Source organism: Perna viridis, chromosome 1 (genome assembly GCF_037379345.1).
Source record: "Perna viridis isolate PV_CMFRI_1.1 ecotype Kerala chromosome 1, ASM3737934v1, whole genome shotgun sequence".
Lineage (NCBI taxonomy): Eukaryota > Metazoa > Mollusca > Bivalvia > Mytilida > Mytilidae > Perna > Perna viridis.
Window position 1 is genome coordinate 13,736,191 of NC_142445.1, and position 51,539 is coordinate 13,787,729.

The window sequence follows — 51,539 nt, forward strand, 5'->3', positions numbered from 1 at the left end:
AGAAGGGATATTACGCAGAAATTTGTTTTCGATGATGGTTAAATCTCTCGTAACAAAGTGACCGGAGGGACCATATTTGAAAGAAGGGTTTTTGCAAGAACAGTCAGGTGATTTAGCCTTGAAGTCCCCAATCTCGAGTTTTTGCAGTAGCCTTTTACAATTGAACATGTTAAATGCAATGAATGAAGTATAGGAATATGAAACAATCGATATTGTCTTTGAAATAAGGGGGAATTTTGTTGATCACGTTTTTGTGATGGAGGATGTTAGCCAAATTAATTGCATCTATACATTTGTTTACAAACGGTAGTGGAAGAAATGATCGTTTTTCTCCGTCTTGGCTTTTCACACAAACTGGTTTATGATGATAGAGACAAAGTGTTTCCAACAGTGTTGGTCCAAAGTTATTCATTTTGACAAGCATTCCCATCCAGATCTGATGATAGAGCCAAAGTATTTCCAACAGTGTTGGTCCAAAATCATTCACTTTGACAAGCATTCCCATCCAGATCTGATGACAAAGTGTTTTGCATTGTATGCAAGTGATGTTAATAAAATATTAGCGGTACATTAATATATCAATACATGGCGTAATGCATATTAAAACCTTAAATTGACGGATTTGTCGAATATATTATTAATAAGATAATAGCATACACTTCAGAAATAAAAAGAACAATTTTAAACAATGAAATTGATTTTTTTTTCACAACAGCCACTATGATGTTCGAAATGTGCAAAATATACAAAGACATATATATTTTGATCAAATCATATTTCTTCTCGTGCCAGAAAAAATCATTTATACTCGAACCGTACATATACACACAAAAAATTTCTCTTCAACTAAAATAAATATTTCATTTTCGGTCTTTGTTTTATTTTTAAAGAACGATGTTTTCTTGTTATTTTTTTCATAGTAGTGTTTTTTGTTTGATAAAAAAGGACCCGTGTTGTCCGGTACCTGTTTTTTTTTAAATCAACGCAAGAAAAAAAAAGTTTCATGAGTGTTTCACGCGAGCCAAAAGTTAACAATATATTAAAATTACAGTACTGATCCAAAATTGTATATAATTACGTAAATATAAAGTTTTAACTTAACACATATCATTTAAAGGAAAAAAAACAACGAATGAATTAAAAAAGAACATACAAATGTAAAACAATTGCTTTTGTATGTACATTCTTAATGTAGGTTTGTAAACGTTTGTTCTCCCCTTATGTTTAGATAGACATGCACAAGTCACATGACCTACGCATGATGTCTTTGATTTTTTAAGGCTGAGGCAACTGGACCCCAAACAAATTTCACTGAATTTTACTTGATGGAATGTAGCTTTCCAAACTTCATAGTTATTGGACTTCAATAGCCGTTGTTTTACTTTCATTTTGTGTATCTATTCATAGCATGTGCTACGGAAATCACGTAGTATTTTTATTATAATACACGAAGGATGCCTCCGAAGGCAAGCAACAGGGGTCGCAATGCGCATCGTAATTTACCGTATAATTTATCATGACCAGAAATTGGACTGCTGATCAGCTTAAAATTGAACTTACAAAACTTGGAATCAGTTTTCCTGGGAACGCGCGCCGATACAACTTGATTTCATTGTATAAACAATATGGCTATACACGGGAGGTAACTGTAACCGATGAGGAGCCAAATATTGGAACGGCTGAAACTATACATGTGAGGCCGTGAGATGGAACAGCTGATGTAATCATGGCCGAAACGGAACTTCCGGTAGTGTATGAAAAGTATCATAATATAAACAATGAACTTCTCAGTGTAATAGTGTAATTCGAGAATTGTCCGCCAACGTCAACGCTTTAAAGAAGGACATGAACTCTGTTACGAATGACATTCAAACGTTAAAAGGCACCAGACACGTGTCAACGGCTGCAGGAAGCCCAGACTTGGCGATGACCACAAAACTAAGCCTAAGGAACTCCAAGAAGACACAACATTTAGCAGAGCATATTTAAATCCTAACTATACAGACAATTCAAATCTTACCAACACACAGTACACAAATCTTAATCAATTCGTCAAAATATGATTCGGGTTATCTCTAAACAAGTTAATTTATTTATTGGAATAAAAATTGGAATTACCCTATTATAAAACTTGTCTCTTACAACTCAAACAAGAGATGCAACTTAAAAATGTGTTTCGGAACTTATATTATTCCAAAACTGTGAGTTAAAACAACTTTGAAATAGTTACTTGGAACATCAAAAATCGTATACATACACAATCGTTAAAACTGCTCATTTAGTTTTAAGGTGTCGCTTTGACGTGAACGTCTCTGACCCGTTATTACAAAGTTGGACTTTGTACCCAAACAGCCTGGGGACCCGTTATACAGTTATACTTCACTACGCAATAACACACTTCAGTCGTTGATTAATGAATTAATCTTTTCTACAAAGGAAGATGATGATTCAATACGTCAATCTACTTTTGAACACTGCCTTGATACTACCACCATATCAGGTGATTGGAAAAGAACGCCCACACACAAGCTATTATAATATCACACAGAGCTTTCCAACTACATGTAGCAATGACTTTATGAATGATGTACATTCTTACAACATAACTTTATCACCGAATTTTGAGATAAACCGATTCGTCACCTTTTTCTATCACATCAAACACAGCAGACCAAAGTCCTTATCAATACCAATCAACATAAGGAAAGATAACTTCAAGCTGGTCATTCTTATTATAAGTGGCGACGTGTCCGTTAATCCCGGGCCTATAAAGAACTCATGAGGAGGCAGTCATAAGGCAGTTGCCAAATCTCATAGATCTGCTCGATGCAATGCCTGCTTTTCGAATGGCACATAAAGTGTGCAAGTATAACACCATCAGAATATACCTTGATAACCAGTTCAAAAGACCCATGGATTTGTAAACAGTATGACAATTTTCATTTTACCGATTCATTTTTCAAAGAGGAAGTAAATCAATACTTTTTCTGAAATTCAAGTTTTACATCCAGTACAAATGAACATTCAGTTTTCGATGAATTGGTCAATGTACGGAAAGATCACCCCAGCAAATTTATCGTGTCACATCTAAATATCAACAGTTTAAAAACAAAATTTATTGAAATTAAAGAGTTGCTTGTTGACAAAATTGCCGATTTTCTAATTATAGCAGAAACCAAATTTGATCTATCTTAGAAAAATAGCTTATGTGAAGTTCCATGATACAAAATTGCGACAGATATCCCTGCAAGGAGAAGACCAGACCTAGAGTGCAAGACCCTTGAAAACATCATATATAAGGTAATCCAGAATAAAACTAAATGGGGTATAATCTGTGTCTATAGGCCACCAAATATGAATGATACGATCTTTAGTGAGAATATTACAAAAACTCTCGACAAATGTATTACGCATTATGATAATTATATGATAATTGGTGACATAAATTATGATCTTTTGTGTTGCAAAGAAGGAAAAGTACTTTTCGATCTAATTGAGCTTTTTGACTTATCAAACTTAGTCAGGGAACCAACATGTTTTATGAAAAACTGTACACGTTCAATGATTGACATCATATTAACAAACAACTATGCATTAGAACACTAAATTTTTCAACAGAAATTAGTGACTGCCATAATATGATCTGTACATTTATCAATAACTCTATTCCTGTCCAAGAAAAACAGAAAATAAAATACAGAAGTTTCCGAACACTAGATATCAATGCGTTAAATGAAGATATTGCAAATATCGATAAACCAACCTATCAAGAGCAAAGTACAAACATAAATGAGTATAATGAATCTTTTGAAAATAAACTGTCAATCATTTTTGATAAACATGCTCATATAAAAACAATGTACAGAAAACAGAATCAGGTTCTTTATATGAACAGGGAATTGCCAAAGGCAATCTGACAAGAAGATGTATTATACCAAATATTAAATAATAAGAATTTTAAAACATGGGAACAGTATGGAATTAGACGAAATCTTGTTAACAAACTAAAACGTAAATCAGAGAATAAGTATTTTTTAGAACGAAGCACTGGAGGATGTAAACAAAATGATTTCTGGCAAACTATAAAGCCTTATTTTTCAAAGAAATGTAAAAGCTCAGCTTCAAAACTTATTCGGCAAGAAAATGAAAATGTTATTTCAAAAAATGAAGAAGTGGCAGAAGTTTTTTTTATACTTTTTTTGTAAACGTAACGAAAGATATTGGAAAAGATTACAATTTTGACAAAGATAATTATCCTAGTTTGGAGAAAATTGAAAATAAAATGTTTGAGAAAAATTGTTTTACTTTTCATACCACCAGTGAGGAAAAAGTAACCAAAATTATAAGCAAATTTGATACAAAAAAAAGGCTACATGAGTTGATAAAATTTCTGTAAAATTGATAAAGTGTTGCAGCTCATAAATTGTAAAACCAATTACTGATATGATCAAATTTTTTATAGAAACTAGTTCTTTTCCAGACAGGCTAAAGAAAGCACAAGTTACAGCTATCTGCAAAACGAGCGATCCTTTCCTGAAACAACTATAGACAATGTCAGTATTATCACTATTCATTCTACAATTTTCGAAAAAGTGATGGCAGAGCAACTCTCAAATTTCTTTGAAAATATATTTGATAATTATTTGTGTGCATTCAGGAAAGGACATGGCTGTCAAACAACTCTGCTAAATCTTTTGGAAGATTGGAAACTGGCTTTGGAACAAAATCATTTTTTGGCTGCTATTCTTATGGATTTATCTAAAGCGTTTGACTGCCTTCCCCACAATATTTTGATATGTAAACTGTCTTCTTATGGCCTGTCTGAAAAAGCTTGTAATCTGCTTTTATCTTACTTATCAAGTAGAAAACAACACGTAAAGATAGGTGGTATTGTAAGCCAATGGGCAGATATTGAAAAAGGTGTACCCCAGGGATCAATACCGGGGCCTTTACTATTTAATGTTTTTATCAATGACATTTTGTATTTCATTGAAAAGGGTAATCTTTATAATATTGCAGATGAAAATACTTTGTTATACTATTCTTCTAGTTATGATGATCTTGTAAATGTTTTAGAAACAGAAAGTAAAATTTTAATTGATTGGTTTCATGTTAACTGCATGCAGGCTAACCCTGAAAAATTTCAGGCGATTGCTGTAGGTAAAAAGTCTGCTGAAAGGTCTCCTTTTTTAAGAATTGGTAATATTAATGTGACATGTGAAGAGACAGTCAAACTTCTAGGTGTTGATATAAATTTTATGTTAAATTTTGATTGTCATATTAAAACTTTTTGTACAAAAGCTGTACAACAGCTGAATTTTATAAAAAGAGTTGGTAGAACTAAGTAGACCTACTATTTTTCATACATTTATATTGTCAAAGTTTAATTTTTGTCCTCTTTCTTGGCACTTTTGTTCAATGGCCAATACAAAGAAAATAGAAAAAAAATACAAGAAAGAGCATTACGGTATGTGTATTATGATTATAACTCTTCTTACGAGGATCTTTTAATAAAGTCAAAAATGCCTTCACTACATATAAGACGTTTTAGAGCCATGGCACTAGAAACTTTTAAAATTTTACATGATCAAGCACCATCTGTATTATCCGATTTAATATGTAAACAAAATCATACTTATAATTTCAGATACAGTAACTTATTACAGATCCCTCATGTAAAAACAACAAGATATGGGAAACAATCATTTAGGTACGCTGCTCCAGTCCTCTGGAACTCTCTTCCTGATGATTTCAGACAGTGCTCAAATTTTAATCGATTTAAATCTATGATTTTGAGCTGCTAGTTTTATTAAACAGCTTATTGCTTGCTTTTCATTTAATTTAAGTGCTTATAAGTGCTTGTAAATGTCTTAACTTGTCTTCGTCACATTTTATGTATGTATCGTTTTATGTATTGTATTACATGCATGCATGCACTCGCTGTTTTTATCATTCACTTTTTGTCGGTTTTAAAAGCTCTTTAAGAGCTTATGTTGTTTTGTTACATAACTTGCCGACTTTAAATAAAGCTTATTTGAATTGATTGATTGAACAAAGTTCAGCTTTGTAAAGGAATCCTTGCCTTGTGTGGAAACAGTATCACCTCTGTTATGCAAAGTGTAATAGAAGGTAAGGAAGTTTATTTGGCAACATTGACTCTTCATTCAGAATTGTCAACTTTCCCTTCATCTGTTGCAACATCCCTTCAGCACCTGCTTATGGAGTGTTCATATCACAACTCATACGTTATGCCAGAGCTTGCCGAAACTACGCAGACTTTTTGTATCGCGTCAGAACTCTAACAAATAGGCTTCTGGAACAGGGTTATGTTGCTACAAGATTGAAGTCATCAATACAGAAATTTTATGGTCGTCATCATGAACTCGTGGATTGTTATGGTGTATCCATCTGCACCATGAAAACTGATTTATTTAACGGGTCATAGTTTTCCTATGTCTACCCTGGACTTGACTTTTTATGAGCAACTCGGCGGGTGTTTCTAGAAAATAGGGGACGCTTACCCTACCGGTGCACCTGGTCCATGATCCCAGTTTTTAGTAGAGTCCGAGTTGCTCATTTGCTTTTGTTACTTTGTATGTGTGATTTTAGTTACTTTATGTTCTTTGTTGTGTATGTCTGTTTTCCATGTCTGGTCTTTGTCCCTGGATTCTTTTGAATACCGCTATAACCTTGGTTCCCTTGATTACTCTTTCTATTGCTTATACCACATTTTAGTTACTCTGCAGAATGACAATGAACGTCCATACCCTAGGCTAAATAAACAATTGTCAATAGCAGAATTTGTTGATGCTTTCAGGATATACAAGAGCATTAATGTGTGTGGTTTTCCTACATAGACGTGCTGAACTTGATCTTTACGAAAGAGACATTATAGAAATGGCAAGATGGTATGTTGGTAATGGCGTTTATGAGTACCATAAGCTTTTTAGTGCTAGTGCTACAGCCCAGCTCAAATATCAAAGATTGCCGGTATATTGGTCTGTCAGGAATAACACTTTATTCTGCAATATATTTGCCAATATGAAACCATACTTGTTTAAATTGTCAGAGTATAAACCATTCAGTGGCCTTTTGCCCTAACAATGTCAGGAATTCTGATGTTTCCATGATTGCACAGCCAATTTATAGAGATTCCAACAAAGTTCTGAATGACAATAGGCATACCGTTGCTTATGGGAGACTTAGGATTACTTATGGTGGTGTAGAAATTTGCAATAACTTAAATGCAGAGAAAGGATGTACCCGACCAAGATGTAACAATTTACATGTTTGTGCTATATGTAAGAAAGCAGAACACGGGAAATCACAATATCTTCATTAAAAAAACTTGATAGCCCCCAAAGTGCCATTCAAACCTTAGACACAAAAGGCCCAGTGTCTACTGCTTTAAATATTTTCAAATGCCACTATCCAGATAGGGAGTTTGTGCAAAACTAAGTGACAGGTCTGAAATATGGCTTTGATAATGGTATTTCTCCATTACCATCTTCCTCAGTTATATATAAAAAAAAATGTTATCAGCTAGACGTCAACCGGATATCACTTCAAAATATATTCTGTCTGAATTAGACAAAAGGTTTCATCTATGGTCCATTTATTAATATACCTTACGACTTATACCGCATTAATCCAATAGGCATCGTCGAAAGGAAATATTCTATAAAGGAAAAAAATGATAATGGATTTATCGGCACCCAATGATGATTTAGATAACCCTAGTTTAAATGACCTAATTAATAAAAAAAGATTTTCTCTACAGTATGTTACCATTGACCAAGCCATCCATATCATTAAAAAATGTGGGAAAGGTAGTTGGCTATCCAAAACCAATATTTCTGATGCATTCAAATTAGTGCCAATAGCAGAACATTTATGGCCATTGGGAGGATAAATATTCCTTTTATTCTAGATTAGTCTTTGGTAGTCGGTCAAGTCCGAAAATATTTGACCAAATATCTCTTGCATTATGCTGGATAGCTGAGAATGTATTCAAAGTAAATAACATTTTACATTTGTTAGATGACTTCCTTACAATTCACCCACCAAACTACGAAGCTGATAGAACTATGGCAATATTAGCTTTGTAATTCAGGAAGTTGAACATTCCAATTGCACCCCATAAGACTGTTGAACCGAATCACTGTTTGAAATATTTAGCTGTAATATTAGATACGGAATATATGAAAGCTCGGTTACCCAAGGAAAAATCGAAAGGATTTGTGAAATCATAGAAAAATTTCTGACTATAAAGTCATGAACAAAGAGATAATTACTCAGTTTATTGGGTCATCTCAATTTTGCAGAGTAATTTATCCTTAACGTTCATTTATTTCGTATCTAATTAAGCTTTTTACAACTGTTTAAAACTGCATTACCACGTTTATCTTACCAAAGAATGTAGATTGGAAATACTAGTTTGGCTGGAATTCCTGTATGGATGGAATGGCGTTTCTTTCTAAATTTATAATCTTACTCCAGCATCTGATTTGCATTTATTCACTGATGTTGCATACTGCGATTTGAGGGGTATTTATGGTATCATGTGGTTTTCATTGGAGGTTTCCCTCACAGATGTTGCACAACAAAGAAGCTTCTATGGCTAATTTCAGTTATATCCCATAGCTATGGCTATAGCCTTGTGGGGTAGTATAATTTACTTGGGCTAGGCATAGAACTGTGCTTCATTGCGACAACATGTCTACAGAAGCGATTATAAACAAAGACTGTAAAGTATCGACAGCTAGCACCATGGGCAGATCAATTTCAAACATCTTGTATTCAGTGGACAGATTTGATGATGCATGTATGAAGGAACGGTTATGGAACGCTTCTATTAGTGCAAATACCGCAGCCGCTTCTAAGACTGGTTTTGAACTTTTCTGCCAATTTGTCACCTTGTATGGTATGGCTAACCAACCAGGAGACCTGCCTACTATAGACGAAGAGTTATTAATTAAGTTTGTTACATACTGTTAACGAGCCTTAAATCTCAAATTAACCACTTTAAGATTTATCTATCTGGGTTAGGCTTTTTTACTTGAGCAAAGTTAGAAAAGATCCCCTTATGTATAATGATAGGTTAGAATGTATATTGAGAGGTTTCAAAAGCATTCAATGTTCTGATTTAGCTTTAAAGAAAAGACTTCCCGTGACTCTATTTATTTTGACAGTGATTTGTAAATTATTTAAAAAAAAGGGTTTGTCCCCTTTTCTAGACTCTATGATGCTAGCACTTTGTCAATTAGACTTTACTGTTACCAGTAAATGGATCATGATATTTATCTTAATGCAAGATATTACTTTAATAGGTCTTACTTTGTTTTGAATTTGAAAATGTCGAAGACTGATCCTTTCAGACAGGGTGTAAATATTCATATTTTGAATCTGAAAGTATCAAACCTGTACAATGTATGAAACACTTCATCAGCTCTTTTTATAGACTGAAAAGGAGCACCATTGAATAGAAACACGTTTATTGACTTTTTCGACATGCATTATCTTCATTAGGTATTGATAATTCCAAATACAGTGGTCATTTCCTTTCGTATAGGGGCAGCTCCTACTGCAGCTGCTGCAGGAATCGAAGATCATTTGATTTAAACTTTAGGTCGATGGTCATCAATCTGTTATACTAGGTACCTTAGGACTTCAGTAGATACAATTATGCATGCACGAATCAAATGAATATTTCCATGTTTATTGTTGACTATAGTGGGTTACAGCACCTACATTTAAATGTACAATACATACAGTGGAGCAATCTCTTTCGGGGCACTCGTTATATTCATGTTGGCGTTTTCAGTTCCATTTTTCTGGAATTATAATCCCCAATTCAGATTGCACAAATGCTTATGTTATTAACCTGCTGAGCTCCCCCAGGTTATCTTTTACTTCCTTGAAGTTTTTTCAATGGTTAGAAATCAGTTGTGGCATCTGCCGTACTTCCCCCAGATATCTAGTCCACAGCTTCCAAACATCAGTAGGTGTGCCTGCCGGGCTCTTCCAGGTACTAAGATAAGGTTCTAGGCGTGTTTGCCGGGCTCCCAGACACTAAGTTTCAGGAGGTAAGCGTGCCTGCTGATCTCCCCCAGGTACTAAGATAAGGATGTAGGTGTGCCTGCTGGGCTCCCCCAGGTATTGATTTCTAAAATAAGTTTGTTTTCTACAAGTAGCCCCAGATTGCCAAATTATGTTTTGTATTTTTTATTATTGAATATTGTGTTTATGTAGATATTTTATACTGATGTTTTACTTGGTTTAAATGTAGTTATTTTAATAGATTTATTAACTTATTACCGCTATAACCTTGGTTCCCTTGATTACTCTTTCATGTGTTTGCATTAACAAAAATGTTTTGACTATATACACTCACCAACTTGTTAACTTGTAAGATACGGATGTACATTAAGACAACATGTACGTATACATGTATTTACTACATGTAGTTTTTTTTTAAATTCCATGAAACTTACACAGAGGTGTTGTCAGCAAAATGACGGAAAAGATGTGACAGACGTTTGATATGTGTTGAACTTGCATAAATGGGCACCTTAGGAAATGTTCCTCTTCTAAGTATGAATTTGGTTTCTCAGTATGATAAAATGCATACAGATGTACAGAATAATTGAATGTGTTTTTATGGTTAAGAGTGCATTTTGGAAGGTTTGTATCATGTTCTTGAGAGTATATAAAAATATAGTTTGTTGTGATTAGGGTTAAATAGAGTTAGTGATGTTTTGAACATCAAAATTCTTTGAATTATGATACTGAAATAGTATGCAACAACGTTGAGTAAAAACACTAATTTGCGAGTTATTGTTCGTATAATATATTTATATAATAGCAAAGTAAGCCATACTTATTTTCTTAAAAAAAAACCCGAATTCTTCGTTGATTAAAGTAAAATGCTGAAAAATATATTGCAATGTTACTTGGACATTGATTTTTATATAAACTATATAGATGGCACTGATTTTGCAAGTGTTTCATTTCCCATGTTTAAAGAAATCGATAATTCACATTCTAAACTAAACCCGGTAATTTCATGGTAAAACTATACATGGAAGCTAAGCTATTGGTCATTCTTACTCTTCTGTACCGTGCCACTTTATTTTGTGACAGAAACTTATGAAAATGTCCTATCTCTAGTGAGTGTTACTAAAGTGATCATCATATCGTTTTAATCTTGAGAGGATTGTTTCTTTGAATATGCTTTTGGGTCTTCGTTGTCTGTCTCATTGCCCATATAAAGTAACTCCATAATTTCTGACTTGTAACTTCTTCGTATATTTTTGGTTTTTAGAAGTATAAGACACAAGTTGTAGATGATGGGTTCGAGAAAAGATGGCAATGGTTTGTTGCATTCACAAGTAAATAACTGAAAGGTTTCATATCAGACCTACACATGTCCCTTTCTTGAAAGGTTCTATCGCTTTCGAATAAGATCAGACAAAAATTGCTAATTTATTTCTGTTAATCTCCATCCATACAGGAAGGACATATGCACCAGTAAGCTTCCTTTTGTATATTGTTTCAATCAATTCATCCGTGTTGGAGTAGTTACGCAAATATAGGTTGACGACAGAATAATAAGAAATAATAATGATACTAATGATAATAACAACAAAAATGAAGCTTATTCAGGGGAACATAAATAACTTCTTTGGCGTGCTATTGAATTAAAAAAAAAGTGCTATCTGTTCAATTTATTTATGTATTGAGGCTATTGGAATGTAAGGAATTGCACTATACATATTTATAGCATTGATCAAATAGTTCATGCTAATGCCCGTAGATTTTTAGAAAGACAAAACATCTGTAATCTTATACACCCGAGGAGCTTGTTTTATCCTAACCAATCAGTGTTCCAGCTTCGATTAAAAAAATCAGGGTGCATTTCCCGAAAAGGGGCACTTTGGCGCACTATAGAATTTTCAAAAGAAGTCAAATGCAAAAGTGTACACGTTAGGTTCACAGTCATACATGTATGTAGACAGTTTAAATGTCCCAATAGCTTTGTCAACCCTTTGTATTGTTCAGCAGATTGGTAACAAAAGAGTGTCATGGTAGTAGGAAAGTCACTGTAACATGTAAAATATCGTTTAATGTGAAGTATTGTATCTTGTTTCTATGACAACATTTCACAAAGTACCTTTCTACCTCTATGTAAATTAAAGGCAACACAGCAGCTGTACTCTTTAAATGTATAATGGTATATTTTCTTGACTTTCATTATGCCATTCCTTTTTAAATACTCAATAGCAAAATACGGTCAGTTGGTCGGAAGAAAAATAAAAAAAAAAAAAAACAATTGTAGAAGTGAATTTCTCTATTCAAAGCCTTATTCAATTAAAATATCATTGACGAAGGGACCTAACTATCATTCTCAAAGTTGATTCCCTGATACTGTGTTCAACATGTGTATCTTCGTCTTTACATATATTGTATATCACGAGATAAAATGTATCAGGAAATGCAACAAATATTCAAGATTGCTGCTACCAAATTTCCAAAATCATTGAAAAATTAATAGATAGTATTTATTATAACTATTTAAAAGTAAGTTTTTGACAACTGTACTGTTGAAAATATGGAAAATGTAAAAAAAGATTAAACATAAGGTAACAAATGTAACTTTCATTTTGAATTAACAAATATGTGCAATTTTGTAATTCGTAAACACACTTGGCTCTAAAAAACGCTTGATCTGTTCAATTGACATGATTTGTCAGCTGAGTTGTGCAGTCGAAAATGATCAAAAACAAATGATTGGCTGTCAATAAAATGGTGGTAGATCGAAATGGGACCTATTTTTTACTTGTCCGTCAACCTTGATCAGTATTGGCAACATGGAATAACTGACATTGAGAAAATTAAAATATTGTGAAATGAAGACAACTGTAAGCAGCAAAACTCTGAATTACTGTAAAGGCGTTTATTTCAAGCTCTCTTTGATAAATAAGAGATATGTGGACAATAAATTGATTTTTATGGATGGATTATAATGATATAATTGTCTCATATAAGTCTCAATTATGTCGGGAATATGATAAACACGTACTGGTGCACAATTCGTATCTGAGTTGTGTTTACTGTTTGTTGTAACACAAGTCTACCAACCAAAAACTTTTTCTTAAATAGCATTTGGAATAATCTGTTCCAAAAGCCTAATTTCAAAATAGTTAAGTGCGGTACAAATTTCTATGTAGTTTCGGCAAACTACAGCATAACGTATGAGTTGCATACTGTGATGGAAAACTCCACACGCAGTTACTGAAATGACGTGGAGATGAAGAAGTTACAGTGTTTGTCGTATTGCTGAAGGGGCAAAAGATAATCGTTAAAAATATTGAATCGCAATGTACTGACCAAATTTTCTAGGATAAACATCACCACCAACAATTTCAGTCCGTAACCTTCAATTTTGACAATTATTTCGTTCCTTTTCTACAAAGCCTCGTTTCATAACTAAGTTGCCTAAATATCTCACATTGAGGTAGCCTAAAAAAATGCATCGGCGCAACAGTTATATAGTTATATTGATTAGGCTTTTTTTTTAAAGATGAAAGTAACATATGTCTAGGAAACAGGAATAAATGACGTTCGAAATAATTGCATTTTACTGATATATTATTCTAACCAGCAAACAATGGTGAACTACTGACATAATGAGAACAACTAGTTCGATCTAGATCAGTGCAACCAGTACTTGACTGCTGATATTTAAATGTGCACAGACATATGAGATAAAAACAAAACTTATGAAAACATAAGATTCTTTAATGATGTGTTGTGCCTATTGGTATTTATAGATATGATTCACAATTCAAATAATGCTATATATATTAAATAAGAAAAAAAAACAGTCTGTTAGTGTACTTGCAACTAACTGAAATGAGCATGGAATTGCTGATTCAATTAAACATGTAAGAAAGTAGCTTTACAGAAATATTCCATGCTATTATCTTTACTTTATCTTTATTATCATGATTCATGATTTTATGTTGTATAGTTAGGGATCTTAATTAATTAAAAACCATTAAACGAATATGTCAAAGACATATAAAGAGTAATTTTACGTTCGTGTATTTTGATTCTAAATGATATCATTAAGCTAGTTAAATCTTATTTTAAATGTGTCTGGTTTTCAGTTTGATATTTGCAATTTGATAAATCACTAACACATGTTTTATTGCAGTATGACCTGATAATAGTTGCAATAGTTACAGAAGGAAGCAATGTACTCTCAATCTATATCTATGTATTACATTTTTTTGCTATTCATATTATAAAAAGGGTTGTAAAATAATGCAGACAAAACATGACCTTCTGTTTTTTAAGTTCAATCAAACTCAAATGTTTTGAGTATTAAAGCGAATACCGTCTTATTTTTAAAGAAGTTTTCTTTTAGTTCAGCAATTTTTTTTTGTTACGTGCAAGTTTCCTTTCAATTTTGACAAATTTATTGTTTTCAGTGCACACTTAACTTACCCGGCCTCGTTTCTGCTTTTAGAAAACGATGACAGAATAAAATATTCCAGCTGTCTGTAGTATAACATTTCGTGCACATATAAAATGTTTTACCGATTAAAACATATTCTTGATCATTGATCAGTTGCGTAAGATGAAAACTAATTCCGCAAACGCGGATACAGAGTTCCCATAGATAATGAAACATTGTCCATATGGAATATAAACGCACTCTTATGCCATCGAGTTTCGTAATTAGTCGAAATGGACGACTGTCTTGAAGACATCCCCGGAATCGAAAATGTCTTCGAGACACACGAAAAAAAAATGTTTTGTGCCTTGAAGACATAATGTAAAAAAATGATCAGGAGCCTCCAAAATGGATTTTAAACTTATTTCAGTGAATTGGACTATGTCATGTCTTTAAGACATGTCTTGTAGACACACGTCTTGAAGACACGGCAAGATGCATTAGAAGAAAAAAAATAATCCGTTACTATTTAAAGCCGTCTTATAGATTTAGGCTAGATTTTCGCACAGTTCGGAAGTAAAGATAGGAAAAAGATTTCACGTGTTCTTAAGATACTTTACAATAAGCTCCGAGAAGTCATACCAGGGACGAAAAGCCAAAGAAAATGGAAAGCAATCTTCATAGCAAAACTTTTCATGATTAGTTGTTTTTTTCCCATTTAATTGATGTATGGACTGTATGTTTATGAATATGAACCGCTAGTAGGTTATTCAAACTTGAACCATTTATAAATGAACTGGCCACTTGGTGAAACTAATGTAAAATAAATTTAAATAGTGAAACTTCAAACATCCTTTTTTAGGAAACACTGGCCACTAAAATTCAAAAGTATACATCTTATATTTAAAAAAGACTTAAATAAAATTTGGCTTTATTCTTTCATCGTCCACTCAGAAAGATACATTTTCAGGTCAGTTTATATCATGATTCATTTACTCCATCTAAATTATTGTGGAGATAAAATTATTAAAAAAATCGATTTTAATAGACATTTATTAAGGATAGAGTATTTATATAAAATACGTTTTCGAATTTGAAATGGGTACGAACTTAAAAAAAGGGTCGAAACATTTTTGAGATGAACTAGCAGTTGGTACTAGACTGGTTTCCGATTTACGGCACCAGCTAATGTGCACGGACAAATTGTGTTGTTAACGAGTTGTGAAGTGCAGACCTTCTGGCGAAGAAAATGACCAACAATTAGTCAAATAAGTATTTTACTTGTTTTATTTGTTAACCGATGAATTTGAGACTGCACTTTTTAACGGCAGATCGCATAAAACCCAGAAAACGCCACGCTTTTTGTACTCACGAAACATTCGTATACAGGTACTATCGCTTTCTTATAACATGTATAAGTACAATCATGAACATTACACCTTTGTGGATTTTCGGAAATTGGAAAGTATGCTTGTTTTCCCCTGGTACATGTATATATGCTTTGAAAGCATATTACACTAGAAATTCAACTTGTCCCACTTTGACACAATATGATATAAAAAAATTACCAAACTTATGGACAAATATTATTTGACATAAAATTTTTCCAAATGATACATCCTCAATTAATTAAATAAGATACAGTTGTATGTATGTAACTGAAATGATATTTAAAACTTGGTGCTCTGTGGTTTATCTTTATATTTTGTAGTTGGAATAAAATCTTTAAAACAGACATGATAGAGGAATGCTTCCTGACTTCTCAAACTCTATAAAGATTCACCTACCATGTTTCCCTGCTTGTGGCTATAGTGAAAAACGGAGAGAACAGAAAAGTACATGTATTTCCTCAAAGTATTAACCTTGAGCGTATGGGCATTTTGCATACGCCTCGTTTCAGTTAAAGAGATTCATTTCTATGGAAGTCAGCTGAGGTTGACAGGCCTAAAATCAGAGACATTGCAAAGGGATCCAATTGAACAGAAATTTTAAATGATTATTACAGAGAATATTTTAATGATACATACATAATAAAAGCATTTCAGGTATTTTATGTTTGAAGATGTGTTTACACATGATTACTGTTTTTATAGCCTGTAAATCTTATGTCCTTTCTTTGTCAGGTATCCAACCAGTTTCAACAAAGATTCGACATATATGTGTTGTATATGGCAAATGTTAAAGTTGTCCATTACAGGAGATTTTATGTGCCACATACACAATACCTAGTCAGCAAGCATGTTCAAAATGCTTGCCTAATGTACAATAAACAAATACTTGTATTGTGCTTTTAAAATGAAAAAAAATCATGAATACTCAATGAAAGAATTTTTTTAGTGTACAATGTACAATCGTACAATATCAGAAGTTGAACTGTGTTTTAATGTACTTCAACTTGTTATAGTCAATCTTCTTTTTTTCTCACATCTTGATTGATTAAAAGAATCAAGTCGTTCACTGTGTTTTCTTTCTTTACACTTTACACCTTAAAATGTGACTTGAATTGATGCAATCATTGATGACAAATAGTAGAATAGTGGTAGAACAGTTTCATTGACTGTTTGTATATTTTTACAGACACATATCAAAACATCATACATCATAAATGTACATGTAAGAACAATATAAAAATAGCCATTTTGCAGGCTTCACAGGTTAAAGACTTATGCAGGATTCTCGGAGTTAACACCTACATGTACATGTATGGGGATTAATTTGCCATTTACCTGTAGTTTGAATTACATGTATTTTTGATCCTACTAATATTGTTGGCCTCTTTGCTTATCCTGAATAAAAGTCCATGTGAGTTTTATACCATAATTTGAATCAATTAAATGTCAGGAAAGTGAGACTAAGTTACTACTTTAAATAGGACGGCAAAAAAATTGTATAATGGTACATGTATGTTGCTGTTAAGGTCTGTTGTCAACAATGTGTGTAGATACTAAATTTTCATTCGATAACTTGAATATTTATGAAATTTTATAAAGGGTTTTTTAGACACTTGGTTTATGTGGGATAACTTGAGTATTAGTTGATATTTATTAAATTTTATAAAGACTTAGATTACAAACCAGAAAAGGAAGGTTGGTATTGATTTTGAGGGTTATAGTCCCAACCATGGCCTTAAAGAAGCATATGTGTGCAGTCAATGATATTGTTTCACAATATTCTATACCACAATGGTCAGACTTGGATTGATTTTTGAACTTTTCAGAAATTAGGGGCCAGAAACATGCATTTTCCTGATGTCAGAAATAAAAACTTTTTTGGTCCAATTTTGAGAATTTTTTTTAAATTGGAAACCTAATAAAAATCCCTGCCTGTATTGTTTAATCAGATTTCAGATATCTCATGGTTTTCAAGTTATAGGGGGTCAAAGAAAGGAGCCACACCCGAAAAAAAATTGATATTTCACCTAATTAATTTTTTTTATTGAATTTCAAGTTTTGTGCTATATTATGTCTTCAAACAAGTTGCAGTGTCCATAATGAATTGTAAGTCCCTATGATTATATGTGTCAAACCCCAATATTGTGTCCACACTTGCCCCAACTATTCAAGGTTTGACCACTTGGGTTGTACCATGCTGCACTCAGGGAAGCATTTTATTAGGATTGTGACTTGAGCTAAGTAAGAATACCGGTAAAGGGTTTCAAAGGGGCCAGAAAAACATTTTTTTTCTGATTTCTGGACAATAACTTGGGTGAAAGTACATGGATAACTTCAAAATTGTGCCACATAGGTACAAGGTAGGATTTATTTTGCAGGTTTTCACTGGAAGTATTTAGGGATAAATGGCTGAAGTGCGACTTAAGTTCTAGTTATTTTTGATTCTGTGTCAAATTACGTATTGTAATTCAAAGCTTTGTTAAGTTAGAATAGTATGTCCATACTTTCCGCAACTGATCAGGGTTCAACCTCTATGGTTTACTGTCAGTCTGTCCTAAAAAATTAAGATGGGGTGCATAGAGATAAATTCCATCAAATGATTTTGGATATCTAGTTTTTCTGGGTTAATTTGATATGCTGAATCTTACTATCATGTACTTGTATATAGATTGTTGGCCTGGTTTTTAAATTATCTAAGATCGAGAATAATTAGATTTTATGTCATATGTATGTATATGCTTGATTTAGAAATAGAATTAAAAAATGAGGTTATAAGGATTTAAACCAATTTTTTAACTGAGATGTTATGTCATAAAAGTTAATTTCAAATATCAAATCTTTTCCCTAATTTTTAGGTGACCCACCACAAAAAGTGGCGGTTGCACAATAGTGATCACAATGTCCGTCTTCTTTAAAAACTTGTGTCTGGGCTGTAACTTTTTTGTCTTTCGAAGTAAGCATTTGATATTTTGCATTTTGGTAGATCACCTAAAAATAATGCACTGCATACCATAGATAGTGGCCTTTGACCTTTGATCTTTCAAATTCATGTGTTTTGGTTAACAAATTTGTGTCCAGGCTGTAACATTTTGTCTTTGGATATGGGCTTTGGCTATTTGGCATGTGGACAGATCACCTAAAGTATGTGGGCCATGCACTACAATGGATAGTGGCCTATGACTTTGCACATTGACCTCAAGGTAAAAGTTGTGTTGTTTGTTTGGTTTTTTTTTTCAGTGACAAACTTGTGTCCAGACTGTAACTTTTTGTCTTTGAATGTGGGCTTCTGATATTTGGCTTTGGGTAGATCACCTAAAGAATGTGTGTCACGAACCACGGATTGTGACCTCAAGGTCAAATCCCTTTTTTTCATTATGAAACTTGTGGTTGGAATATATTTGATTCCGTACTTCTTTTTCAACTGGTAAATATTTCTATTTAATATGAGTGCTGCATTATAAACTTAAGTTGGTATGCTTTTCCCAAATCCATTTCATACATAACTAATTGCCCAGGGAGTGAGGGGAGCCGTAGTTGGCCAGCGAGAAGTATTCCATCTCAATGATTTCTAGTTTCTTGTCTGATATTAAAAATTCAATGACAGATGTAAAGATTGAATATTGTTTCCACATTTGCCCCAAATGTTTAGCCTTTTGAGACAGTTCAATATGTATCCCACAGAACATTTTATCTTTCTAAAACTTGCAGATCTTATCTTGATTTTTGTTTGATGTAATTGTATTTAAAGACTGATTTGACATTATTATATTATATTATATTATATTGATGTATCTATACTGATAGATAAAAGCTGGTACAAATTGTGATATATGAATTGCAAATATGGTTGGCTAAAAATGAATGGTACTAGTCACAAACAAACACATTATATTGCCAAATGTTGCCTTTTACTACAGATAATTTCAGATTCAACATTTTTACATGACTTAGGGTGGAATGAGTGTCTTCACTAAAATTGCCCAGGCATTGATTGAAATAGAAAATTTAAAAAAGAACAATGCAAAATATAAATGTGAAGCATCAAATACGGTGTTATATAACAGTGTTAGAAACTGATTTTTTTGTCAACATAGACCCATCATAATTTTACATAGACAGCACTGCACATTTTAAAGCAACTTGAGCCAATTTCAACATAGACCTGCTTGATCTTACATTGACTCGGTACGTGGGCCAACTGCTAATTTCTTTCACTGTACATTATCTCCCTTGCGTCCATTTAGAAGAGCAATTCAAGATTTTTTTTATACATGTTTTGCTTTCCTTGAAAACCTGACGCATGTATGTATAAAGCCAGTAGCAACGCTGAACATCTATTAAAAACAGACAACTTTTGAATAAAGTGATATGTATCCTATAACAGTTGACTATATTTATATTGTGACTTGCTTGTAGATTCAGTGTCTTAAAATATCTAAGTAATGTGCTTGTACATGTATAAGGACTTTTTTAAATACGAGATTTTGTTCACTAGATGTGCTTCAATATGTCTTATAAGACAAGTGAATATGACCCGAAGATGTCTTAAGACATGAAATTCATGTCTCAAGATGTCTCAAGGCATGTCTTAAAGATATGTCCTGAACACGTGTCTATAGGACATGTCTTCAGACGCGTCTGACGACATTGAATTTTAACGTGTCTCAAGACATCTCAAGATGTCTCAAGATACTGAGGTCTATTTGCTATGAAAGGCACTTCAAATGTTGAACAATAGTTATAATTTTGTTTTCTTCACTACCAGTAGGCAAATTTCTCCCTTGTATTGTTTTATATTGGGAGAAAGATGTGGCTTACTCTATCGATCAGAGAACTTGTGTATTTCTTTTTAAACCGCTTACTGCATTCATTACCCTTTAGTTCTATTTGTACTATACATTGATTCATTTTCTTTCGTTCTACTTTAAAAACATAGTGCCCCCTTTTCATCTATCGATTTTATTTTGCGTTTCTCCCTCGTATGTAATAAAAGGTATTTAATATTTCAGGACACATTCCATAAAGAATACCGTTGAATTCATGGTATGTCTAATAATTTGAGATACTATTTCAGATCACATTATGGCTGATTATTATTTGAACTAATCGATTTTATTTCATACTTTGTGGTTTAATTTAAGGAAATATTCATATATACTGTGTAATACAATGCCAGTTTGTTTCCTTTCGAATATGCTTTTGTCAGCATTTTACAGTTGGCTACGGATTGACTGTGAAATACCCATTTTGAAAAAATATATTTGCCTACATTTCCTGACTACCTACAAAGTTTAGAAATATTCAGTTCTATCGGCTACGAGTTGTGCTAATTATAATTTGACCGAGATCAAATACGTTTGATATTCGATGTTCGATATTCGACATTCAAACTTTTCAATATCAAACTGAATATCAATCGGTACCGTTTGATATTCAGTTCAATATTGAAAGAGTAACCAAGGGAACAAAGGCCACAGCGGCAACCAAAAGAACGCAATCCAGGGACAAAGACCAGACATGGAAAACAGACATACACAACAAAGAACATAAAGTAACTAAAATCATACATACAAAGTAACAAAATCAAATGAGCAACTCGGACTCCACTAAAAACTGGGAGAAGTTTGAATGTCGAATATCGAACATCGAATATCCAACGTACTTGATATCGGTTACAATTTATCTGATAGATAGATAGCTGGACACGTCAGAAACAACATGTTTCCTCACTAAAGTGTAAGGAACCCAGACATACAAAATATTTACGACCGTCAATATCATAAAAATTTCAATAAAACCGGCAAATATCATCATCTCTATACAATTTTATTTTATTTATTCGGAATGAAACAAAGATGCTTTTTTCCTGTAATGACAACATGTTTCAACATTTTGAATATTATGTAAATAAGTAGTAAAAATATGAGAGTTTGTCATCGTTCAAATCTTAAATTGTGGAAATGCGGGGCCTATATCTTCAGGACCGTATTCGATAATAACGAATGAAGCCCTTAAATGTATTTTTGCAATTATCCTAGTTCTCTTTCTAGTATGTTGCTGATTTAATCTTTGCGGATTTTTTATTTAAATTGCTGTTGCTCTGGAGTCGCAGTTGAAAGTTTTTAATAGAGATCAAGTTGACTTCTTCTGTTGAAACCTGAGTAAGAGATTTATTATTTCAAGAAAAGTGAACACAAATTATCCAATATATATTTTCTGAAGATTCTCAGGCGGATGCTTTGCTTCTTTGTAGATGCTTTGGTTCTTTGTAGATAAGATATATCTACTTGTAGATGATCTATCTATTTGTAGATAATATCATAATGCAGGTTGGAAAACATATGTTCATATCAAGGCAATCTAAAGGTATTAGTTATTCTGGCCTACAAGTAGAAGAATGTGTTAACTTCTTCATCATGCTTTATTTAAAGCCAATGATGACTATTTTACATTGTGTTGAAGGCTTTAACAAATTTACTCAGTAGCAACAGGAAAATTTCACATCAGTGAGACAAAAGTCGTCAATATCAGTTCCCTGGTACTCTTGTATCCTTGTATTTTTTCCACAAATAGCTGTGCCGAGTGGACAACTTCCACTCCAATTCCAATACACACCTCTAATATGTGTCAGGCTATTCTTTGATGCTTCAAGTTCCATCATCTCCGTCGAATTGTGAAGGTCACGACATCGAAATTTGATCCAGTTTGGACCAAAATCATCTTTGTAGTCTCCCTGTGTATATATTAGTTCAATAATCTCTTATATTTATCATTTCCGTGTACAGCTTATGAAATCAGTATTTAATAAATAAAGTAAAATAACAGATCTTTGGGTATTCTATGAGGAATTGCTTCAGTTTACTCCAATATTTGTGTACCAAAGTTTAATCAGGTCTCAATTACTTAAAAATCATTAAAGTATCAAACCTCTGTTATCAAAATAAACCTATTGAGTGAAAAAAAAATAAACATTTTTTACAAGAAAAAAATATGTAACGATTTATCGGAAACGTTTTGATTTAACTCGCTGTGTCGTTTTCTTTCATTCGATGATTATGAATGAACCGTTGCTATAACAGATACTCGCTGTAAGCATACATATAACAACAAGTAAAATAAACCGACGATATATCAGTTTTGCAAATATGGTCAGCAGCGAAAATTATTTCTCTACGAAAATTAATACGTTTACAGTATAAGAAGCAAAAATATATTTATACTTATTGTACACAAGAAATACTTAATCCCACAAATATCGAAATATCAGATCAATTTCAGTACTGAGTTCTATATGCGATAAGATATGTGTAAATTGTGTTAAATATCATTCTTTCAAGTCATATTTACTTAAAAACATGCTTATACTGGTCATGTATAAACTGTACATAGGCTTACAAGTGGATCAATGCATTCAATACATTAGTCAACAAAAGAAACGATACAAAGTTTTATTTCAATATTTTAAAATTTTTTAATTCCAAATATCTTTTAAAGTTTTATTTTTGTAAACAAAAACAAACACATCTGTTATTTTTTTTTTTTCATAAAATTTCCAAAACGGATATAATGAAATCGCGAATTTAACTTTTCCGCTCGTTCATCAAATTCGCATTGAATCAATCAATGAATAAAATTGTTTGGTGTCAATATAACCGCAACTGCATAAGGTACAAAATTTGCCACCTCACAAAATGGAGAAATAATCCACATTAGGATGCCACGGTTACTCCGAATGAACGAAACAGACAGTGTGAATTGTTTGAACTCTGATGACGCACACTCACTGGTAAGAATATCAATACATAGACCGGTGACTCGCCTGAAGTAAACTGGTTCTTAAAATGATGGCCAAGACTCCACAAGACGTCGTAATATCAATACCGCACTTTTGCGCTTGTGCAACCGTACATTTAATACAAAACATACCACCCAACGAATATCGATCGTCATTACAACATAATTTTGGTAAGCTATTATTCCGCAATTTTATTCTGCAAATTTAAATTCCGGAACTTTTGTTGTTACAGTGTCTAGTCATCATATATGTTAGTTACTTGTTATTTTATTTTGTTTTGTTTTGTTTTTGTTTTTTTAGGGGGAGAGGGGGGTTGCTGCATTCTGATTGTTATATATATCAGCATTTTGTAGCGGTTAATATTTTCAAAACAATCTAAGTTTTACATCTTTAAGTGTTCTGAGATTTTGTAGATTTCACTCGCATGCTAATCTTACCATTAGTGCCTCTACTTGAAGATGAAACGATTCAAGGAGGGTTTTCTGTGGACAATAAATTTCTCTACCAATTGTCGGCCAACCTGCTTTGCCAGATTCAGCGGCGTCACCACAAACTTGTCTGCTTGATGATCCACATATTAACTGGATAGAATTGACCCCGGTAAAATCATCATGTTCTGCCTTAACCTTTATATTTCGTTTAAAAGTAAATGAAGCCGATAAAATTATTTAAAAAAATGATTCCAATAATAATAAACTTTTCCAGTTCATTTAACCTATTTTTTTACTATCGATATTTAGATTTGTGTACTGTTTAAGCTTGATATAACATTGAACCTTGTTTTTGTCCCTATCAGTTATCATACATATATTCAAAGCACTGTTAGGAGGACAATATGCAAGCTGATGTTACTAGTACCAACAGTTATCAATAGCATTAATTATAACATCCTTACCCATACTTTATATCCTATGGCATAATGCCCTTCAGTGCAGTACTCTGGTTCGGCCCAATCTCCAAGACTTATACTATTTAGAACAATCAAAGGTTCTATCTGATCTTGAATAGAAATAATAAACGTAACGACCGCTAGCTTTATTAATTGACACTAATTCGTTGTTTTTCTAATGTTTGCATTTAATCTGATTAAATTTTACATATTTTTCTGGCACCAATACATTAATTTTTGCCACATTTACATCATAGAGTTAGTTAATGCCTTTTATTTGTTCTTTCTTTTTAACTGTTATTTTTGTTAGACTATAGGTCGGTGTAATTTGATTATAAATACTGTTTTAATTTTAGTATCTTATGTAAGAGTAATCAAGGGAACCAAGGTTATAGCGGTAATCAAAAGAATGTATTCCAGGGACAAAGACCAGACATACACAAAAAAGAACATAAAGTAACTAAAATCATGCATACAAAGTAACAAAAGTAAATGAGCAACTCTGACTCCACTAAAAACTGGGAGCATGGACCAGGTGCACTGGTATGGTAAGCGTCCTCTGCTTTTCTAGAAACACCCGCCGAGTAAAAAACACTTTTACTTACCTCTGAGTATTTTGACCCTTTTTAAAAAAACACAAGATCCAAAAGAAAATTTAGTGGAATGGTTGTAGCAGCTGTTGATTCCAATCCTGCACTTATTACTTGGTGTGCTGTATGTTGCCTCGCAGCATTCCTGTCCTAACGATAAACATTTGAATAAACATGCTACGAAGGATACAAATCTCATCCAGTATGTTTCCGTCTGTGTAAGTTTCATATTTGTAACCATCGAATGATAATCCTCACTTTTCAGGCCAATTGTAAATAACTTCATATTCTCTATCATCAAATTTGCAACAGCAAGTTTCATCTTCATTAGAGTATGTGGAAAATCTGATTAATATAATACGTGCTGTCTTTTTTAAATGAAAATGAAAATATTGATTAATTTTATTTTCCCTTGATCACTCATATTTCAATTTATAATTGTAATCAAGTTCTTGCTATAATGGTTGGGATTATTGTTCATAAATTGGGGAAATCAAGGGTTGTGTGTTATTATAAGAGTTTGAAGGTTTGATAACTTGTGGTGTAAATTTGGCTTTTTTTTCTACAGTTATTCAAATTTTTTGAATATATTAAACACATGTGCAATAATCAAATGACTGAACAGTTCATTTGTGAGGAGTTCAACATGGTCAAAAGTGTTTGTAGTGATAATAAGGAGTCTCTTTTGTTAACTAGTATATAATATTAGTGACAATTTATAGATATTTGCATACTTTACTTCATAGGAATAATGTTTTGTTCAAATACCAGTGAACTGCACCCCTTGACTTCAACTAAAAATTCTGTCTTTATTCAAGGAAAAAATCACCGATTACAAATTCACGTTAAGAAGTGCAATTCTTAAGCACATTAACTAATCAAAGATTAATTAAGGGAACACAGATTCGAGCAGAAATCAAAAGAACTTGGAGCACGAATCGGGTGCACCGGTAGGGTATGCGTCATCTGCTTTTCTTGAAACACCTGCCGAGTTGCTTATAAAATGTCAAGCCCGTGGTAGACGAAAGAGGAAAGAAAAACTATGATACTGTGAACAAATTGGTTTTCGTGGTGTACACGAGTACACCATAATACGAGTTAATGACAATGACCATAAAACATCTGTATCGGTGACTTTAATCTTGTAACAATGTTAGCATAATCTTGCTCCAGTACCCTAACTGTAAGAATTGGAGAACTCAAGAAAAATCCGCGTAGTTACATCAAGCTCTGCCATTAAGTATGAGTTGTGATATTTCAACTCCATGCACAGGTGCTGCAGGGATATTACTACAGATGAGAGGATAGTAGACATTACCTAATAAGAAGTCATCACGTATGCAGTATAGTTTTGTCATGAGTTTGTTTTCCATTAAATGTAGGTCAAGACATCATACTGACTTCATAGTGATTGTAGTGTCTTTTATCTCAAGTGTTTTTAGGGTAGATGAGATGTACTAGGATTGTTTAAATATGATACTTCATCTATATAGCGGAAACTGAAATTAAAGGAACTGGCTAAACGATGTTCCATCTTTTGGATCAGATCATCTATCAAGTCAGCCTCATTGGAATGAAGAAGTAGGTCAGCGAGTAGCGGAGCACATCTTGTCCCCATTGGAATGCCGACCGTTTCTTGAAAAATGGACAAAAAGGTGTCGATAAAAAAATTCCAGCATTTTGATAACGTCTTTTTCGGTATCCTTGGAAAATAATTTGGAATCTTTTTTTTTCACAAATTATGAGGAATCCCAACTAAGTACTACGTATCTGTATTAAAATGTACCGTCTTTTTGGAGTAACAACGATGGGTAATGTTTTTGATTCTGGATTCAACTGAATATGGGGAATTGTAGTATTAAGTGATGAAACATCATAGGTCTTGATGTATCGAATTCTAATAATTATTAAACATTGAGAATTACTAGACGATCTTTCGATTTTTTCAAGATCCACAATGAATTAATAACACTACGTGGTAACGAGTGCCGTTGTAAGACAGATTACACTCTTTGACAGCTGTGAGTATGGACGTTAAAAGTTTTGAAAGAGGTGTGTTTGTACTTTTTGATGTTCCACCTATGAAACGTTGTTTGTATGGATACTTGTGGAGATTTGGTGAGGCAGTTGATTTTAAAGAAGTATGTGCTATTTATTAGGTCGATGAATAAACAAGCTACTCCAATTTTCAAAGATCAACAATTATTGACCAATAGGTTGTTGTAGCCATAGAAATTCCACAACATTACATTATTTTTGTCTTTAAGAAGTATTTACAATAATTGAGTGTATATTTTTAGATTTATTTTACTATTAGCTTATTAGGCTAGAGATATTCGATATTTATGTTATTAATCTTTAGAAAAGATGCGATTACTAAGAATGTATTTGAGAACTTAACTACAGAACAATGTGTACAAATATAATACGAGTATGCGGGTAGTTCTAATAAAGCAGAGAATGCTTATTCTACAAGTTCGCATGAACCCATACACTAGTTTGTTGTGGAGTTAATATTATTAATTTATTCTATAGTTTCTGTGGATATTTTTTATTCAATTTGTGTTCATAGTTCTTTAGAATTTTTTGTGATCAATGCTATGTTCTCGAATCATCAATACCCTATAAATGGTTTCAGTGGTTTTACCATATAAACTGAGACACTGACTTATTTTCTATACCGTACCGAAAACTATTGGTAAATAAAACATTTCACTCAATACCTTAATCCCCATAACGAATAAGGTGTATTAACTTTATTTTGTGTTTATTAATCCTAATTAGCATTTTCTGGGTCAACACAACACTTTAGATTGTCTATTGAACAACATTTCCTCTTTCCAGTACATTGGCTGTCAAGGGAACATTCAGATGAAGGACCTATACATCTCTTTAGACCAATCGATGGACATGATCCTCCTTTTGGATCTAGAAAAATCATTAAAACATGATTAATGTATAAAATATGCCGAATTCGATACAAGGCAATTAAATATTTCTTGACCAATAGCATCGAACATCTATATTCGTATTGTAACCAGTTAAGTATTCATAACAATAAGCTGAACACTTCATAAAGTAACTGCGCCCTTTTTGCCGGCCAAAACAAAACTTGTATAATTACAAAAAGGTTATAAAGTGAAGTTTTATTCAGAAAAATCGTTTAAGCATGACTATTTGCCAAATAATATTTCGAGTGATGTGAAAGAGCAGGGAACAATTCATGACCAAGAACATTCCATATCTTACAATATGTAAATTCTCCTACCTGACCCACCCCCTCCTCTTTTTCGAAAAAAAAGGTATAAAAGTTTCAATTGAATTCAACTGTCAAATTGTTACATACTGCTTTGACACAACACATAACCAGAATCATTGTCCTTCTATTTTTTCTCTAAAGATTTTACGGAATTCGATGCTGAAGGTTGAAATTTATGGTAATCGAAAGCAACCGACGAGGTGCGGAAGACACGATTGTTAGTATAGATGGAATATACCTAACACTGGAATCCTGCAGCAACTACTACAACAAAGTAGGTCCCCACTGCAGTCTCTGCTATACTGACATTGCACACATTTTTGAGGAGGTAGCGGAGGTGGACAGTTTCCCTGTAAAACAGTATTTTACATTTAGAAGGTTAGACTATTTGCACTGCTATGTAAATTGCTTAGTCTTTTTGCATTTCAAAGTACTGTGTCAACTGATAATTTTTGTAACATTTATGCAATTTTTTATGTTTATTATGACCTATTTGTTGCAATCTCGTTGTTCCCATTGGAGAAACAGACACAATGCTGAAGTAATTGTTATGCAAATCCATCTTTCGAACAAAAAAAAAGGCATTTTTAATTTGATTGGATAGAATAGGGGATCATTCTTAATGAAATTGGAAATACACATCAGGAAGGGTTTATTGTAACACGCTAAATATTTAGAAGTAAAAAGTAAAACCGACGGGTTGAAATTTAAAAATAATAAAATGCAAGATCAGACATTTTTTAATATTTAGAATTTTTCAGGACAGAAATTTTTCAGGGACGTTCTTATCCATAGACACGAGGTAATTGAATTGTTTTGTTTTGATTTTTTTTATATGTTAGCAGTACATTTTATTTGAACTCTACATTTTGATGTTTTGACATTTTGAACGAATGTCTTGCAATGTAACATTCTTTCAATACTTAAAAATCACTAGTGATAGCATGTCAAACAGGACGTTTTTTTAATGGCGAAGAGAAACAGCCAAAACCTTGTGGTGTTTGGAGATCGCAATGCTCCTGGAATATGCTTCGATGTAAATGAAGGAAATGAATGAAATTAACATAAACATATCAAAGAACTTCATATATAACATCTTAAAGATGCAAGGTATTGTCAAAATTGATAGCAACCATTCTTTAAGTAGAAATTTGACTTTAAATGTTGACTGTTGTTCTTACCTTTGTTCTTGGTCGGGAACGTATTTTATTTGTCGTAGATTTTTAACGTAAACAAGATTTCACGTTTTAATTGTCATATAAAATTTTGGGTACCCTGTTTAGAATCAGCTTCGATAAAATTGGATAGCCACCCACAAACGTTTGTTACTAAATTATCTTTCCCTTATTATTTTATATTTCAATGCCGGCAGCAATTTCTCGCCTTCGTTGCAAGTCAACCAATATGTCTTTAGTTTGTTGTATATTGATATTAATTTATTACTATTATGTTTGAAGAATAAACTTTGCATTACACTTTTTCATCTATTCTTGGTTAACATCTGGTCTGAATCTAGGTCTGTATGATTGTTTAAATCTATCCTTGATTAATGCATTGAAAACGACAAGAAATATTTTCAAAATGGAGAGTAAAAAATATAATACCTACAGATTTACACGGAGGATAGAGGCATCCAGAGGCACATCTTACGCCATCTACGAATATATACCTAGGAGTAACACAATCATCAGGTCGGGGCGCAGCACACGGTGTTGGCGGAGGACAAGCATTTTTTTCTTTTTTAAAAATGGAAAAAAAAGAGAAAGTTTAATAGTTTATTCTTTACTGTGGCTCTTATAAGCCTATTAGATACAGTATCAGCATTCTCAAATAAAAGAATATGAAGATGCAATGGTCATTTTAGCAATAACGGATATTGTATATTGTGTTGAATGGCTTAAATATTTTCTTTCCTAAACTACCTTTCTTGGTTGAAGGCAACAAAATGTAACCAATACTTTTTGCTATCCTTAATTTCTAGCAAGACACAATGATATACAACAACAAAATAAATGTAACACCTTAGAATTCTACAAATCCTCTAAATAGTGATAATAATATCAAAAAGGGACAAATGTAATTATAGATAAAACCAAGGTAGACACTGATGGTCATATTATCTCTCTATTAAAGTTTTAGGTACTGTTGAGATATAACAGTATTCTAAGAGTAATCAAGGGAACCAAGGTTATGGCGGTAATCAAAAGAATGCAATCCAGGGACAAAGACCAGACATGGAAAACAGACATACACAACAAAGAACATAAAGTAACAAAAATCATACATACAAAGTATCAAAAGCAAATGAGCAACTCGGATTCCACTAAAACTGGGAGCATGAACCAGGTGCACCGGTAGGGTAAGCGTCCTCTGCCTTTCTAGAATCACCCGCCGAGTTGCTCATAAAAAGTCAAGTCCGGGGTAGACAAACGAGGAAAGGAAAATTATGACCCGTTGAATAAATCAGTTTTCATCGTAATTTCTATTCTTACAAAATATCGTTTCAAAGAATAATCAAGGGAACCAATGTTATATCGGTAATCAAAAGAAGATAATCCAGGGACAAAGACATACAACGCAACAAAAACAAATGACCAACTCGGACTCCACTAAAAACTAGGAGCATGGACCAGGTGCACCGGTAGGGTAAGCGTCCTCTAAAAGAGAAATGATTGATAAAATTGACTATTAGTTTTGCAATGTTTTCCTTATTGTATATTGTTGAAACTACTTACTCACACCACCACAGCGTTTAAGACATTTTTTCTTCGAACTAAATCTGTTTTTATTGCCTTTACAACCAGTGTAAGTGAACTGCTTACATCTCATTTCGTCAATATCGTAAAACCACTTCGACCTAGTGTCATTACACTGGCCCTCATTTTTTGGTAATCTACAAACTAACAATACCAATTGTTTATATCGTAATGTGTTTTTTTTCTACTAAATACATTACAAAGTTGTGCTTTGGCTATTACATGTACATATGTTTAACTGTATTGAGGTTACTTTTACTTCGTTGAAAAAATAATGTAACATCAAATCTATAAATAGTTACTGATGAAATATAGAAAACCATTGGAAAAACTGAAAATTTTAAGTGGTTGTAGTATCGTTGATTTTTTTTTTAATATTGGTCCTTGATTTTGTGTCAAACAGTTGTAGTTGAGCCATCTTTCACTTTGTATAATTATAATTTTTGTGTCTATTGTGGATTTTAAAATATACACCCCGCTCTTAGAAACTTAACTTTCAATAGGTCCAAAACAAGATCAGATATCTCAAATCTGAAAACAGTATGATAATTAACAGAACATATGCAACAAAATGACAAACCATTTTGGCAATTTCAGAGTTCATTTTGGGCACAATGAATAATTAAAATACGGCGCAATAACAACCTCCAGAACCGGAAGTCGTAGAGACATAAAACTTACACTAAACACCTTAGAACCACTTGATCTTGAAAAAATTTTCAAGGTAAAGATCATACAATTATGTCAAGTTGACAATTTAGATTCTGTGAAACATTTACACCGTCAAACTTGGGCTCAAATGTAGGACTTATCGAGAGATTCATTTCCTATGCTGCATGTATGCACTTATCTCTTATAGTTTTCTTAATATCAAGGCCTGTATTTTGCAGTGAGAAGGCTTTCTAGCACTTTATGACCTTTGACCTTTAATGCAAATAAAAGATCACATGGACAAAAGATCAAAGATGGCGGTCCCATGTCTCTACAACTTCCGGTTCTCGAAATATAAATTTTCAAAATTTTATTATGACATTTTAAGGGCTAAAACTCCCGTATGGCTTGATAACAAAAAACAAAAAAAACTAAAAAAAAAATGTTCATGTTTATGCATTAGGTCTTCTGCCTGTGTACATGAAACCGTTTTCAGATTGATTATATCTATTATGGTTTTCAAGCTATGAGCGATTAAAAGAAATTGTTTTAAAGGGACATAACTCTTAAAGTTGATAATGAAATCCTTAGCAGGGTAATTTTCTAATAGAACATGATGACAATCACATGTTTACCAAGTATGCTCATGATGTCTTAAAAATGAATTAGGGGCCATGTTGAAAAAAAAAACGCCAATAAAGGGGAGATAACTTCTATAACGGATGACTAAATTCTTGGCAGGTTTATTCTGTAAAAGTTTTAAATGAGCTCTATCGACAGTCCAAATTTGGTAATGATATCTTGAAAGATGAATAGGGGGACCATATCAAAGTAAATGTTGAAGGAAAAAATAGAAAAACAATCAGGTCTTTACCATATAGGGTAAGACCTTGATAATGAGGTCTTTCTCGGGTAGGAAAAAAACTTAATAAAAATTAGTCTGAATATTTGCCAGGTAAAGCTGTAGGTTGTCCTACTCTTTTCCAAACTGTTAATAGTTTGTTTACTCTTGACAACATACATGATTAAATTTAGTCAACAAAAGATTGTATCTACAAGAGCCTAAAAGGTTAAATTAATTATGAAGTAATGATTTAGTAATGTAAACGTTCTTATAACAGTTGAAGTACCCTGTAAACTTTATAATATGTTAGCCAGTTTTCATTTTTCATTCATTCAGGTGTGACCTCCTGGGTTACTCCTGAATTATTGTAAATTCAGAAATAATTGCGAACATTCATTATTTCTTAATTTTTTTTTGAAAAAAGAAGTTTTTATTCGTTGGATTATTTAGTAAAATAATGAAAGAGTAATCAAGGGAACCAAGGTTACAATATATATATAAATTGATAAATGATTATACTTGTATAATATTCTGTTATGTTGTAAAATGAATTTATAAAATAACGAGTTTTTTGAATTGCTAAAATATCGTTTATCACTTTTGACTTGTGTTATACAAGCTTGTCCATTTATCCTACCTCTAGCATTGCAGGCCTTTTTACAATCGTTCTTTGACTCAAAATTATTAGGATTTCCATCACAACCACTGTAGATAAATTTTCTACAACTCCCTTTATTAATATTAAAAAACCATCGTTCAATGCGTGCATTGCATGTCCCCTTTTTCTTTGGTAGCTCACAACTGTTTTCCTGACCGTACACAATATCCTACAATGATAATGATATTGTTAAAATCTAAACACAGACTTTACCCTAACGAATATACTTTCTAGAGTTGAACATATACAATAAAAGTTGCATACTTTTGAAAAGGTAAATTTGTAAACAGTAAAAACTTGCCATTTAATTTATGTCGCTCTGCACTATAACTCTCATACAATTATTTCTCGTTCTTACCTCCGAGATCGAATAAATTCCAAATTTATTTTTTCTCCGAGAAGTTTGCACTGAACGTATTGTTTATCCGCCATCTTGTTTCTAAGGATATTTTGAGATGTTCCCTATTACCTCACAATTGAAGAGCATGATTTCCCGCCATATTTCTGCTCTTTACCTAAAGTGAAAGAAAAAAAAAAACGAATTTCCGAATGAAAATATTACAACTGGTACCCAATATGAGACTTACCACATATAGTATTGTATCTTCAGGGACCCAAAAATATGGCGGGAAATCATGGTATTTCAGCTCCTAGGTGAATTCGAGTGTAGGGAAAAAAAGAAAGTGCGCCTTTCCGCACAGAGAGATAAGTTTATTGCATATAGGCAAAACAAATACCGAAGAGTTCTCAGCTGCATTTGGATGATTACAATACTACAAAAAAAAAAAAAAAAAAAAAAAAAAAAAAAAACTCACAAACTGAAGCACCAGCAATGTACACTAAATCAAAAAGAAAAGAAAGTGCTCCTGAACGGTAAGCATGTCCTGTTCTGCCAGCTGCACTCACCATATTGTAAGTGAGTATAGTCCGGTTACAATCTAGCAACAAAAAATGAAGCTCTGCGACACGTGTCAAACACCGATTCACGGTAGCACATTTCCAAATAATAGATAAAAAGATTTTAATCAAAAATATAAATATTTATTTTAGCAAGATATGCGTATGTTGGATATCCGTGTATCTCGAATAAAGGACATATTTTAAGAACACTTCATTTAATGTGCATCGACTAAATCTAGAATAAAAACGTTTTGAAAATGCAAAGCCATGGCATTGATACAAAAGCACAGCCATTATAATATTGAAGTTTGCTACGATTTAAAAAAAATTCAATATCAAAACATCAACATCCGATAGAAGATAAAATAAATCTTTTAACATGGGCATGTAAGCTTAATACAATCTTAGATAATTTCAATTTCTCAGGATAGCAGTGTGATCTATAATTGTTATAGAGCACGGAAGTGGATCCTTTGACCTAACCACTTAGTGCGGCTAGTAGGTTGCAATCGACCATGTATGTAGATGTGTTTACTACTTTTACCTTCTATGTTAATTGGTCTTAATTAAGGACCATATAGAGAAAATAAAATTTTGTTTGATACCGACAAAAGTGTGACTTTTTGGGGTTCTCTTAAAATAAACCTAAACCTCTATTTTTGATTTTGATCGTAGTCATTATTTTCAAGTCTCTAACATAAGTGTGGGTTTGTCATATTTTGAGAAAGTAAAATGATTACTCAGTCTTCTGATAAACAATGAAATAAATTACAATTTCTTAAAATTTATATTTAGAAACACAATACTGGTAAGGCATTGCTCGTTTCAGATGTTGTTTAAGATTGTTGCCTTCATTCTTTGAAAAAATCTACAAAAGACTTCTATCTGTTGAGGTGAATGTAAAGGTAAAATTTTATTCAAATACACTAGTATTTTTTTTTGCATTGAAACAAAGGCGTTTATTAGAGTTGACTTATTGTGATATTTGATTTGAAGTTTCCTTATTTCGATAATTGAAAATTGTGCGCTGAGGAGTTTAATTATTTGTTTCATTGTTAAAACTGCTTTAGTTTTTCAACACTGACTGAACTGTGCATTAAGTAATAATACAACCTTCTAGTCTATCTTATTCTAGCTCAGTAAAACGTTATAATAAACGATACATGCAAAAGATCAGTTACTCGGGTTTATAGTTGATAATCATAAAGGTAGCAGTGTTTTATCGAATGTTCCCAGTGTAACAGATTTCGAGAATTCAAAATGTGAAATAAATTTGGTAATTTCACTCTAGGACTTGTCCGGCAAAACGTCACAGAACGAATATCAATCCACCATTCACAAAACTTAAAAAAAATTGTGTTGAAAAAAAGCAATGAATGATGGAGGAAATCTATATAATAAATATGATAATCAATGGTTATCGTGAATAACCAAAATATCATCACTCATGCTAAGAAAGCAAAAAAAATTAACTCGTAAGCGGAACAAGTTCCGCCCATTCTTTAAATCTAGGCGTTCTTCGGCACTCGTGATCATATTTTGTCATTCACTCTTTCCAAATAAATATCCTATTATTTTTATATCAGAGTACTTACCGACTTGTGTAGAATTAAATAAACAATCAACAGTATTGGTACAAAATTAACCATTTTGACAATCATTCTCGTCCACATCTGATGACAGAACTAAAATAAAACGCTCTAATACGACATTTTATGCAAATGATGTTAATAAAAACATATCGGTTTTAACTCGATTAGGCCTTCTCTACCGAACAAGAGCAACATATGTCTAGTGGTACAGTAATAAAATGTCAATAAACGGCGTCGTGCATATAAATTTCCTAAATGATCGGATTTAACGAATATTGTTTTGTAATTTGGGAATAAAGTGCATTTCTGACATCAAAAGAACAAGAAGTTCAAAAATTAGAATCGTCTATGTGTTCCTTGGCACAGCTACACTGATGCTTAAAGCGTGCAAACTTTACAAAGACATTTTAATTGGATGTATTTGGATCAAAATCGTACTTCTCCTTGTGTCTTTTGCATAATACTTTATTCATACTTATAGAAGGTCTATTCAGCTAAATGAAAGTATTCAAATTTTTGTTTTTGCTTTAAAAAAAAGAAGTTAGAAACAATACCTTACCAGCGTTTGTTTACAAATATAATACAATAGTAACATTGCGTAAGCATACTTGATTCGCTGTTCAGGGTAAATATAATGGAAAACTTATTACCAAGTATAGATATCATTGGTTTATCGGATGTTCAATGTTTAAAAAAACTGATACTTAGTAATGCTCATTGTGACATAAATTTGGTCATTTCACTCTCGGACTTTCAATCGCCAAATGTCACAAGACAAATCCGCTTTTTTTCAAAATAAAAAACAAAGTTAAAAATGGCAATAATTCATGGAGGAAATCAATATAATAAATATGATAATATAATGCCTATCGTGCATGACCAAAATATAATGACTCGTGCAAGGAACAGTTTAAACTTTAACTCGTGTGTGGAACTCTCGTTAAATCGAGGCGTTCTAAGGCACTCGTGATCTTATTTTGGTTCTTCACTCTTCTAATTGAATAGACAAAAGCAAACTTTAGACATGTGTAATAAGTCTATTGGCATGATATCAATAACAATGTAAAAACTGAGTTAGGTCTAGTACATTTTTGTTGTGCGTACTGGACACATTGTAGCTTTGAGTATAGTTGTTATTATTTCATATCTGTTTTGTATTTTCTAGGAGTTTTCCGTCGCTTCACAGCTCCTTCAAATTGATTTTTTTTCGCTCACATTTTGTGCATTGAAAACTTAGTGAACTAACTAAAGATATCATTTACCAAATATTCGAAGTTATTACAAACTGCACCGACACTGAAGAATGAGTGCAGTGTTTTAGTTACGTTACAAAATATTATACTGTAGTTCAGTATCTCTATAAAGTTGCTAAATACATACAATATCTGTTTACCTTTCCTGCACCTTTTTTGACAACATTCTTTATGTAGCTCTAAACATTTTGTAATGTTTAAATACCTTTATATGTAATTACATAAGCTCATACATTAGCAATATAAACCGTTACACCACGTCTGAAGAACAATAATGCATTATTTTGAGGTTGTAAAGCTTTTCATTTTTCTGTTATTCTTCATCTTCTGTAGCGTGAGTCATTTAGTTTAGTCCGACACCATGTTCAAAGGAAAAATAAACTGTATATTATGAAGGGAACGTATGAAATGCGTCCTATCGCTAGTGGATATTATCTTCATACATTAATCTTAAACTTCATATCGTTTTAATCATGAGAGTTTTGTTGATAAGTTATGGATCTTCCTTGTCCGTCTGATTGACCAAATAACAAAAATTCACGATTTCTGATATGTTACTTAGTTGATTTTGATAAAAATAATTGAAGTATAAGGTAAAAGTTGCAAATGATGAATTTATGACAAGATGATAATATCGTTGCATTCAAATAATAATTAGAGTAATCAAGGGAACCAAGGTTATAGCGGTAATCAAAAGAATGTAATCCAGGGATCAGACGTGGAAAACAGACATACACAACAAAGAACATAAAGTAACTAAATCATACATACAAAATAACAAAAGTAAATGACCAACTCGGACTCCACTAAAAACTGGGAGCATGGACCAGGTGCACCGGTAGCGTAAGGTTCCTCTGCTTTTCTAGAAACACCCGCCGTGTTGCTCATTACTAATTTATAGGTTTCACATCAATCCTACTTGCACATGCTTACCTTTTTGTAATGGTACTTACTCTTTTCTTTTAATCTCCATTCATACTGTGAGGACACAGCCTCTAGTAAACTTCTGTTTGTATCTGTACTCTGTTACAAACTGTTCTGAGTTTGTGTCCATATGCGTCTTAGTTATAACAGTGCAATTTTGATCATTTTCCTCCTTGTACTAAGAAGTGGAATGAGGTCTTTATGGCTTCTTTTTCCTCGGTAATGTCCATTTTCAGCTGATTTAAATACTTACTCGATTCACTTTCTTACCACAGGACCTGTTTTATTTGGATGAAAAATGCTACAGGTAGCGCAATTGCTGATTCAAGTAAATACTTGTTCCTTATTTTGTTGGCTAGTATATTCTGTAATTTGTCGATACCTGTTGTGAAAAGCTTTTACTTTCCATTTATTGCTTTGTATTAGTCTTTATAATTAAGAGCAATAATTATCTAAAAACAGGAATCAAAAGTATTTCTTTGTTGAGTAATGTTGCATTTAATGCTTGGTAGAAGAGTATGTTGAGAGAAATCCCTTCTGCAGAGGCGAAACCGTTTGTTGTTAATATTTCACATTCCTTCTCTGTGGAAAACGTCAAAAGTTTTTATTTGATAACAACGAATCGAAGACATAGATATGTGTCTCATTCAATAACATAGTATAAATATATTTTTTGGTTAGATTTATTCTCACAATGTCTTGAACTCTGATAGTGTTTCTCTAAACTTACTGTACTTTCATATCCATACTGCTGCGAATACCCTGACCAACCAATTGTTTGGTACAGAAGGACGGATTATTCCTAACCATTAGTCACAGAACTATAGATAGTTATTTGGGCGTTTTATTCTATTAAGCGTTTGTTCATGGTATGGTCTTATAATACATTTATCCCATGTACCAGCACAATTAAGATTATCCTTGAAGTTTTCAATTCATCTTGTGTTTGTTTTTTGTTCTTTTGTAGGATATGTCTTACTTTCTTTATCTTTATTTGACTTTTCTATTTTAAGTTGAGTGTATTTTTGGTAATTCAATAATAGTATGTAAATATTCTTCTACTTTACGATGCAGTTTATCTGTTTATCTGTTTAGGTGTATAGCTGAGTTTAATATAAAGATAGCTCTTACAAGGTCAGTAACTCGTGTCACTCTGATATCTTGTAAAGACATTCTATATTTCAATTTATCAAAATGTGGTATTGTTTGGTGTGTTGCTCTTCTGTCTGACGATTTTACATGTCAGTATGTTAACTTGTGGACGGGGAAGGTGATACTTCCTATGGTGCATTTTTTACTTATACAGGAGACTAGTAGCTGTTCTTTTTTCTTCTTAGCTCCATAAAATATTTTACCTATATTTGCGTTGTCTTATCCTCTCCTTCTATATGCATGCCTCCAATTATTATGATAGAGGTATGCATTAATATTATGGAGAAGGTGATATTTAGCTGCTCGTACATTTCATAATTAGAATTCTTCTTGGCGTCATAGTTTGTTGCACAGCACATATGACTTTTAATTGACAAGGTAGTAGAGTTATTTTGCCTGTAGCAAAAGTTAAGGTGGTTAAAGTAAGGACATGTCTACATGCCGGCAATCGTAAACTCTGCACTAATTTCAGTTTTTATTAAATGTCAAAATTTATTTGCGATTGATGTTCAAAAAGAAGCTTGCTCTAAATTAGTTTTGTTGTCTATAGTTTTATATGAGATACAATGTCTACATTTACATTAAAGTCTACATCATTTAAACTGTCTTGCTTTTTATTTATTTAGCTTATTCAGGGTCAACACAGCATTTTAGATCACCGATTGGACAGATGGAGATATCGTACACTTCTTCAAGCCAGTTGATGGACAACTTCGTCTCGTTGGATCTGAAGAAAATGATTTGGGGTATTCAAATCAACACAAGTTGTAAATTAATAAGACTCATAATGAGTGAAATTTGAAAATCGCAAAATATCAACTTATTAAATTTTAACATCATAATAAACTTGTCTCGACGAGTTTGTTATGATGGAGAAATTATATTTAGAGCCAGTTGAAATTTTGCGATATACAACTTTCACGAGTTATAAAACATTTTCCTTTTTGATTTCCCTCGAAAAGTTTGGCTGATTTACATTTGGCATCTGTCAAGGCGAAATTCTAGTAATCGTCCGTCTATAACGTCACCAATGTTACCGTACGAAATGGTATTGATGATGAATTTTATCTGTTATTTATATGTCAAGGTGAAGTAGTTATCAGTTTAAGAAATAGATTTTTACCAGATTACCATATCAAATAACCAAGTTTAGTTAAATGGAAGGTTTGATATCAATTTGTAACGTTGAGGTTTATAAACGACTTTGTATTTTTATAAAATGAATAGCTGCATTATTTTGAAACCATGCATAATTATATTGTCTATTGTTATTGTGAATACTACATTACAATTTAATTACGTTGAATGTATTATTTTATGTGTATATACGACAATACTCTAATGTTACATATTCTTTATGTCTGAGTTATCACATTAAAAAAAAGTAAAAAAAAAAGTAGATTAAAGCATGTTTGAAGTTAATGTGACTTATTGTTAGATATAATGCATCATTATTTTTTTAAATACCAATCATGTTAATATTGCAAATCGCGCTGTGCTGTACGCGTGTTTCATGGAGTAACCTCATTAGAATCTAATACATAGGAAGTTAAAGATCATAAACAATAATTAGGTCGTGCTAGAGTCTGTCTGTAGAAATGTAGCGTCGTGACGATTCTAATGTTCTTGTTTTAGTTATGATGTTTAATTGCGAAGAGTTAAGAATAGTCATTTAAAATATGACTTTTAAAGTTTCGTCTTTCTCTACCAATCTATAACTGGAGGTCTGCAGCATCTTTTTCAACAAAGTTGGTTTCCACTACATTTTCTGCTAAATCTACATTTATCGCAAGTCTCTGATAGAAGCTCAGTTGGACAGTTTCCCTGTATCAACGGACAGATAATTAAACTATTAATAATAATTAATATCATATACATCATTTTAAATTTCCAAAGTTAAATTTTCCACTTATTTTTACTTGTCATAACAATAGTATGGTGATTGATATACTGATAAAGATGATAAAACATTTTCGCTATGTAATATATATATATATATTTTTAATATCAAATTAAATACAATATTCAAACTACATTGAAGCTAACATACCTCTTGTCATTGTAGTCTCCATTCATACCCACGGGTTTTCATGGGGAAAGACGCACCCAAAAGTACAACTTAATTGTTCAGAATCAGTAACAGGCCACATAACCAGTCTTAAGTTTTCAATAGGGTGTTGCACTTTTGAGATAAAATTTATATAGATGGTACATGAAATTAGCACTGTATAAGAGTTATTGTTCTTGATTTTGTTCGATTTGGTTGCTTTTAGTGGAAGCTAAATGTATGATTTTATCAAAAGTACAGATCTGAATATGGAAAGGACAACTCTTATGTAAAAGTATAGCACATGTAGGTTGAAAAAGCATTGTTTGTTCGATTGGTTTTTCTTCACCATGAATCACTTTAATATGGTCAGTGTCTGAATTTTACATGGACTGATGCTTAGAACGAAAAAGAACGTACTAGACAGTGAAAACACACAGGATTAAGAAAAGACAGGGAAAACACTCCCACAGTAATAAATAAAACAAAACAAAACAAAACAAAACAAAACAAACAAACAAACAAACGACACGTACAAAGAAACAAAAGTAAATGAGCAACCTGGGAAAACTGGGAACATAGTCAGGTACACCAGTAGTCTCAGCGTCCTGTAATTTTCCATCAACACCAGCCAAGTCGCTCATAAAATGCCCGAGATAGACGATAGAGGAAAGGAAAACTATGACACGGTGAACAAATGAAATGGTGCAGATGGATACACAAAATCGAGCCACAAGTTCATAATTACGATGACCTTTTGTTCTAATGACCTTAATTTTGTAGCAAAATACAAACAATAACGAATGATTCATCCATCTAAATATGTATAACTTCTATTGGAACAAACGTTATTTGATATACTGAAATAACGCGTTGCATTTATTAACTTTAGTAAATATAAAACAAATATAAGCAAGTATAAAACAAATGTAAAAGAAACATGAAACAAATCCTACTGTAAAATATTTAACACAGTCAGTCATGACGTAGTTTTTAATGGAAGCAATCCTCGGGTTACCGTGTTTGTTTGACGATTCGATGACTGACTTTAAACTAATCGGTGATTGATGGCGAAAGGCAGTTATAATTACGCGGATCGCTTCAGTTATTTTCTATCATTATCGCATTTTCACATTTTCTGATTACACAACGGATCTCTTGTCTTGATTATAAATCGTCTTGATTTGTGATCTAGTATTGGTAGGTTTTGACAAATATTGTCAACCAGTAATATGCAAAGAAGGATTGCAATTTACAATGAGTCATGTGACCTATATCGATTACCGTGTTACTTTGTCTGATAGACGTATCTTTGCTTTCCGTTATATACGAATTGGTTTTGATTTTATTATATGTAAAAACATCTTCATATTGTTCTTTGATAGTTTCATTTAATATTTACCTACTCCTTTACAACGCTTTAGACATTTTTTCTTCAGTAGAGAATCTGTTTTTATTGCCTTGATAACCAGAGAAGACAAATTGTTTGCATCTCATTTCTTTAATATCATAATACCTTTTTCGGCTTTGAGTCCCTACATTCTCCTTCCCTCTTTGGTAGTCTACAGACTAAATAAATTGTATATAATACAATGTTTGATACTCGCAAATTGTAGGAAACATTTGCCTTTGTTACTTTGTATGTATTATTTTAGTTACTTTATGTTCTTTGTTGTGTATGTGTGTTTTCCATGTCTGGTCTTTGTCCCTGGATTGCATGCTTTTGATTACCGCTATTACCTTGGTTCCCTTGATTACTCTTTAATCAAAGTTTCAAAAATGCCCAAATAAGTAGGCCAAAACGGGTCTTTACCGAACTTTCTCCTTTCATGGCAGTTCAAAGTATCAGCAATATATTGTTCTTTTATATGTACCTAATTGTCTTAATTTCAAAATTATGGACTAAAAAGCATAAAACGAAGTACGTATGACACAAATTAGCATTACTTATGTTGAAAACGTCAATAATGGAATCTTGCAGTCGCAGGTATTTGGTTTAAGTCATTGTTTCTCCTATAAATTCAACACATCTGCAAATTTGAGTATGTTTCTAATTCAAAAGTCAATTTATTGTTTAAATGGGTTCGTATATGGTGAATAATAAGAAGCAGTGTATTTTCCAATATATTTCACTTTTTAACTATCTTATGAATATATACCTCTTACAGAACAAGCCGCTTCACAATCAGTTTTGGTCTTGAAGTTATTAGGATTTCCATCACATCTACTGATGTGTTTCTTTATATTAAAAAAACCACCTTTTAATGCGTGCGTTGCAACCTCATTTTTTTCTTTGCAACTCACAACTGTTTTCTTGAATGATCACAGGTTGCTGCAGAAAGGTTGATGCAAACAGTATTTATGCACTAACTTTACATAAAAGCAATAATTAAATAAGGCTCAGTGTTTAAAATAATTTCCAGGCTCATTCGTGCATTTTCAATAGTACAAGCCGTCAAGTCGGTAATCTGTCATTGTCTTTACAAAATATCTTTTCAGGCAGAATGACCAAGTTTTGATTTGGAGCAGCTGAATCCTGGAAAGTTCAAAATAACAAGAGGCTCTAAATAGCCCGAATAAATCACCTGATTTGAAACCATCGGAGTATTGTATGTTAAAGGGCCGTGCATTTTCTTGGATAAAAAAATCCCAATGCTCATACTTAAGGTAAAATCAAATTATTTCTGTCCAGACGTTTTTAGAGTAAATTTTAGAAAGTATTAACAATAAAAATAGAAAAAAGACGTCGTTAAAAGTTAATAACTCCAACACGAAAAAATAGATTTACACGAAAAGATGACCACCGATAGATCTCATTATACTTACTGTGTCAGCAGTTTGATAAGCTTAACGGTTTTGGTAATATATGCGTAAAACTTCTGTCTGACCCCATGTGTTCTATTTTTAGAAACGGTGGCCATGTTTTTCGACGAATCATAAATTCCCACATCAGTACCAAGGAAAATATACTAAGAAACGTTTATACCAAGTTTGTTTTAATTGGTCTAGCAGTTAAGATAAGAGTGTTGAAAAGTTGTTTAGAACGACGACAACGGTCGACAATGATGACGGTCGACGACGACGATGGATGTCTAGAGATGACAATAGTTTACATGGCCCTTCGAGAAGGTAGGTTATTGATAATAAAACACTAATAATAGTATAGTTTTACTGAGGTGACTTTTACGTTCAGTCAAATTTGTAAGTATGCATTGCATTTTACCTGCTCAAATTGAGCGGTTACATAATAATCAGACAAAAATACATATCGTGTAAAAACATTTATTTCTGGTTTTAAGAAAAATAATAATAGTATATCTGATAACCTTTAACACCATGTAATTGTTGTTGTTGTTGTTTTTTTTTTTTTTTTAGTTTTTGTTGTATTCAATGACAAGATTTCATACTTGTTTTTATTAATTTCATATATGTTGATAAACGTTTCGAAATTTGAATTTACATACTGCCCTGCTCATTAATCTCACAAAATGCTTTATGTCTATCTTTAAAATGCAAAAAGAATTCTATACATAAACCGAAGAACTTGGAAGAAAAAAAAACTAACTTGATCATACTAATTTTTATAAAAAAAATATTTTGACCGAAACAGTATTTCATGCATGCCAGTTTGGAACATGTTTTAGGGTATAATAGTATAAATCCGGATATCCACACAAAATAGCATACTATATCGCACTGTCTTAGTACCTTTCACACAAAATATCAAACTATACAGCACTGTTCAGGCACATTTCACACAAAATATCAAAATGTACGCACTGTTTAGGTACATTTCACACAAAATATCAAACTGTACAGCACTATTCAGGTACATTTCACACAAAATATCAAACTGTACAGCACTGTCTTAGTACATTTCACACAAAATATCAAACTGTACAGCACTGTTCAGGTACATTTCCATATGATTTTAAAGCTTTAATCGTGTACAGAAAACATATTCAGACTGGTGTTTAGTATTTCATCATATTTGTACTAAAGGTTACAGAAGAATTTGAATTACTGCGAGACGTTTTTTTTTTCTCATTGGGTAAGATTTTAGCTTTACAATAACATAAATCAAATTAAAAAAAGGAAATATTCATTTTGGAATATATACTTACTGAATGATGTAGAAGAAACACCATAGCTGTCAGCATTGACCCATAGTGAACCATTTTCTCAACCAGTCTCCTTCTGTATACAAACTATCGGTTTACAAGTTATATATCTATTATAAGCCTTGAGATAAAATAGTAATAATAATCATAAACATATTTCTTTTTTTTTTGTAATAAGCTATGAACTTCTCTAAAGGAACCAAGCGACACATGTGGTGCACTTTAAGTTGTAGAACGTGAATAAATGACTCTCTATTGAAATAATCGGATTTTTTCCTAATACAGCAACTAGCGAACTTTCAAGGTTTAAAACTTAAATAAGACGGTTAAAAGAGGATATTTATGGCTAGATTGTTCCTGTTTCTTTTTCTTCTGTACATAACGGTAAGATGAAAATTTATGTTTGGCAAATGACGACAATTATTTTTTTTTTCTCTGTCGTACGTATTATGATTTAAATATAATATGAAGTGCATTCTTTTTATCATTGTATCAATTTTAGGATATGAATATAGCATTGAAAAGATTTAAATGTACCATGAATATGAAATATAGATATAGAAAAAAACACGCCAACACATATCGGTAAATGCAGAATAAGATTCTTCTTCATTTTAAGTTTATTGAAAGTCTAAATTTATTAACTATACGTGCAATGTTGAAATTTAGAAACCAAAGATGACGTACAAAGTTGTATCAATACAAATACAAATCAATACAAATATTAACCTTTCATTTCTTCCACTACCGTTTGTCAACAAAGGTATAGATGCAATTAATTAACATGCTCCATCCCAAAAACGTAACCAACAAAATTTCCCCATATTTCAAGGACATATCAATACCGATTATTTTATATTTCTATACTTCAGCTATTGTATCACAACTTGTCAGTTATAAAAGGCTTTTGCAGAACCTCGAAATTGAGGACTTCAATGCTAACCACCTGACTGTTCTATCAAAAAGTCTCCATTCAAATATGGTCTTCCCAGTTACGTCGTTACGGGAGATTTAAGCATCATTGAAAACAAATCTCTGCGTAAGGTCCTTCCTCAAGGTCACAAGTACCGTGAATCACATTCCATAAATATGAACTATAACTTTAAAGTTTTTATTGATGCCGTGAAAAACTACGCAATAAAATGGATAAAACAAGAACAAGAAGACATTGATTCTCTATCAGATTGGGACAAAAGCCTTGAGGTCTTTTATTTTGAAACGTATGGAAGTTTTAAGTAAGTCAATGAGTGTCAATGCTATATCAGTTTTCAAAACCTCGATGTAACAAAAATATTGTCGTCTACTATACCCGTCGACAAACCCAAATCAACATTATTTTTGTCTGCAAAACATATTACATCCCATGTTTATTATCAGAGGAAAACGAAGAAAATAATAGCAGCGATAAAACCTATACCGCCACTACACTCTCCAAAGAAGAGAAAAAGTGGAAACATAAGTGCTATCCTCTTTTGATCCCTCCAGCAAAGACAATGATTGTGATTTACCGTCTACATACTGGATTCCTAAACTCCACAAGAATTTATACAAACAATGCTACAAAGCTGAATCTGCAACGTATCACCAAATCTCTATCAAAACTTTGCATTTCTATACTTCATACCTTCCACAACACCTGTTACTCCCGTAGTGGTATTAATTCAATGTGGATCCTGAAAAATTCGACAGATCATCTGGGAACCCTCAATTTAAGATTACTATCAGAATACAATAACATTAAAACCTTTGATTTTTCATCACTTAACATTTCTGTTCCCCTTACACAGTTAAAATCCCGACTCAAAAACATTATACATAGTTGTTTCTAAACAAAGATGGTAAACATAGGTACAAATATATAGTTCTCAGAATAGAAGGATAGCTGAGGTTTAAAAATTCTTCAAATAACGAAGTTTACTGCACCGAAGTATAATAAGGCTATATTCGGAATCATTTGTTTTTGGAAAAGTATTCTATTTTTAATTAAAACTGTCGTACAAACGTTTTGTGTTCACAATTTGTATAATTTTGCGTTTTGTGAGGGTGCACTGTTTTCCTCTGCAACTATATGATGGTATAAAGTCAATTTTGGTTATGAATACATGACAAAAAATGTTAATGATCTAAGTGCTTTTCAAAGTAAGCATTAAGGATAACATGAAACTGTTATTTTGAATTAAATATTGTCATGCAGAACATATTGAAAACGTTTTGTAGACCGTATTTTTGTGCTAATTCTGAGGCAATTTTCATCAATTATTTAAAACTTATGCATTTTTATCAATCATAGTGGATTTAAATGTATTGATTTTGTAACCTGGTACATTATGAATGATCTCTCAATTTTGTGTAATGATAAGAAGGTCAATATCGGTGGTACAAGCTACCCCATTAATATGGAATTTTACGTGTTCTGTGTATAATCTACCGCTTATTGTGGCCATAACTAATACGCTTAGTCAAAATTGCGATATTGTGTTGTGGCGTTTTGCCAATGATATTTTGTGTATTATTTATTCTACTGGGTTTGTTTTGTTTAGTTTCCAAGAAAACTTTGAAATAAACTAGTATTTGCTCTTATTGAGATATCCGCTTATTTTAATCAAGTGAGATTAATATGACTTGGACCAAATCTGAGCATTATAAATTTTAATTCCAGGTTATAATAGTCAATGAAAGAGTAATCAAGGGAATCAAGGTTATAGCGGTAATCAAAAGAATACAATCCAGGGACAAAGACCCGACATGGAAAACAGACATACACAACAAAGAACATACAGTAACCAAAATCATACATACAAAGTAACAAAAGCAAACGAGCAACTCGGACTCCACTAGAAACATTCGACATTTAGTACTAAGGCTAGTAGACTTGAGAGATAATTTTAGTGGGGGTGTAATAAATCAAGTCAATAAAACATTTAGGGATATAAAAATAGAGTATTGGATCAGTGGTTTAGCTAAAGAAGAAATAATAAGTGTGCCAAATCATTTGAAAAGGTACATATGTTTAACAAATGGGAATGTTGGTTTCTTATGTATGAGAAGGCACAATGAAAGATTGATTGCATTATTTGTATAGATCCAATACCGCAAATCGGCTCTGACCCACAACATTTTCTTTATATTCACAAAACGAAGAATTCATAAATAATGTGTTAAGCTTTATGGGGAGCTCCATTCAATTCAGAATGTCTGACTCCAAAGGGCGATTCATTATGGAACAAATGATGGTTAGTGAAGAAAATTGATGTGATTCTAATGATTATTTGTATATCCGTTTCTCTAGGGTCCCCATTAGCTATAATATATTTTTGTACCTTGTGATGAATAAGGATATATATCAAATAAAGCTAAAATGATATCACAATTTTTTATTTGCAATTATGAATGTATAATATACCATAATTCTGAATCTTAAGTCAGTATAAAAGTTTCTTTTTACTGTTTTCTTGTATTTAAAATATATATTTGAACATTGGTTTCCAATGAGACATATCGCCGAAAAAAGTTGCTCGTATCCCTCCAGAGCAAGATGTGATTTGTAAGAAAAAAGGATTCTTGGCAATTAAAACATTGTCTGCTCTTTATGCATGCAGTAACCGATCGTAATATACCTCAGCGAAAGGACGCTTTACAAAGCAATCAAGATACATACTAATGATTTTCAGACCTATGGCGGGCTGAAATCTTAATTTTGTTGTTTCACCTGTTGCTACATACTGCAAAACGGCATTTTGTTTTGCCATAAGACTCAAAGGGAAAATAAACTGAACACAGTGAGCCAAACTAACTTGGAGTTTGATTGACAATATCCAAACATTAATGCTTATCATGTAAACTCACATCCAAGCAACGTGTATTCATATCTACATATATATTACTTATGTTTGGATGTCTTCACAAACACCCAAGCCTCCCCGAATTCCCCTAATTTGTTTTAGTTCTTTTAAAACGGAAAACCTAAAACAACCTGCAAATTATAAACTGTTCCAATATGAAATATGCCATGTTAGAATACGAAGGGGTAGAACAAAGGGTTAACGTAAATGCTATCATACTAAAAGGCCGGTGCAGTGAAATTAAAATATTCTCTCTTTTTCGCCAAGATTTTCACATAACCTGACAGGCTTCAATTGGAAAGCTTTCCCAGTATCCTATCACAAACTGTATTCTCAAAGCAGGTTTTTGTAAAGGATACGGATTTTCCTGCCAGAATGTTCAAAATTTTACTCGCTTTTAATCTACGACAGATTAACTCTCTTTAGAACCTATTCTTCCTCTGACAACTGGTTATACTATAAGTAACAACATCTGCTCCAAGTCAATGACTTATAAGCTTTTCAAACCGAAAGAACAACTCGTTACACAAATAATCAATTTGGTCAGAAAAAGTGTCTTGGTGGTGCATTTGTTTTGCATTTCATGACCTTTCAAAAATCTGGTACCACTATACAATAAAATAAAAGTCGTTTTGTTACTTTTTTTGGAATGCACTTGCATGTTCATGACGAATATCGGCGATATGGAGTGAAAAGGACGAAATCAACTAGAATACGATAACGCACTATTTTGTTATGTGCAATAAAATTTACTTTTAATAACGAAGTGTAATTCTGCTTTTTTTCTCTTAGAATTGCATTTATTGCATTATTGGCATTGACTTTTAGCAAAATTAATACATGTTTTCCGTTTCTCAACAAACTGATGGCTTTCGTTGTAGTCAGAGCAACACAAATTATAGACAGGTCAAGTGGTGTTTTTTTTGAGTTAATAATATTCCATGTTTTTGATAAATGTTGTCAAGAACTGAGATGGTTATAGAAAACCTAGGCGTACTAAACAGTTTTTTTAAGTATTTTATGATAATATATATTTGCAAATATACGAAAATTCTCAAAATGGACCAAATGGGAACTTGTATTTAAACTAATGGAGAAATGATACTTTTAATGCTGCTATTTAAATAGAAAAGTCGATATTTTAATATTTTACTGCAAATGTTAAATATTAAACAATAATTTCAGAGTATGTTTTCTTAATATTTATTCTCTAATTTTACACTTTGAGTCCTCAAAGGTCAAGATCAGCTTTCATTTCGCACTGCTGTGTTACCAAAACTGCCCCGGACGGCACTGTTGGCTATTTTTTCTTAAATATAGCGATTGATTCTTGTATGAATAGACTTTGAGCTGATCTGATGTAAAAAAAAAGATTTTTTCTTACCAGTAAAAGGAAGTAAGTCATACAAATATGATACAACATTTTTTTCTTATAAGCATGATTGTCCTTTGAACCCATTTTGATAAAGACTTGACCTTAATCGAAGTGTACGACATCAATATTTCGACAGAGCTTGAAATAAGCTTTTCATCGATATATTATATAGACGTGTGTTATTACGGTGCAATGAACTTTCACTTTGTAAAAATAATTCTAAATCATCTTCAAAATAAACCGAAGAGATGTTTTCAAAATGCTGGAATTTTTTTTTATCGAAAACATATTTGTCCAGTGTGATGACGCGTTTTTCAACAAACTACTTGTGACCTATTCCTTCTCTCTTATAAGGCTGACGTTATCGCTGGTCTGATCCGAAAGAAAGTTTGTTTGTTTGTTGGGGTTTAACGTCCGAGCAGCAATATTTCAGCTATATTCAGACAATGAACATGAAATGGATGATAAAATGAGCATGAAATGAAGAAAACAAAAGGATGGGTCACAAGGATAATAGGGTCGACAAATTTCGATTGCCACTGGAAAAAGGGGGGATGGGTAAGGTAGGGCAATTTATCGTCCTGTGGCGGAGCGCAAAGGTTCCTACTCCTATCGAATACCACAGCAGGGTTCTTTAACGTGCGAGGAACGTAGCATCTTTCCGAACAAGGTGCATCACTATGGTTTGCGGTCAGGTTTTCCGTATTATAGCCTGACCACCCCAGCATGTAACACGCCAGGGGTACCCCATTCCACCACCTGGGACACACATCCCAGTCGCTCTGTGGGCAGAGCGCCTAGCCCCCGGCTAGGTTTCTGAGCACTATTTAGTCGCCTTATACGACAAGCTTAGCGCTGCTGCAGGCCTATTCTTTTAACCTCGGACCTGCACGGGGCCCGAAAGAAAGAACATTGTTTAGCTAGATTCTTTAGTCTCAGTTTTTGTCATATAGACGACGTTTTATCGTAAAACAATCCTAGTTTCGGGGATTTGATACATCGCATCTACCTTAAAGAACTTAAGATGACACCATGATTT

General features: G+C 32.6%; 1 protein-coding gene and 2 long non-coding RNA genes across 3 annotated transcripts; 1 reads left to right on the top strand and 2 right to left on the bottom strand.

Moving 5' to 3' along the window:
- Nucleotides 1–2,188: 2,188 nt before the first annotated feature.
- Nucleotides 2,189–6,037, top strand: LOC148627347 (uncharacterized). Its single transcript, XR_015919304.1, has 3 exons — nucleotides 2,189–3,300; nucleotides 4,481–4,553; nucleotides 5,648–6,037. It is a non-coding gene; the product is annotated as an uncharacterized LOC148627347 (long non-coding RNA).
- A 21,839-nt stretch (nucleotides 6,038–27,876) lies between these two features.
- LOC148627348 (uncharacterized) lies at nucleotides 27,877–37,212 on the bottom strand. Its single transcript, XM_088571570.1, has 7 exons — nucleotides 37,180–37,212; nucleotides 35,790–35,879; nucleotides 33,274–33,463; nucleotides 31,121–31,285; nucleotides 29,994–30,121; nucleotides 28,624–28,735; nucleotides 27,877–28,054 (listed from the first exon to the last, which is right to left on the bottom strand). The coding sequence occupies exons 2-7, from the start codon at nucleotides 35,865–35,867 to the stop codon at nucleotides 27,903–27,905; spliced, it is 825 nt and encodes a 274-aa protein (XP_088427696.1). The 5' UTR covers nucleotides 35,868–35,879; nucleotides 37,180–37,212; the 3' UTR covers nucleotides 27,877–27,902.
- A 2,448-nt stretch (nucleotides 37,213–39,660) lies between these two features.
- LOC148627349 (uncharacterized) lies at nucleotides 39,661–43,392 on the bottom strand. Its single transcript, XR_015919305.1, has 3 exons — nucleotides 43,322–43,392; nucleotides 42,679–42,731; nucleotides 39,661–40,939 (listed from the first exon to the last, which is right to left on the bottom strand). It is a non-coding gene; the product is annotated as an uncharacterized LOC148627349 (long non-coding RNA).
- Nucleotides 43,393–51,539: the final 8,147 nt, after the last annotated feature.

Coding starts and splice junctions, on each gene's coding strand:
- LOC148627348 (XM_088571570.1), bottom strand. CDS start 35,867: ATGTGGACGAGAATGATTGTCAAAATGGTTAATTTTGTACCAATACTG. Junction 31,286..33,273: donor AAAGGCCTGCAATGCTAGAG/GTAGGATAAATG, acceptor TGGTATTGTTAG/TTTGTAGATTACCAAAAAAT. Junction 30,122..31,120: donor TAAACGCTGTGGTGGTGTGA/GTAAGTAGTTTC, acceptor TTTTTAAAAAAG/AAAAAAATGCTTGTCCTCCG.